The sequence below is a fragment of the Coturnix japonica genome, chromosome 6 (assembly GCF_054131305.1).
Source record: "Coturnix japonica strain WE chromosome 6, WE-NBRP24, whole genome shotgun sequence".
Lineage (NCBI taxonomy): Eukaryota > Metazoa > Chordata > Aves > Galliformes > Phasianidae > Coturnix > Coturnix japonica.
Genome location: NC_140668.1, coordinates 26,688,521 through 26,754,250, shown reverse-complemented (window position 1 = coordinate 26,754,250; position 65,730 = coordinate 26,688,521). Strand labels below are relative to the sequence as shown.

At 36.6% G+C, this 65,730-nt stretch overlaps 1 long non-coding RNA gene and 1 other non-coding gene across 2 annotated transcripts; one reads left to right on the top strand and one right to left on the bottom strand.

The window, feature by feature from the left end:
- Nucleotides 1-29,813: 29,813 nt before the first annotated feature.
- Nucleotides 29,814-52,431, top strand: LOC116653972 (uncharacterized). The gene is made up of 2 exons (XR_004308680.2): nucleotides 29,814-29,971; nucleotides 51,996-52,431. It is a non-coding gene; the product is annotated as an uncharacterized LOC116653972 (long non-coding RNA).
- LOC116653986 (U6 spliceosomal RNA) lies at nucleotides 43,362-43,466 on the bottom strand. The gene has a single exon (XR_004308722.2). It is a non-coding gene; the product is annotated as a U6 spliceosomal RNA (small nuclear RNA).
- Nucleotides 52,432-65,730: the final 13,299 nt, after the last annotated feature.

The window sequence follows — 65,730 nt, the reverse complement described above, 5'->3', positions numbered from 1 at the left end:
TTACTCATGTTTCTGTTACTCTTGCCTTCCACAAACTGTGTATTTATATAAACCCATATAAAAGTGACAGAAATTGAATTCTAGAATGTTTGCTTTGGAAAAAGCATGTCAGAACCAACAGAACATGGATTTAAAGTGCCATGGAGTCCTTAAAGTTTCTTCCTGAAGTGAACATGAATTTTACAGAAGCCAGACTGAAGCTGAAAAGTCTTATTTTGATTCAGTCCTCTCTTGGATTTCAGATGTCAGCACCTTTTGTGAGTTCTACAGACATATTCGGCTTCTACAACATCCAAGTCACACTAGAAAATACTGCCTTGCCTGTAACAAATATATTTCTGCTCTCTCTCCCCTGTCCAGTTTTTGCTGAACAAATCCTAATTCAGAGCCTCTCCGTAAGCAAGAACTTCCATAAACAAATAAGTAACCATATGTATGTATAGATTCAATACTTAATTACTGCCTGCAGCATGACTTCAAGTCCAACCAACATCAGAGCTGATCTCTCTTTGCATAAAATGTTTTGCAATGATCTAATGTCCTTCAGCCCACATTTTAGAGAGAGTCAACAAATCATCATGAAGAGGCAGACTGTGACATAAGTACAGCCAGAAATGAATTAATTGTAGTAATTTGTACAAAACTCTCAAAACCTTCCTTAACTATGGCAAAAATTTGTTGCCAGCCTCTCTGCTAATTCAGTCCATTTATGTCAGAAACAAGTAATGCTCGTGTTTGCATGCTAACAAACTTGCATACTTCATACAAATATAAGGAAAAACTTCTGTAAGGGTGACAGGGCACTGGAACAGACTGTTCAGAGAAGTTGTGGAGTCTCCTTCTCCAGACACATCCAAAACCTGCCTGGATGTTTTCCTGTGTAACCTGCTGCAGGCACCCTGCTTTAGCAGTGGGGTTGAACTCAATGATCTCCAGAGGTCCCTTCCAGCCACTATGATTCTGTCATTGCAACTTGCAGATGGTGCCAAAGAATGAATATCTCACTGTCACAGGGAACTTTTCATGTGATAATAGCAAAAATTAACAGCCATGACTGTGAACAAAGATTTACCTTCCGACAAAAAATAAAAGCCCTGGCTGAAGCTGCATGGATATATCTGACTTGCAAGATCTTGATTCTGAGTTCTTATTAAGCATCACCTTGAATTACAACCAAATTCAAAATAATTTAAAGGGGAGAAGCACAAAATTGCATCAAAATAGACAAATGCAGAAATCTTCTTATGAAGATAATACATATATGTTTGTAGGCTTCTGTACTACAGTAGCAGAGATATATTCCAGTAATATATTGAAGCATAATTTACTGCATTTTGGAAAATAACTTCCATTTAGAATTTCTTTTTGTGCTTTGTATCACTTCATGAAGGTTGAAAAAAATAAATAAAAATACTTTGCAGTCTATGCTGTCACCTGGAGATACGCTGGCTGGTTTTTTGCTCATACACAGTTCACTGTGTAATCTGGACAGCTACTGAGAAAATGCTATCTTCTCCAACTATATTCTTTAATCTGGATTGTGCTAAAGTTCAGCTATTAAAGAAATATAGCACTGCAGACTTCACCCAAATTATATTTCTGAAATGCAGCTGAAAGGTGACAAAAAATAGCGAAGGCAGGACATTTACACTTCAGGATAGACTGAAGTCTAGATAGATTTGGCTGGAATTTCAGTAATGACAGAAAATGTTTCATGAGATGCTGTTTGAGGGAGCTTATTGTAACGACAAAACCACAAATTGAGCTTGTTTGCTCTCATGAACAACTATGGACTCTCCCTGTGGTTCTTTCTGTCTAAAGACCACTGCCTCCATCGTACTTAAGTTCAGATTCAGACAATTACATTTCCAAGGACCTGATCCTTTTGAAACAATGGGTTGTCTGGACTGCACAGATGTAAACGGAGGAAAAGTTGACAATTGCACGTCAGTTTGACTGCTTTGTTGATGGACTGTTAAAGGCAGTGCAGGCACAAAATTTGGTGTCAAATAGGTGCTGAAAAGGATCAAATAAAGGACTGATTCTTGAGGAATCCAGAGCTACAAAGCCTAGGGGAAGTTGTGACCAGATTTTCAAAGTTCAAAAGAAAGTTTGGCTCACACCATGCAGAGCCTTATGTCCTTCCTGACAGTATCCTCCATGGATGGCTTCAGTTCTACAGTCCAGTCTAAAATAATATAATGCCAGGCTTGGGTATTTGCTTCAGTTACATCAGATTAACTAGCTTCTTTCTAGGTTGATTCAAAACAACATTCAGAACTGGATGTCAGTAAATCAGCAATGCAACATCCGTATAGCCTCTGGAGGAAGAAATCTTTTTTGAAACAAACAAACATGAGAGTGTGAGATTATCACTGTCATTTGAATTCCTTCTCCTGCTTTTCATCATGCAACAGCAGTCAGAAAATTGAGAGTATCTGTGCGATAAGGCAAGGATATTCATTTCAGACCCAGAGTGTTGATCACATTACTCACTGCTGGCTAGCATATACAAAAGCCAACATATAATGATGATGGTTCACTAAGTCTTCAGCTTCTCACTCACTTCCAGTGTCCTCCAGGAAACTCTGAGATTCTGTTCAAGTCTGTTATTTTTTTGAGGCTGAATCAGATTAATTGGTCTGTCTGTCTTCTTGCCTGAGAACTGCAAGGTCTCTGATCATCAGCTTATTAAGGTGATCACCTGTCAACCAGATGAATGTGTTGTAATATTCTCTGTTCTGACAGACAGTCCCCCTTGGCCTACAGTGGGGGTAGTTTCAGAGCAACCCCTTGAAAGTGCAAGGGATACAACTGAGGGATACAATGAGTTGGGTGCTTCTCTGCACACGACCCATTATTCATATGCAGATACCGGTGAGCATCATTAAAATACTTTAATTGCAAGAAGCCTACAAACGTCTACAGAAGGCTTCTGTTTTTCTTGTTAGGGCAACCAGATTTGCATAAGTTTTTCTCACTTAAGACAGACTTGATTAATCAGATGAAAACAGAGCAGTACCTGCAGAATCTTTCCTGGTTAGGTCTTCAATATGTTGAACACTGGCACCAGGTGTGTTGCCCTATCTTCCCTGCTGCTGGTTTATCCTGTAGCTAGTTGCTATCTCAGATAATTTAGGACAAAATCTTTCCTTAGGACAAAATCTTTCCTTTCCAGGGACAGTCCCTCTACACTAAGCACAGTAAAGGAAGGCAGACCTATCAAGCCACATTAACAGAAGACCTGGGCCCTGTATGTTCTAAAACAAGGCAGAGCTTTGGAAGTCATTATAAGCGCCAGAAGCACAAAATTTATACACAGTTGCACCAGACACTGTAAAAACACCCCACAAGCATATGCTAATGATGTTAAACATTTTATCCTTAAAGTAATCCCTATGCATCTACCTTTCCTCCTTGCTTGCTCTGGAATAGGTGTGGAAAGAATGCAGAAAGTCACGGTCACAGATGTAAAGCATACTGCGCACTAGCAGGTAGCAAGGAGGCCCAAACAACCAACAACGGGTTCAGATACAAGCACGGTAGTCTCATCTGGAAATGCTTTTCCCTTTGCATCCAAGTTTCCAAGCATGAAGATCAACCTGAAGTCGCTTCAATACTGTTTAAGTCTTAGAAAAAATCTGAACCACAGGGAACGAGTCTCATCACCACCACCACATTCCACTAGGGAGACAATGTGATGGAGATAATGTCAGTAAGAGACTGGAAGCATGAGGGTCATAAACAGGTTTTGAAGACTTTAAAGTAACAACTGTCCTCTTGTCTAAAAAGTTAGCAATTAGTATTTACCACAGCAAGAATTGAGATAACATAATATTTAATGGGCAAGATACTGAAACATTCACCAACAATTACTATTTCTAAGAGTACTACTTAAGGTACTGGTGAGTTTGTAAAATAACTGCAAACTTTGCACTGATGCAAACTGGAATGGAACCCTTATGCAAAACACCTTTAATTGCCCATCATTTCCCGTGCTGCCATTTTCTCCAACTCGAGATAGCTGTGTCCCTGTTAATTACACCTCCCACAGTCCAGTCTTTCTTATTCCTGATCCTACAAAGAAGTAATAAAACTGTGTTCATCAACTATCTTATTACCATAGAAATGATGGCAACGTCATAAATTCTGCAGCCTGATTCCTCGACAGGGTTGATTATGAACAGATGATGAGCTGTAGAAAAGCTGAACCTTTGATTAAGCACAAATAGCTCCTACGATTAACAAATATGGGAAGAAAGTATATTTAGAATCATGTCAAGAATGAGCATGTTCTTACTGTAGATATTTTTTGTATTGTGAAATTAAGCTTAATTAATTTTTAAATCCCACAAACATATACAATTGATAAAGATATGTGCTCTAGAATCACTTGGGGAGAAAAAAAAATTCAGCATTGTAGAACACTACATAGAATCTTCAGTTCTTCTCACAATAAATACACTCAGCATTACAAATTCACTATAGCTCTCTCAGTAGACTCACTGACAAGTATACACATCTGCATTGTGTGTACACAAATACATACAAATCATAAGCTTTTCATATTTTCAAGTAGATCTACATGAATTCCAAAACATTTTATTTCGAGTCATTTATGGTAAGTACTGACCAACCCCTTCATGAAACCACTCCCAATGAGCTGCTCTGCTGCATCTTGCCTAAGTCATCTACTTTTCCCTAATCCTAGTGAAGATCTTGGCTCAGAAGGTTACTGACACTCCTCTTCCACTATTGCAGTTACTTAATGATGTTAGATGCTTACTTTTCTTTTGAATCAAGACATTTATGGAGTCTACAGCAATTAATAAAGGAAGAATCCTACTTGTATCATTCCAACAATTCACCGAAATGTGGAAATATAATCTATGACAACAGAAAAAATGTTCCAATACTGTTCAAGAGACAGTAGTTTAATCTTAAATTTTAAGTGCTATATCTTCTGCTGCTACTTTACTGGAGACTTGACAACTACAGTTTCAGCCACAGTTCTATTTTACCAGTAAAAGTGTGCTGAAGGGTGTGCAGACCCATTCCAGGCCACTTCTGTTCTCAGGCCTGATGCAGTGTTTCTTCTATTTCAGACTATTTAGTCAATGCCATTAATCAAAATCCTATAGCAGAAAATGCATGCATAAGTCCTACACATTTATTGCCATGGCAACAATTCAGGCTCTTGTTCATATGTCAAGCTACATCAGTGGAGATAAATTCTATTGTTTTCATACTGACAGTTCTCTCTGTGTTGGACTTAATCCATGGAAAAATATAGCTTTGCTTCTTATTAAAATAAAACACAGACCACCCAACTCTCCAAATCCTCATTCTTCACAAAGTATCAACTGAACAATCTGAATAGTTACACAATTATAGTTTGATATTTAGGTTTATGATAGTAATGAATGTGTAAGAAATGGCTCAGTCCAACGATATTGTTTTAATCTCTGGGATTGGTTAGGAATTTAATTCTTCCTGAAAAGATGAGCTCACTGCTGTGAAACAGAATAGTTGTGATACCAGAGCATACTGTTCTTGAATAAGATCGTAGTATTTGTTTTTAAAAAATGCCTCTAAGCTGAGTGAAACTGATGTAATTCTATTTCCAGTGCTGCTTAGATACTGTGTTTTTCGTAACATAAATATTAATGATTTTTGTATAATCTTGTCCAGAGAGAGATTTTTTATTTCATTGATCTCATAACAAAACACACTCTCATGCGGGTGATTCATAAGTGTGAATGAAAGATAAGCATCATTTTTTGGGCATAAGCCTCTATATATTTATTTGTATTTGTTATACTATGAACAAGCCTTAATGTCTGAGATTATTTTATGTGATTTTACCACACACTAAACCACTGTTTTGCATCCTATTTTTTCCCACAGACACATCTTACTCATTATCACAGACTAACAAGAAAACAGTCTCTTGTTAATAAAATACTTTCAATGCTTCAGCACCTCATTATTTCACATGTATGTTCATGATGCTTCCTAGAAATGCACAAGCCTCATATCACCATTAAAGACAAGTCCTTTTCAATCTGACTCTTTTTTCCCTTCTTCATGCAGATTTAAGCTCATGCTTCATATTGACAAAGCCTATTACCATGATATACTATACTGGAGTTCATTTCAACTAATATCCACCGCTACATCTGTTACTGTCAGTGCCCAATCTAAGTTCCTGTGTCAATGAAGATGAAGACAACCATTATATTTACTTATTGTCACGCCACGTTATGCCAGTATCAGAAACAGCTTCACATACACACTGTGTGTGACTTGCATCAAATATATATATTTTTAAATGGGGGGCATTGTGTAATTTGTAAATATCCTGTGAACTTCATTCATATTAATGAAGCAGCGTTTGCACTTTACTGGCATTTTGATGCAAATTACAGTAACTCTTTGTGTGCCAGGTCTGCCTCTCTACGTGACACAGGCCATGCTTACAAAGCCAGGTTGTTAATTCCCTGGTTGAGCAGCACAGGCCATGCTCACAGCCTGCCTTCTCAGTCATCAGCTAGGCTGCTGGGGAGGCTAAGCACAGACTGGAAGAGCTTGTCAAGTAATTTGTTTTTGAATCTTGACATGATCTTGAGAAGAAATATAAACAAAAGATCTTTTGGTGACAGAAATTGAAAGCAAATACTTTTTTCCAGACTCCAAAAAGTAATGTTCTACAGTTATTTTCCTTACTCTAATTAAAAGCACAACATTTCTCATTGCTTTTAAAACCGCAAATACACAAGTCTTAATTTAAAACAAAAAAAACCCCCAGCTTTTTAATTTTTTTGTTTTTGTTTTTTTAAGATAGTTATATCTGAAACAGAACAAAAGCAGCTTTTTTACACACACATGAACTACAAGTGAAAAAAAAATTTTAGTTCCCAGTTTAGCACTGCCCTCTGGTGATACGTATCTTGGATACGTACGTGACCTAGTCCATCAGTGCATCAGCACCAGATCTGGACAAGACTTAAAATGCAATTTAGGCATTCAATCCTAAGTCAGTAATTCTAAAAATACACTGTTTAAACCCTCAGCTTAAAGATGCTGTATTTCTGCCACCAAGTTCCGCAGCATGAAGCATTCTTTGTGCACAGGCAGATCTGCTGCCATCTTGGCTTGCTGTCTTGCAAATCCATTTCCTTCAGGAGGAGGAAGATCCCCTAGAAGCAAATTCTCAACTTTCTAACACACACATACATACTGACTACTTCAGCCTTGTTTTATCTTTCACGTATTTTACATACCTGCTATCAAACAAGTGTTTAGGGCCACAGATCCATCTATAGGTGATTGCATCTAAGTTGCAGGAAGTAATTTTAATCCTAGAAGGACAAAATGTATGAATCTTCCTTTTAGCAGATGGTTTCCTGCCAGTTCTGCTGGTTGTTTGTGAATCTAATTAAGAGGAAACAAATGACCCTACTGTTATCATACAGGTCAATGTTTCTCAACTATTTAAAATGCATTAATCTCTAAGCTTTTTGAAGAACAATTCTTGGTCCACAATAGCTTTTTACTTACAAGCGCATAAAACCATAATAATTTTCAATATTCATTTATTACTGTTGAAGAAACCTCCTATCTGAACCTAGTATACTGAAAAACATTGACACATTGTTCCTGCCATGAAACTAATGAACAGTTTTCCTCTCACAAATGGAAAAGATCTGCCACATATTTGTAAGCTGTGTTAAAATTCTTTTCGTAGCTCACCGAGGGAAGCTATCAGGTTCTCAACTCCTTTGAAAATCTTGCCTTTCAAATCTGCAGCACCAATAAGAAATGGTAAGAGAAAGTGGCATTCTTGATGTAGTATTCAGGTGAGAACCAGTGAGTGTAAGACCCTTAATGAGATTGTTTTCAGGTGTATATTTACTTGTTTGTTTTTTTAATCAGCGAAAAATATTTGTACAATCTAAGTCTGAGTCATAGCTGTAGTTGAATGCAGGATGCCACAAACACGTGAACCTGATTTGTCTCCTTAAATGGTAACCTAAACAAAAAGTATGGACTTTTCCCCTGAGTTCACTGTGCAATACTTACATTATTAATCGGAATTATGTCAAGGAATTATTGCTTTGCTTAATAATGTGTTTAATGTAAATTTAATGTAAAAGATCCATGATAAAAGGCAGTCAAAGCTGCATTAAAATTTTTTGCAAAGTTCAGCCACTGCATTAGAAGCTTTTGGCTAATAGCCTAATGTTAATTTGGATTCTAATCACTTGATATTTAATGTGGTTTTGTAATTAGATTTTTTTTTTTTTCCAGACAAAGCAAGAAAAAAACATATGGGTCAGAGTGCATGACTGTCATTAACTACAGTGCATTTCTGGTACATGTATAACCATAACACAACTTCTACAATGAAAGTGCAGATTATACCCTAGTCAACAACCTGTGTTTCATTCTGTAAATGGAAAAAAAATAGATGACAATCAAGTGATAAATACCTGCAGCTGTTCACACATACTGTTCCAATTTAAAAGGTTCCCACCCTCTTAGCTGGTCCAGAATAATAATTTACATATACCAACTCTAACTCTCATTCAGTCAAAAATTAGTTAGACATTAATATGTCTCTGATAAACTCAGATCACTCCAAATTAAATAGTTTGAGAACAATTACATGATTAACTCTTCTGGAAGAAGTGATGATACAATAACCTGCAGGAAAGATGGCACAAGTATTATATCCTCTACAGCGTAGGCAAACAGTGAATGTATCTGAAGTCGCAGACAGAAAGAGGGGCTGTAGTAAACAAATGCATCTTCTTTCTTTAATGTCCTTAAAAATTTCCAAGAAAACTACAATAATTTAAATTAGTGATCTAAAATAGCATTCTTTATTTATTCAAACTCTTTTAGCTTTAAACTGGTTATGCTAAAATATTATGAAGTAAAGAGAAACGTCTAGACTCTATAATAACTCATCAGTTCAGATAGAAACAGTATCCTTACATAAAACCGAATTAAACTTAAAACCATGACTTGAAGCATTATTAGTTTACTCTTAACTAAATGGCACGTATGTACACATCAATCGATTTTTATCTCACCTGTTCAGCTATATGGCCAAATCTCACACTGGCCAGAATATTTTAATGAATTCTAAGACAGAGTCCCATAATTGGACTGTCCCACAAAAAGAACTTGAGCATTGAACATTTCAGTTAGACTCTCTGGGGTGTCACAGACTAATCTGATATACCTCAACAGTTCATAGAGGTAACAGTACAGAAAATAAAAAATTCAACAAGCTCCAAAAAGCAGGGTTTGCGTCAATAAAATAAAAGAAAAACCACCTGCATGTTGTCTGAAGTTACAGTTGTGTGGCTCTAAAAGTTGTTTTCATCAGAAATGCTATCATTCTCTTTAACACTCACAACACTCTTTCCACTAGAAAATATTATCAATTTTTTTTGAGGAAACTAGTTTGGTAAAAGTTTTCTGGCAAAATGTATGAGAAGTCAAGACAACAGTAGATACCAGGATTATCTACTTTCATTTTCTTCATTTTTAAAGTACTAAATATTCAGAACTGGGCTTAGGGTTCTTTGTTTTCTTACTACTTGCTTGGGGCTCTGTTTATTTTCTGCCTTGAGGAAGACACCAGACATCTGAAAAATGTATGACACCAACGTTATGCTGGCAGTCTGAGCATATCTGGGAAGGGAACATTGTTGCTGTCATTCAGTATCTAAAAATACTGACAGTACAGTACAGAATTTTGAGTTACAAAATTGAGATCCAGAAAATCATACATATACACTATTTGCAACCAGTGATGTATTTAAGAAAAGTTTTCTATCAGTGTATCATGAAGTAGACAGCTGTTGATAAGTAGGCCATATTCTCTGATTCATTTCTCAAATAATTCTCCCCTTGCTGGTGTTAGTAGAATAGATATAGGACATTAATTTCTTCACCTCCCCTCCCCTACAATACCCTAGTGATGGAGAAAATATGGGGCATGGCTACACCACCAACACATCAGCAAGTGCACACCTCATAGCTTATTTGTACCGTACATAGATACCTCAGAACTGGATCTTGTGTCTAAATATATAGGTGGCCTCAACTTCTTGGTTTTTGGCCAAAGATTACAAAACATGCTAAGTGGTATTTATGACATGCATTTTATTGATTCTCTCTACAAACTATTTAAAGTGACTGAAGCATGTTTAGTAATCAACATCCTTAGTCTTGAGGTCTAGTGAGTTGGAAACGTAATAAACTAAGTTATACTGAGTTAAGTTGCTTAGGAGAGGTATTGATACCACTGCCATCCTATCAAAACTCATCTATAACTGTCAAAAGCTGAGATAATTTAATAAATAGAGGTTCCATATAAATGCCTGAAAATAAAATAAATTATTAAGAAGCAACCCATTTTTTCTTAGGGAGTAGTAAAGCCAGAAGAAATCTAATGTATCTTGATATAATTTTCATTAGAATCTTATGTTCTCCATACACCATAAAACCCAAATGAATGGCTTTTGTGTCAGGAGTCTACCAAGAGCATAGGAAAAGAAACAGTCTATTCCCATAGGACTAACATTACACCAAACTGAAGTAGAATCCCAGTGCTGTTGAGTGTTTGCATTCAGGCTGTCAAAGAACAGACATTACTGACAGTATAAAAACTCATTCTAAGGTGTGACTTCGAAAACTACGTATTCCACAGGCCACTCCTATAGTGAAAACCATAACATTTTCCCATACATCCTCGTGTCCTACAGCCACACTCTCACTCATTTATCAGTCACTGGAAAGAGAGGGAAAAGGAAACTTCCGTCCTATTCTGCCTTACCACACAAATCCTGTCCTCTGGACATAGCTCCATTTCTTCTGCTGATCATATTTGCATACACATCGTTTCATACTTTTCTAGCTCCTGTTACACACTTCTTAGCAATACCCTGCCATAACTCATTTCTACAAATGCCCCCAGCACTAAATTCAGTTTTGTTTTTGCACACCTACAGAGGAAAGAAACATTTCCACCTTCAGCTAACCTGAACCACTTGTCCACCATTTCAATCCATCATTAGACAATACAGAATGTAGTAACAAAACAGATGTGTCTACTATTCACTCCAAAAAGAAAGTATAATTTCTGTGGAAAGTAATAAGTTAGGTCAGAAAACCTGAAGAAATATTTTTGAGAAGGAACAGCATCCTTAAATCTCTCATCTCCAATGTCAAATTCCACAATCACAGACCAAGCAAAGCTTCTGCCTCCAGAATATCTTATGGGGTCACTTTTTCCTTGCTGGCTGCAGCAGCAGGCATAGGTTCCCTCTTGTTCTCAGTATGTGCTCCATGCAATTGCAGCACTTCAGTTGCACTGGGAATCATCTGAAGTATCTAATAACTATTTGCAGTATTTCACCCGTTAGGAATACTTTAAGTTCTCCCTTAAGAGATCTCACAGGTTTTCTAATAACATTTATCACTTCGAATTAAAATTGCACATGGTGCTTTGTATTCTTCCTACTTATCCACATAGCAAACCTGGTGGAAAAAAAAAATCATCCAGCAAATGATCTTTCAAATAAATACATGCATACGGTCTAAACCAGAAAAAATGCACAAAGGCTGGGAGGAGGGAAATGTTCCAGAGTCAGCTGTGCAGTTTTTCATAATACACAGTTAGAACAGATACAATGCAGCTAAGTCTGTCATGATTGATTTACTATATTGGAAACCATTAGAAGTATTCCACTGCAGTTTTAAAACCATATAGTTATTAAATATCTTTGAAACTACACATTCTCTACCATCATTATGAGATATTCTTGACAGCATATCATTTTTAATGGCGCCGTTATAAATAGGATTCATAATGGCTTTGTTTGGTGTGTAACAGAATTGGAAGTCAGTAACATACAGACTTGTATTCTACAAAATCAGATAACAAAGCACTGAAGGAAAGATGAGTGCATGGTTAATATATGAATAATTATTCTGTGTAAAATGAAACAGTGGAATACATTTGGTGTATATTACTTAGAAGTGCAGCATGAACTACTGGTGCTGATGTGTGATCTAAATAGGAGAGAAAAGATTATGCCCAAGGCTAATTGAAGTGATAATGTTGGTGTCTAATTGCAGCAAACTGTTATGTGCTTAGAACAATTCTCAGATCCACAATGTGTGCTTTAAAACATGGCTTCAAACTAACACCTGCTTTGTGTTTAGTTCTTTCTAATAAGGTGACATTGGAAGGACAAATCTTCCACACATATTACCCCTTCAACTACAGTGAGGTGAGGGGTTTGCAACTGTTAGTCATCAGCTTCGCAGAAAAGAAACAAAAGCTTATGAAACCTAAAAGATCTCAAAAACACTGAAGCTTACCTTTAGTTAACGTACATAGGTTAGGAATCTTGGCACTTGAAATTGAAACAAGACTTATAAGAGAAAATAAATAAACAATAACCCAAAGCAGCCCAGTCCCTCCCTAGCAGCAGCACCAGAACACTCTTGGTTGTAATGTCTCCTGGATAAGGTGTTCTCTGATCTCTACTTTATACTACTACTTACTCTATAAGGACTCCATTTATCACCAATTATATCAAAATATCATTTATTACAGTAATTTAATTCAGTGAGGACCACTCAAACATTATAACTAACATAGCCAAGAGATAATAACCTGCACATATGCTACCATAGCTGAAATCTATCACACAGATGAGAGGTGCAGATCAAGTAAAAGCAGTCACATACTAGAAAATAAAGGAAATTTTGATAGCAGTGGAAACTGAGAAGATGGAACTGTAGTGAGGATGCACGAACTGAAGCTACAGGGTAGAACTGTGCTGTCTTGCTTTTGCATAACAGGCCTGCATGTTGCATCTTCATTAGTAAGCTTTGTTCTGTTATTTAAGCCTAATTTTCTAGAGTGTATTGTTAGCTGCACACTACACCACTTCAGAAGTTCATTTTCAGCATGAGCTCAAGCTCTGAGACAGGTCTGCAGTAACAATGCTGTTAACATTTCAGATGCCACATTCAGTCATGTATTGCAAGAAATTGCAAAGAGCCTTAATTGAACAGTTTACAAATGTGTAAATGTTACAGCAAAGATCTCAGATCCATAGCTGTAGAGTAGAAACATTACCACCTAGGATCATGAAGAAATGTTTAAAAATGAATAATATATATGTATTTGTATATATATAAATAATATATACAAAATGCACTTATCTGAGATGGTAACAAAGCACAAATGAACAATACAGCTTAATTTGGATGTTCTACAATTGTTGACTGCTTGACCTTTTAACCTTAATTTTACTCATCTGGTCCATAACTGTTATTTGTGTAATATGTAGGTTGCTCTGAAAGTAATGCCAATCATTCATTTCCATAGAACCTACAACAGATACAAAGAACACAATAACATTACTTGATAGATCAAATTCTCAACTACAAAACAACTTTTCAGCATGGTCACCACCATCAGCTATGGATTTTAACCACTGATGAGCAAGATTCTGTATGCTACGCTTGTAAAAATCTGCATTACTATCATGAACTTGGCTTGTCTTTTGCATTGTTGCCCCTGCTGGAACACATCACCCACCACCCTCACTGTGCTCACATCCACTGTTTGGTCTCCAGAACATTCAGCAAGCGTCAATTCATGTCAACAGGTGTCATTTTTTCCACATGGAGGAATTCAATGATGCATCTTTGCTTCGTACACACTCCCAAGTCAGACATTTGGTCAGAGTGCCCTTCTGCTGCCATTTGTCACATGGCAACAAAATATAACAGAAAATTGGTGGGAAGGTTCAACCTCCACTGCCATACCACTACCATCTGCCTCTGACATTGCAGGTCAACAAAATAAAATAGAAGGTTTTAGTTTCAGAGCAGCCCTTGTATGTAACAGAACGACCTTCAACAGCAGTGTCTTTGAAGGAGAACAGGAACGTTTACTATAGATTTTATTATAAATGCCTTAATGAAATTCTAATCAATAATACTTTGGAGACTGGTAAAGGAATAGAATACATTCATAGGTAAAAGGAGATGTTATTATCTCAGTTCAGTAACTATGAAATGAAAAGATGAAAAAAGTCTGTTTTTCATATTAGAGTCGAGCACAGCTGTACGGTTATATAATAAAGTATTGCTTGTATCCATGGCAATAGGGAGTAATTGATGCACCACAGTTATTTTTATAAACCCAAACAACAAAAAAATTCAACTGGAAATTTCTTTTCCAGTTTCCTTGCATTGTATTTTTTTTTTTTCCTGTACATAATGTACAAATTTATAGTCTGAATACACTACTGATCTGACTCGTTGAATAAAACATGCTGGGTTATTGCTGCATACTAAAGAAGATGGAATCTCACATCCAACAACTAAGTCTTTCATGAAGGATTACATGAAAAATATTTCTTGGAATAAGATATATTAACTAAAATTCATATTGCTTTGGATTTGGGATATATCCACCCTGGGGATTTTATCTTTTAATGATTAAAATGTTTTGCAGATGTCTCAGAATGGAAAGTTTGGGAAAATTTTAGTGAAAGTCAGTGGAAGGCTATATTAAGAAAAAAATAGCAGAGATCTAAAAGTGTATTATTTATTGTATCTTGGACTTTCTGGGACATGGTTCAATCTCTTGGCCCTCCTTGAGTAAAAACATCAGATGTGCTGTTTTAAGGGAAGAACTGTACTTTCCAATCGTTCCACTAACTCCTTGAAATAACACCAGGAAAGGATATACATATACATGTATTTTAATTCTACTTATGCACCCAACGAGATAACTGAAAGAGAATCAGGTGTCTCTCTGCAGTAACAATCTAGGCTATAACAGAAACGAAAGTAATAAATTTCATTTTCCTCTTTTTTCTTCTTTTGGTCCCAAATAAAGATCCATTGACTCACCAGAATCTGTATTTGCAATGACTAATAAGTCTGTTACTTTTAAGTAGCTACAAAGAGAGGCTTTCTGCTGTAAAGTCAAGAATTTGGCGAATTCGAACATTTTGCAGATTGGAAATGGGTGGTCTTTTGCAAATAACTGCTGATACTTTTCAGAGGGGCTACTAGTAGTCTGGAAAATCTGCATCACTACTTGTTTGGACAATAGTGCTGTTTAAAAAAATGTCATGCCTGAGAACCTTTAGATGTTTTGCAAATAGAGCAAGGCTATCCACATATCTACAGGTTTACTTTGTTTCCTCCACCCTGGAATTCAGACGTTTGTTTGGAAATCTGCAGTAACAGAGCTTGACCATCATGCAGGACAGAAGCAAATAAAAGAAGAATACAATGCACATGTATACCGCATCACTTTTACCTTATGTATACAGTTTTCACCTTTAACTTCCCTTCTGCAATTGTAAAATTACAAATTCATCTCTTCACTGCTTTTGATAGCATTTATATTTGATGAAAGTAGCTAAAAATAATAACACTGCATCATTTTCTCTGTTTAAGATATTTCTTCTCCTTTCCACTACTATATCAAAATGCCTTTTTGTCAAGAGATTCTATACAGGGGATTAAAATACATTAACACAAGAAAGGCTACGGACTGTGAGTCAGCAAGAACAAAAGAACCAAATGCATCATGTAAAAGCTAATAATATTTAGATAGGGAGTCCAGAATTTAGCATTTTCATTATATTTTTCAGTTAGCATGAAAGTTTAATCTTCCACTAATCATTTAAAATGTAAAATAAACAGAGCTTTCAGCATATCACAGTCTATACTCAGATCCCCAGGAGAGTGAAAGCCACAAAAGAAACCCAACAATATGATGCTATATATTCTGAGATATTGCCATTCAATCTGATTTGCCACATGCCCATACATTTTAATGCTGACTTCATTATGTAACCTCTTCTTGATTAATCATTGCTGAACAATGCCTAAATTGCACTCCAGGATCAGCTTGAACCAGGGCATTGTTAGCAGCAACATCCATCCAAAAAGCATACCAGATGGTCTGAGGAAAGGTCAGGATGGTACCACCAGGGTGACAATGGACAAAGCTCATAAAGTGCTGGTAGAAATACTTGGACTGAGATTCCAGCTACTTTGCAGAACATTCTGTGAGACTGCTTAATCATTATTTTTTTCTTTAAAAACTATGCTAAAGAAATATTTTATCAAACTATTTTATGGCTGCTCTTTGTCTCATCACAGTCCACAAAGAGTAAGAAGTCCATAAAGCTTCTGAAACTTTTGAACTATGAACGTATATACATAGACTTTGGTATGAGTGCCTGTACCTTAAGAACTATTACATTTGTTTTTCTAGCACTGTACAGTTTTCCACTGTCTTTGAAGAGCTGTTTAGCATCTGAACCAGTCACAGTCTGAAATATGCAACAAGCATCTTATCACACAATTCAAGAAAACAGTTTCTTCGGACACTGAACTCTCTCCAAAAATGATCATAAAAGAGACATGCTGTACTTACTCAAGATTACAATTGTTGGCTAACACCACTAGCTGAATAAAAAAACCACCCTCAACAACCATTTAAACGAAGAAAGCACTTAGACCCTCCCAACACTGTTTACAAATGGACAAACTCTTTCCATCAACCCATACTTCTCCATGTTAGAAAAAGAAATATTGTCCGCATTGCATGGTACGGAAATCACACACACACACAAAAGAAAATGAGAAACTTTTCCCTGTAAGTTGATAAAGCAATTAATGTAACACCACAAAATATTCTTATATCTATTCAAAGTAGGGGTGGTTCTCAGATTACTACAATTTTTCTGTGAAATTCCATAGTGAATCCTGCACTGTTCATTGCAATTACCCTTTCTAGCTGCATAGTGATTCCCTTTACAAGAGGGGTGGGTTGATGGGAAGCAAAAGCTAAGATTGCTATTAAGGTCAAAGAACTTCCTTAAATTTGTTTCTCAGAGGAGACCAAAATACACACACTTCTCAGTGGTATCAAACATAAAGTCAAATTCCTGTAGTCCAAATTTTGCTCATCTGCTCTCCCTTCAGCTCTGAGCCAACAGAGCTCCTTCTGCACTGGTTGTACATTGCTGAATAGAACAGATTGTCTTCAAGGGATACCTCTATTTACCCCTGTGTACAAAGCATTCTGTTTCCTGCATTATCTCCCTTCCTGCAGCCTAAATCTGCTTCCAGAAATGGCATCATTTATGCCTGACAAAAGAAGACTCTGCCATTGAGGACAGAAAAGGACAGTCAGCTTTCCACAGTGGTAGAGGCCATAGGGAAGAACGTACTTTAGTTTTATTGAATTGTTAAAGGTTTTTAGGAATTTAATGATTAGAATTACAGATAAAACTGGGAGATGCTCATGGCAAAGAGTGTTATTTGGTTAGGAGTCACTTTCTTTTAAAGAGGATGAAGAGTACCTTATAGACAAGTTCGCTGTCTGCAAACAAAGACAAGATTAGTTAATAAAACAGAATTTCTGAGTGCTGTTATAAACTCAAATTAAGAACTTCCAAGTTCAGTATCATCTTTAGAAAACTTAAAGATCTGAGAAGCGACTAGTTTGTGAGGAACATTACCTGTAAAATGGATATTTCTTGCTTTTATCTACACCTGATTATCTGCATTAGATCATTAAAACAGTTTCTTTCAGAATTATATTTGACTTTCCAAGGAGAATGGCTTTGTTGAATTAATATTAAGATAGGTATGAGTTCTACTGAGGCACACGTAGTGATGTCTGATGACTTGGTCTTTTATTACAAACATTTCCTTGTGTTTGGATTGACTGCTGTTTTTTTCATACCAGTTACTTCTATGTACTCTAACATGAAGGCTATGGGAACTTTTATCTTTTAGTTTTTACAGAGTACTTCAGAGAACACTATAGGTACATAAGTGTTTCAGAGAAAATTTAATGGCAGCATGAGGGCTATTAAATTTGTTATAAAAAACACAGTGAGTCCAAATTTTCCTTTCTAGATAAACATGTAATCAGCATGACTGCACAGGATTTGTATATAAAATCATTTGAAATCTGTTCTTTACATCAGCTCAGCATAAGGTTGACTATGTAGGTTTTTGCACTTATAGTTCAGAAGTGTAGATTTTTGGAAGCAATTCTTTTCTATGTAAAGATGAAAAGGCTTAATGCTAAAATATCTCTGGGACAACATGAAAAATTTCAATGTGAGCTTCTGTAAGTAACATGCAGGTTAAAAAAAACAGCCAAACTTCATAAAAATAAAGTGGTAGCAATATCTCCTGGAAATAAGGAAGGTGGGAAGAGTTTCTTTGTTAGGAAATTTCAGAATAAATACTATTTAGTTATCAAAGTAATTAGAAAATTTTTAAACATTACCTTTTTTTTTTTTTTTAGGCTCAGTTCACATTCCAGTAAGCTGATGGAAAACCATCTCTATGCCTGCTAAGCCTTCTTGGCAATATGATACAGCCCTGTATTTTCCACTGGTACTTCAAATACTACTACAGCATTTCTAAGCAGAATCAGCATCTGCAAAAAGGCACCATTTAAAGAAATTCTCTTAACCTTAAGTACAACTGGTTTAAACTCAGGGACAGGTGTCTGTACGGGTTATCAAATGCAAATATGCATTTGATTCATATCTACCATTAGCCAACAAGAACACCACAGTCATAAGGCAATATACAACTCAAATTATGTTTACACCTGCTTTCAGGTAGAAAGAATGACACACATATATAGATCTTTTTCTAGATATCACAATGAAACAGATGCACACAGATGTCACTACCCTGTACCATTACATTCCTCTCACTTAGGATTCCAGCCAGGAAATAGAAACTTCACCGTTGGAGAGACTCATAAATAGTTAAGTACCCTCTATCAACAGGGGATAAAAGGGAAAAATAACCAATAAAACTACATAATGAACAACCACTGAACAAACAGAGCTGTAGCGCTCAAACATACTCAAGTTATTGCCTAGGCTGTTACAAGGATTTTACAGTAATATCATTTGATTTTCTAGCTTCACAGCAATTATATCAAAGGTCTTTTACTCATTTCAGATGTGCACCATTGTTTTTAAAACAAATTCTATTATGAAGTCCACAGTAGGAAAGAACAAGAAGCCTTTCAAGGTCACAGATAATCATGTTTGATACCATATTTGTAAACTTTATCATCTTCTAAATCCTAAAAGACAAATGATGGTATATTCTGCTTTCTAGAATACAGTAAAATACAACATTTTCTGTCACTATAGATAAGGGAAGCTCAACTTCTTGATTCTAGATACAAATAGGAATGTGCACAGTTCAGGTTAAATTGACTTTGGCTTCATCACACATCTGAAATCACACTGCAGTTCTCTGGTGCTTTTAGGACATAATTAGATAAATTCATAGATTAAGCTACTGGCACAGTACTTGCTCTTCTGTGAATAGTGAACCAATTCCACAGCACATTGAAATACAAACTGTAGTTGCAATACCAAGTTGGCAATGCATCTTTGCTGTCGATTGTTGTGTGCCATATGGACCCACTTAAGCCTCTTCCTCTTTTGGCTCTTGAAGAGAAGCCATTGTGGCCAGTCATGAGGTCAGTTTGGAAACCAAATGGCCCAGGTGCAAAAACTTCATCAGGGACATCTGCATCCATGACTGGTTGTTTTTTTGGTTGTTTTTTGGGGTTTTTTTTGTTGGTTTTTTTTTTTTTTTTTTTTGGCTAGCTTTATCTCGAGCCATTTTTATCTGCCTTGCGTAATGTTACCAGTTTCTGCCAAATAGACCCCAATAACTGCTCTAATTTGTATAGTAAGTGATCACAAAATAAACTCAGTATATGCCTATTTTTTGCATCCTATTCAACTCTTTAAATATGAAAAGAACTAACATTCTTTTTTCAGACCATTTCTTCTATTATGTGCACAAATTCAGGTGAAAGTTTTCACAAACTCAAATGTGGATATTAATTATTTCCTTTTAAACAGTTTAATCCCAGACACCAAAGAAAGTTGAGATACTCAAGAGAAAAGATTAAAAATGTAATTATAGTGATACTGATACAGCTACAGCCTCATTCTTTGTACCAAATATGAATATTTTATCCTTTGATACGTAATTCTTAAAAAGGCTAAATAGATGCATATTAATCAAGCTTATTTTGTGCTCAACAATATCAGTTAACAAATATCTAGTGGATACTAATATTATACTTAGATTTCCTGCCACAGTTCTCTCAGATGCCCAAATAATCATAACGGTCTCTTCTTGTATAAACAAAACAAAAGCTTTACAATACAAAATAAAATAAATTTTACAGATGCTGTTATAATTGGAGGGCTTTAATACTATTTGAAGAGCAATTAAAATGCATTCTAAAATAACTCATGCATTTCATATATTAATATTGCTCTGTTAGTAGAAGATCCCCAGCTTGTCACTCTTAAACAACGCATTAAATTTAACCTTCAGTTTGCACTGAGTGCAGGCAAAGAGTACCTGCACAAAATCTCAATTCTCGGGTCCACCACTATATCGTCCCGATTGGATATTGTTCTAGCAGCACGCAATGCAAGGTAAAAAAATACGGAGACTTTCTAAAACAATATTAGAAAAAATAATCATAATCTTTCATAAATTATACAAGATATATATGTATATACATGCATATATGCAACTAAAAAAGATAAGTACAGTAGAATTCTTCTAGTCACTAAACTATCATAATACAGTACACTTCTGTTATCATATTATACTTTGTTACAGATTCCTTATTTTGAAAACAGATTAAGCCATTCCCCTTTTTATTTTGATCTGGGGAACAGCGTATAACTCCCTCTAACATAATTCATTTTTGCCCTGATTTCCCTCTACGTTTCATGTCAAACATACACAAAACACTTTTGTCCTTGGGTTATTTTTCCTCACGTAAATTCTGTCCACTGGACATAGAATTTACAGAAAAAAATATTACAAAGTGTATACAAACAGATAACAGGACTAAGCAGTTTTGCACCAGGCTGGAGTAGGCTGCTCTGAAATGAAGATGCACAGGCTAATGAAAATGGTGACTGGGAGCTGCATCCTGATAGTAGTTCTTAGTTTTTAATTTTACTTTATGAAAAACAGTGTTAAACTCCCTGAGTAGGGTTAGCACAATGGGCTGAACACTATGCACAGGCCTTGAGGAAGTTACTGCTCAGCAGAAAAAAATATTTTATGTCTGCTGTCTCCAGAATAAGTCTGCAAGAATGTTTTTTCTCCCAAGAAAGCAGGTGACCATCTGGAACTCAGTCAACTGGCAGTTATTTGACATGAAGCCTTTGTCAAAGGACTGACAGTGTCCCAGTAGCAGATAGACACATGTTTTTGGAGAGCCATAGAATTTATCAGCTGATATTTTATACCAACAATATGGAATGAATACATCCAGGAAATTATTTAGAATTCCAGACACACATGCAGCACTGATTGGCATCACAATAATGCCTAAAAAACATTGAAGTTTCTTTCCTTTGCTTTATTTTTATGTATAGATTCTGTCTCATATTAGTAATGAGCTGTTCCATTCCAGCCAGTGCATTTCCAGGTTGCATTGCTTGCTTTCAATGATCACTGTGTCTCAATTTGAGCTTCATGCTTTAAAATATAAATAGTTTGCAGCTGTTACCTAATTTAGGTACTTATATGGACTATACATTCCTGTGTACACCATGTGTGTACATGCAAAATTGTTTCTTTCCGCTTTTGTTGTAATAAATACAAAAAAGATCTGAACTATCTGGAATTCAAGAGCTTTAAAGAATTGATAAATGTCTCTGCTGTATTTTGTCAAAGATGAGTAATAATTAACTTATGTAATTCTCTTTAGGTAACAATACAGAAATAGCGTGCTGCTGATATCATATTATGTTGAAATTCTACTTTGTTGATGAGCAGATATCAGCTTCAGCAGGGAAATTCAGCATAATTTTTCCAGTACAGGATACAAATGTCACCTAAGTCCCTGTCTATGCTGCATGCATGAAGATATATGCGATGGACATACTATCTCTACAGTATCCAAAAGATAGTAGCTAGAAGCCAAAGTCACAGCCTGTTCTTTAATGGAAACAGAAGAGATGATAAGAGAAGCCACAATCAACACAAAAGACACGGGCATAGATCTTCACAAATATAATGCCGTGTATCTGTACATTCTGTTTACTTTTAAAGTTTTAGAGCAAACCTTCTTGGATTCATTAATTTCACACTGGCTTCAGGCACATCTGGAAGTACTCTATACTACAAAATAAGGAGAAAAAATAACAGTGAACCTTACCAAAATATGTCTGGAGTCTGTATGTTTCCTGGAAAACTCTGTAAAGAAATGAAATATGACACCTTCCAGAATATATGCCATGAAAATCTTTAGTTATAGACAGATCTTTAAGGATGATCTTAGATTCCTCTTCTTTCCTACTGTTTTTTGGTTATCAAGTTACCTACCAGGAAACCTGCCACATTCAACCAGGCATAACTAGGACATAAACAGGAGTCTTCATTCCCTGCAACACACAGACTAGAACCATTTAGCTGGCTTACCTATCTCCAGCTGTTCCAAAAAAAAAAAAACAAAAAAAAAACCACCAAAAAAAACCCACCCAAACCCACCACATAATAATAATAACCCAAAGATATGAAGCAAATATCAAATTATATTATAAATAGGTTGCTCCAAAAATAACATCTATTTATTTCCATGGAACATAAAACAAAAAGCACTATAACACTGATAGAGCAAATTCTCATCTACAAAGTATTATATGGGTTGTCCGAGTTCCAGGAAATCCAGAAGGATCACCCCTTTCCTATTGTTTTACCTGCTAAGGGTTGTGTCGTGAACTTTTTCTTCAAGAAGTAATGCAAACTCTATGGACCACTTTTGACTCCAGCTTGTAGCGGTGACAAAATGTCACGTCACCAGTAATGATGCAACTCAAAACTGTCCCCTTCTGTCTCATATTCAATAGGTCCTGACAAAGTTGCATAAGGTGTTTTTTTCTATTCTTGTGTGAGCATTTTTGGGACTCACCTGACACAAACTCTGTGCTATTCCAATATTACCACCATCTTTTCCAATGCATTGAAGCAAATATTCAGCTCCATACACAGTTCCCTGGTGGTAATCTGCCAGTTTGCGCAGATGAGCTGATTGAGACTCTTCATTTTATGCTATGACAGCTGTGCATAGCTGGCTTAAGAAAGACATGGCTTGTCTTTCACATCACTGTCACCAGTGCTGAAACACACCACCTCACTGTACTCACATGCACTGTTTGGTCTCCATGAACATCCAGCAAGCTTCAGTTCATGTCATTTTTTCCACTTGGAGGAATTCAATGACACACCTTTTCCTATATTCGCATTTCCACGTCAGCTGCCATTCAGACAGACTGCACCTCCACTGCCATTTTTCACAAGGTAAGAAAATGTAACAGAATATTGGTTGGAAGGTGTAACCTCTATCATTATATTATTAACAATCACCTCTGACTCCATATAAGGTTGTATCATTAACATTCATCCCTGACATCGTGGGCCAACATAATGAAACAAAAGGGATAACTTCCAGAGCAGGCCTCAAAAATTATTAGCATCATGTTTAAACTGCATTTATCAGGTCACTACAATATGCCTCATTAAGAGCTTCAAGTTTACCTGCAGTTTGCAAAACATGGCTAGACATCAAATTCCTCTATATCTTCATTATCTCAGCATTAACACAACATATAAACAAATGCTAATGCACCAGATAAATCACTCCATCTGAAGAGAAAACCTAGGACAAATGACAATGAAACAATCCTTAAATTTACTGTGAAAATACTTTAAAAAAAGCAGCATAGCATTCAGTCATTAGTATCAAAACAAAAGTGATTGTCATGCTCCTAGTAAGACCAAATATATAACAAGCTTAAAAGAAATAACTCTACATCAGACTCAGACTGTACAAAAAGACCGTCAGCACGAATGTAAAGGATTTGGGGGTGTGAGATAAACCAGCTTTGAATAATAATCTTCCAATAACTTCAAATTCCAGATGATCTTTGTGAGTTCCAGACAACAGCTGTATTCTTAAAGCCTCATGAGCAGCTATCTGACCTGCTTTTTAACAGTGCAAGTAGGTAGTGCTGTTATTTTCATAACACTTACAAACATCCAGCACAAACATTTTTTAAGAGAAGAACTTATCATAGTATCATAGTCTTGTGCGGGTTGGAAGGGACCTTAGAGATCATCGAGTCCAACCCCTCGGGATTCAAGCCTCCCGTGTAGCAGAGCTGCATTTCTACCACTTGCGCTACAGGGGGGATTCGATGACTTCACAGGATACCTCAACATCCTCACACTGCTCTCAGAATATTTTTAGCAGGCATTTGTTCAGCAATATAAGCATTTAAATGTAATTTCATAATTTATTTATCATTTTGGGGCAAACAAAATGTATTCTTCCAACATCATATGTCTGTCATAACATTCATGGCTGAACAGTATTTTTAGTTCAAATGCAAGGCTCTGAATATCCTAATGTTAGCACTGTTTTTTGACAAGCTCTTAATTAATTGAACTCTTAGATACTGTAAGCTATAGCAGATCAACTACATAAAATGAAATGTCAACTCTTCCTTATACATCCTGCACAATGCTATTCCTTTCATTGGATCTTTACAAGACATCAGATATGTTAATATTTATGGAGTATACACTGAGGAACACTGCTAGAATTAATAAATAATAAAGCTAATATTTTTTGCAAAAAATAAATCATCAGATATCTCATTATAAACGGGTCGTCTTCAGTTGTAGATAATTTAGTACAGTAATAAATAACAGGAGAACACAGTGCTGATGGAATTATATTCCATTATTCAAAATATCTTGCTACTCATAAGAATATTCCTTTGTGTTCGAAATCATTGAAATAGAACTGGTTTAAAATTGAATGTACTTTCAAACAAATAAAATGAGGTTGCCTCTAATGTGTCAGCTAGACATTAACGAATACATTTATTTAAGACCTACTGCTTTTTTGATGTACTTCAGATTCATCCTGAGATGTGTCTTTGGCAAGATGCAGCTCAGGAAGTCTAGTCCATTGTTTCTATTGTCTCAGAAATAATTGACTTCTTCCTTGAAAAAGGTGTTATCTACTGGTTTTAAAGTTGAGTCTTAACTAAAGTATTCATAGAATTTGGGCAAAGCATTTGTAGCCGCCAGAGGCATAGCTATCATATTAAAGTCACGTTCTGAGCAACTACTGACAAATTCTTGAGAAGGCTTTATAAAGATCCAGCAAAAAAGTGTGTCACAGCAATGATATGACAAAAACAAAATATTTTGTATATATCAATAATCACATTCAACACTTTAAATAATTATCTTATTTGTGATGTAAGCTAGCCTTAGATAATTTTGTTTGGAAAAATCATTACCAAGCACATTCAGCATGGTTCAGCAGGGGACAACATGCTGCCCTCAGGATCCCACAAAGTGCTGTAGGATTGGTTCCTTTACCACACGCTGGGATTTCCACAGAAGGGTAGAGAATAAGTATAGAGTTCTCATTGAAAGCAGAAGGGGATTGATACTGTGCTCCACTAGATCTAATTTTTAAAATCCCAGTCTATCTTCCTTGACATGGGACATGCCTTCATATGTAATGCCTATGCTCAGTATACACTGTGCAAGAGTTAATTAACTGATAGCAATATAACTAAGAAACCATGGCCATGGATCACTGTAACTTGGTTTCAAACACTGACAACCAAAACTGAAACAATTGCAACCCGCTGTCAAACACAAGGGAAATAATAACATCAACATGAGATTATGATTAAACTCCAAAACCTTCAAAAGTAACTCATGGCTCTCTTGCTTTGTTTTCTTACCATTCTCTTACTGTGGAGCTCCTAATCTATACACATGGTTAAGATTTATATATGATTCTAGTGAATCACTAAGCTCAGTTTGCAATTGAATTTCTCAGTATGTGACTTAGTGAACTGGTTTTTATGTCAGAAGCACATGAAAAACACATTTTCAGCCCACAGTAAATAAGTTAACACTATACTGTTTAGTTTTCTGTGTCTACTTCTAAATGATTAAGTGATTACTTGTTTTAGGGGGGTTTAAACATATACTGATCAAATATTACATAAGAACAGGTTAAAGGGAAATTTATGTTTAATTGATTAATTTACAAGTAAGGGAGTTATGAGACTAGAAGCTAATATAAAGTGGAAGGCATAAACTAAATTATTCACCAGGTGGATTCCATTGCATACCTACATCTGCAAACTTAAAATCCTGATAACACAAACAATAATGCTGCAACAGATGGTAAAACACTATCTAGCCAGTAGGAAAACAGCAGAATGTTATTTACTTCAATTGCCATTGTTTTCAACAGCTCTGTGTCGATTTACACACAGAGATGATGTGGTTCTCAGGAATCTACAAAATTTCAATCATCGTTTATGAGGTTCAGGTTCTTTTTTTTGTTCATTTGTTTAGTTTATTGCAGTAACACTGGAAGGAAAGGGGAAAAGAAACCCATTTACATTGAATTTTAATTATATTATTATGCAGATAAGACAAACTGCTCAGTATTCAAGAAAAACTTTTAAGCCAAATTTGCAGTGAATGGAGAAGGAAGTGAACCTAGTGGATTTTTAGCACCAAACTCCTAGAGGTGCCCAGTACCCCTGTATATAGCCCTCTACTCAATAATCCACCTGATGAAGAGATTGTATGCTAAGTGGGACAGCAAGAACATCAGAGTAGCAGAAAAGAAATGGGCAAAGCAATGAAAAATAAGCACTTTGCCTATTCTTTTTCTGCTGTAGGCTACAAATGGTGTGATTACAGGAACACTTCTAGAGCACAGATAACAAATAAAAGGGGGGGGGGGAGGTCCATAAACTCAGCTCTAAGCCACCTTCCAATTTCATCTTTCCTTTATTTGCTGTTGGACTCAAGCCAGAAAAAAGTGATGATGTAAAATACAGATTCTCACATTCAGAGTCTGGATCAGACTTTTGGGATCTCTAGCTTCCATCTTTCCACATTTAAGGTTCAAAGTTCTTTACACTGATATATGAAATCTGTAGAAGAGAACGCGACTTTTTATTTTGAGGGATACTTACCCATCCTACTTTAGTTTTACAGAGAGTCTGAAACCTATTCTACAAATAACTGCGTAGAACTTAAGGCATACAAAGAGTCCCACTGAAATCAACACAGCAGGCAAACCTCAGTGTTACACAGATAAGCGGTATGGGACTAGTACTTTGGGCACTATACATCTGCTTCTTCTCAAAAGATAAGATGAAGTAAATCTTGTTTTCCACCTGCGCACTGGGTGAAAAATAGAACTCAGAAGAGAAGCATCCTAAAAAGATAAGTGACAGTAACTCTCCTGGAGTTATTCATAAGTTCCTGTACAACCACATGTCTAACAGCTAAAGATTACCAATATAGAACAGAGAGATAAATAGTACAGAGGGAAAAAAGGGTATTTTGAAAGGCATAACAGAAAGAAATATAGGCTTATTTGTCATCATTTATTTTTTAATTCCAAAGTGGTTACTCAAGCCATCTTTTTAATGCAGGAATTCTGTGTGTTTATCTAAGTAAGTATGTAAGCATTAATAACATAAGAACACAGACATTGTTTGGGATTAAATTAAAACCATTTGCCTTATGCATGCTCATTTCCTTTTTTACTACTCAATTCCCCTATGATGCCATCTGATCACTTCTCGAATGTCCCCTGTGCTTTTGCCTTAACAATCTTGCCTGGTAGGCCATTCCACACGTTTGTGATTCTCGGCATGAAAAAAGCGCTTCCTGACATCTGTTCCAAATTTGTTTCTCTTAAATTTCCATTTATGCTTCCTTATCCTAACATCTGTGTCATTCTGAAAACGGTAATTCAGATTGACGTTATCTGTGCCATTTAAGATTTTACATTCTCTAGCTGAAAGCTACTCGTAACCATGTAGTGTTTTTGCAGTTCTTATTGATAGTTCGTTTAGAAACATTTCCTAGTTGTAATTCTCATGGTTTAGGTCATACTTTAGCTTTGTTGTTGGATTTTTATTCTCTGCTCAGGCACATTTCCTTCAGATTGGGGGCTAGCACTGTACTCAGTGGGACAATTTTAGCCCATAGGTCTTTCCCACAGCTGTTGTATAAGAGGAAAACAAGTAGAATTTGGCCCAATAAAGTTAATGCTGGTACCAAGAGGATTGTATATTATGCTAATTCCTGCTGTGGGTTTATAGTGTGCCTTTAGTAGCTCCACAAATCCTGTACTTAGGAAATATTTCAGTTGTTTCTCTGAAAGGCTTAAATATAGAACTCAGTTGTACTCAGTGAATATTACGCATATGTTTTCACCCTATTTTGTCCAGACAATAAAAAGATCATGAAAACTACTCTTATGATTCTCTCAAGTCTATAGAAGAATTTAGGACTAATTTATCTATACCTTCAAATCCAAATTCAAATCAAGACTGGCACTCAAGTGTGCTGTTTTACCTGCCCTTAATGAAACAAATTAATTCCAAGAGATGAACTGTCAGACTCCCAACAAGCAAAGCAATTAACAGCATGTTTAACAGCAATTAGAAAACAGCCCCATTTTATATGGCTTGTAATTATGGTTCAAATTTAAAAACATACATTTTATAATACTAGAAGAAAAAAAAAAGGGTGTGGGAGGGGAAGCAGAGCAAAGCAATAGAGTAGCTGATGAAGTCTGGGGTACAAGTTTATGTTGAATAGATACTTCAATTATTGATCTCTTTTTCATGGAAGCAGAAAGGTATAACTTGTACAGAGCTTTGTCCAATGTCATAAGGTTCAACCTTTTACTTAGATTACCTGAAATTATCAAAGGACTGGTAAACATAAAGGTGGTTTGTTGGTTTTTTTGGGTCCGATTTATGCTTGCCTATTGAATTAGTATCTCAGGTTTGTTTCCTGAAGAGCCATTAAAATGGTACTGCCAAGAAAGGTTCAAGCAACAACTGCAAGCACGTAACTGCCTTATCTAAATTCCCCCAAAGTATAACCTTTTAAACTGAATGCATCTAAAAAACCTGAAAAAACATTGTAATTTATTCTACCATGCTGGCTGAGCATTTTGGAAAGATCTTTGTATCAGGAAGATTTTGATACATAACTTTCATTTTGACATAAGTTCATAATTTTCTCTCTATACATGAACAGGTGAATTATTATTCCATTCAGTTTCTATAGTAGAGTAAGAGAATGAGAAGAATGTTTCTCTGTACTTAAAGTGAGTCAGTCTAAATAGCCTAGGTTTTTGTAATGGAAACCTCCATGTGTTATTTAAAAACTTTATTCAAGATGGTAAAAAAGAAGATAAAGGTGACAATTTTGTTGTTTGTTTTTAATTTGTCTTGATTCATACACCTAGATTAAATAGGCAACTTTGAAATACACAGATGTGATACAGCTTATGCCTCTCTAATACATCCAATTAGAACTCAAAAAATGAAGAAAGTCAACAGAAACTACAAGTAAACCTGGCAGAACTGTGCCTGAGTGCGTAGGAGGGCAGGCTTAGAATAAATGAGCTATTCAAGCGGCAGTGTTTCACCTAAAATGCATTTCACAAAGTAAAAACCCTCATTATAGCCAGCAGAGAACTGCCTATTGAGCACACTAACAGGGGAAAGGTGGAATAAGGGGGAACTGATCTCATGTTTTAATAGAGGGGCAGAGTGATTCTGCACTATGTCTTTCAGTTTACTTACTTATGGCAGGAAAGAAAGGTATCCCAAAATGGCTGATAATCTGGCACATAACAGAAATTCCTGTACTTCCAGGTTGTGCTTCCTGCCTTACAGAACAGGCCTGGGCTGCTGACCATGCTCTAAGCCCCTTCCCTGATTAAAAGGTAAGATTTTTTTCACAGTTATATCATTTTAAAGCCTATTCAGATGTGATAACGTTTTTGCTCCTGTATCTTGGCAACATGATTTATTCCGTTCACACTGAGTGTTGCAGCCTCAAAAAGCTGTACCATCTGGGTTGAATTAATAGCCTACCCAGAGAAATAAATGAGAATGGTCTGCTATAATTAACATGTAGGTAAAGTATATTTAACAGATTATTATAATTAATATGTCAGTTACTGATTTCATGTTACACAGAGTTGCAAACACAAGATATTAAGATTAGTTACCCTCTCTGTGTGTGCCTTGAAAAATGCAGCAGAAGAACAGATCCACAGGATCAATAACATTGACCTTAACATTAAAAATATCAGATATGAAATCCTAAGCAAAGAGAGGCAATGTAGGGCATCATGGAACAGCACTAGCAAATCACTGGTTTTAGGAATTCAGAATTAACACCAGTAATACTCAAATCTAACCTGAAAAATGAAAGTACATAAAAATAAATAAGTCATGAATTCAAACACTGCTGAAGGCATCCATCTCTAAAGATGGACTGGACAGATCTGTTTCTTAGAGCTGTCTTGGTTTGCATTACATAAAACATAACATATGTTAAGAAAGCCAGCAAGAGATGTGGATTTGATCAAAATTCTGTAGCCCTGCCACCTGCACAACATAACATTTTTTTGGTAAGCTTCTCAGAAGACACAAAAGCTGGCTAGGTGTTCACAGGTTAATAAATTCCAGCAGGTGATCAGAATGAGTTCCACCATAACAACCATCTCATATGATCATAAAGTCCCATTTCTGTAGCTGTCCCACAGAATGCATCACCTTTCTTTAGGCTCTTAGGGACATTCTCAGCTGAACTGAATATAACAACATTGCCAAGAGCTATCAGGCAAACAATTAGGTTTCACAATTAATATCTGTACATCTTTCTTACTGGAAATCTAGAAACACACAGGAAACTGATGATTAAATATTTGAAAGTAATACTACTCTTTAGCACAAATTAAATGTAATTCGAAACAAGAGGCTTCCAACTGCCCCCAGCCCCTCTCCATTTTATAATTAGGTCTTTTGTGTCTGCAAATTGTCTTTAAACTGATGTTATTATAAATCTTGTTTATTACTGAGAGACTAAGGGTCATTTGACAATGACTTTAGGCACAGTACAAACAAAATACGTTGAAGAATCCATTGAAAAAGTCTCGCAATTTAAATAAGAGAAAACAAAGAGGTGATGAAAGGGGCAAATTAAATTCAAATGCAGTTAGAAATCCAAGGGAATTGTCTGCTTTGTCCTGACTTTCACTTTATGCACAGACACAAAAGTTAAATGAAATGCAGGAGTAATATTTTAAACACATTTGGGATGACAGAATCATGAAACACTTATTTATAAGGCTCCAGATATTAATACAAAGAGACCTAAGCCAGACACCACTATTCAGCATGTAAGTCTCTTCAAACAATAAGGAAAAAATAGATTGAATTTCAGGATAAGATCATCCTTAAAAAGAATAACAAAAAAAAAACACCCAAAAACAAAAACCCACTGAGGTTCATTTCTTGTCTTTAAGAAATTAAAGGCCAACATTCAGGTACCTTTACCCAGCAATGCTATTTAGATGAGCTGTGTTTGTTCCACAGTCAGCACCTTCTCTTTGAAAAGTGGAGAAATACTGTCCTGATTTAGAACAGAATACAATCCGTATTAAGTATGGCTTCAGTGCTGTTAAAACGAGATATGACACAAATATGGCACTTGTGCCATAGGAGCAGTGATAGCCTCTGCACAGAAACTGAAGCCCTACAGAAGCAAAGACAACATGCTTTTAAGGAAAATAGCGTTTATGCTTGAGGAAATATCAGCCTAACTGAAAGAAGAGCAGTCAACACAAGGAAGCAGAGGATTACAGAAGATCTGAGAAGCATCACTATAAGCTCAAGTCACAACACACAGCCTGCTCAAGCACTACAAGCTAATCAAGAGCTTGTTCAGCTGTTGCTTAAGATCAACCAAGTTTTATGGCATTATTTCAGCCACTGGAGGACTCTTTTTTCAGTGAGTACCTTGGTGAAGAATCAACGTAAATGTTCTCATTAGAGTTATTTAAGTCACTACCATAGCCAGCATACCCATGCAATTTCATGCAAATCATATTCAATTTATAATGCTTTTACTTCACCTGCAATTAAAAGTTGGAAGAAGTAAACAAAACACCTTTTTAGAAACTCTTTAGTATGCATTTGTAGGGTTAAGATCTGTACCAAACAGAAAAGCAATAAGGTGCCAGCACATGATATTGTGAGGAGGTTATCCAGATTGCCCATCAAGTTAAAGATCCATACAGGCAATAATAGCCATTATCAGGCTTTTTGGTTTTCAGTCACTGCTGCAACTCAGTGCAAAGGGCTCTGAGTGACCTGACGGAGCTGTAGGTGTCCCTGCTCATTTCAAGGGAGTTGGACTAGGTGGCCTTTAAGGGTCCCTATCAGCTCAAATGATTCTATAACTGAAAATATTTAAAATTACTGATAAGAGTATTTTATTTTTCTACCTCTAAGAGGTGCTGGGGGAGTATCTGACAAAAGAAAGAAGTAATTTCACTGAAAGGGATAATCAGCAGTATGTTGAATGTGTAAGAGGACGGAGGAAAGGAAACAACAAAGTCAAATTAAATTAAAGAACAAGGTACAGGAGAGAATTATATGCTGGATTTTTTTTCCCTTCCTAAATGCAGATAGGGAAGAAAACAAAAAAAAAACAAAAACAAAAAACCCAACGATGTAGGCTATTGAAAATATAACCACTGGATCATGTATTGATCTTATACTCAGCAGCTGGGTTATACTGAATGCTTCTCAGTTTTCAACAAATCACCTTCTGTAACACTGTTGAGGAAACCAGAATTGCAACACCTGGAGGATCTAAAATAGCATCCTCAGTCAGGGGCGTCACTTATCACAGGTTACAGAAGACAAAGAATGCCAAAAGAATAAAAAGGGACCCTCATGAATGACACGATGCTAAAATAGGTATTTGAAAGAAGACCACAGTGACGGTGCTCACTCAGCACACCTGCAGAAGGAAAACAGGTAGAAGTCAGACTTGGTGCCCAGGACTAAGACACAGAAGGAAATGACGCCTACCAGCTGCACCTGCTGCCCTGGGGAGCTGCATGGCTTCTGCCTGGCAGTCACTAACAGAGCAGGAAGACAAACCACATGAGATGCTATTCAGTTTTGAAAAACTTACTCAAGTCAATGCTTTTCAAATATATTGACTTCCATCTTTAAATGAACATACAGGCTAAGATCAACAGTTATAAATTAGGATGGAAATCCAAACTGAATATAAGATTAAGGTCTGGTCTTGCTTTATTTTCTTAACATAGACAAAATTTGAGTCATCTTTATTTCCTCAGCTGCTAAGGATATTGAACTTCAAGTGCCAGCACTTAACAGACTGAGCTGGTCATAAAAAAAAAAAGGATATTTAATTTTCTAATTGAGCTGATCTCCTACTACACTATATTTACAGTACAATTGACAGAGAAAATAAGTGTTTTTTTAGGACTAAGTTTATTTTGTAGATATATAAATATGTGTGTGTCTCACTATCACTCTTTCACTCATGCTACCGAAGCAGCTCCACTAACAATGAGTGCCAGACTAGGGTTGAAGATGTAAATCAGTTACATCTGATGAAGATGTACATCAGTTAGTTAAATTGTATTATTTTTAATAACAACTGCTTTCATTACATTTCTTTAGGGAAAAAGCATTTTAAAAAATCCACTTACATAATGACCTTTGGGAACATATCACCTTCACATTTTGTTAGCAAATAGTTGGAATGTGGTATATCATCTTGCATGGTTCAGATCTGGGAAAACCTTTCTATATGTATGTACCATACACATACAAGCATCTTTCCATTAATACCCTAGTAGACTGTTTCATAATAATGATAAATTGTGCTAACAGTGAGAACAGCTTCTCTCTTAAATTTTCAAATTATGAAGTTTGCTTATGCTAAGCATTTTTTCCTTAAAAAGGAATATTGCAAAATTACAGAATCACAAAAAGCCTAGCCAATTATAAAGGTCATAAAAATAATTAACCTGAAGAAATTAAAGCATTCAGTATTACAGCATCTAGAAGACATCAAGTACTGGGCCCTGTGCAGGTTGATCTAGTGGTTGGCAGCCCTGCTGCAGTGGCAAGGTTAAGTGACACATCCTGCTTATTTCTTCCTTTGAAGAAGTTTGGTTCTGTTCTCCAGAGAAACTGTTCTACCAAAGTGTACAAGAAGCTCATTACTGTGCATTGCATTATGTATATACACAGCACTGGAGCAACACGGAGCATCATTTTGTGACCCTACAAACACAGCTGCCTCTGTGCACCACACCTTTTAATTAGCACAAGCAGAACTATAGCATTTGTAGCTCCCAACAATAACTTGCTATGTTTTCTTTTCTTTAACGAGATTTATTACCTTTTCTGCAAAAGTGTTGATCAATGTTCCTCACTATTAAAAAGACTCAGCAATGAGGCCCAAAAACTTCATTTGTCATGGTAACTTTAGTGATTATAGCAAGAGTGCTAAGTGCTTACAAACAAAAGCTGAAATTAATAAAAAGGTCTAAACGCTATTTTATAAAATATAGAGATATCTCAATTAACAGTCACTCTTGATAGCTGTTGCTTTCCACAGCAGATATGTTTTGCTGTTTTACAAGAGATAGGACTGCAAAATCTACTCTCCAAACAAGGACCTCAGTTATCACAAAGATTGGTATTTTAATCAGGACACAAGCTCTAGGAGTCTTGAGGTTTAAAAGCAGTTTTCTTGCCTAAAGTACAGATAAAAAGCTATCAGATGGCTTGCCCTCCCCCCTCCAAAAAAATGCAGTATTTTGGCAACTTGATCTATTTCCAACATAAACGCACTAAGCAAATACAAGTACTACATTTCAACAGAAACTAAGAGGTAAAGTTAACAGAGAGAGAGGACCAACTTGGTGCTCCTCATCCAATCCATTTACACCACTCCCATTTCATAGGAATTATGCTACCTCGGGAAACAAAGTACCACAGCCTCATTGGGTAATTGCAGCCCCACCACTGTTTTAAAGGCCTCTGAAAACACAGCCATCAGTTGGCATTTAAAAGGCAAATTGAATATCTCATGCACTTCTGTTTCAGAAAGGTTTGTTGTTTTGTTTGAGCTAACAGGAATGCCCAGGGCTATTCTGAGCATGTGACTGGGACTCAGAAATTCATTTATACCATAGACTATAAAACTAGAGGGGAATGGAGGGGCAGCACTGAGCTCTGCTCACTGGTGACAGTGGCATAACCCAAGGGAGGGTCAGGTTGGGGGATTGGGAAGGCACTAAGGCTCCAGAGTGCAGTGGGCTCAGCCTCATGCTACCAGAGCTCAGGGAGCATTGGGACAGTGCTCTCAGACATTGGGGCTGGGTGGTCCTGTGCAGAACCAGCAGCTGGACTCGACCTGTGTTGGTCCCAGCCAAACTGAGGCATTCTACAACCCTAACATAACAAGCCTATTAACCTGTTAGTTTATGATTAAACTGGAGTACTTCTTCCTTTACTCTGATGGAATTACCATGATGTATTTCAGAACGGTTCCTTGAAGTGGATTAGTATACCTAAAATGGTGTGCTCTAGGAAACACTTCTTGACAGATATGTTAGATTTGATCAAACAGAATTCCTCCTGAATTGGTGGAAATTCAAACATTTAAAGCAGCACATTTTCCAGAGTTACAATAAGAATAAATATTATCTTAGAGTTCAAGTACAAAATGTCTCTGATTAAATAAACTTGGTATTGTAATTTGCATGAATCTGTAATATTGATAGGTAATGTTCTATTGTTATAAGTGACAAATGACTTTAAACATGCATAGCAATAAGACGTTATTAACTATACTGTAACTTTTGTCAGGCAGTAATTTGCATTTAATAATTTCAGTCATTTCATTATTCAGAATTTGTATTTTCCCTTTTGGGCTCTTTGACTGCTCTGTTCCTCTGAGCTTAGGTTACTTTTCCAGTGCTGCAAAATGTTGGGATATAATGGTTAAATAATGTGAAATTGCACTGACGCCAGTGAAATAAAAGTGAGTTTTACGAAATCAAGTTCCTTCCCTGAACATAATAACAGTAAATTTCTAGTGTCCTGTAGTGCAATATCCATTAGATTTATTATGTTGCAATTCCCAATCCCACTAGTTCTGCCTGAGGGTGAGTATATTACATTTCATCACAGTTTCATTTTCTCCTACAGATGAGAAATGGGAATGCTATTGCAGTTATGTAGCATGCATGTGTTAAATCTGATCTCTAATAAAATCAAACACATCACAACTCACAGCACTTTAGCACAGCATCGGCAAAATGAAACACCATCTGTCATCATGTAGAGACTGCCTTATTGTAACACAAAATCAAACTGCTCAGTGTGAACATTGTTATTTAATAAATGGGTAAATGGAAACTGATAATTATGATCTTATTTATTTTAAGCGACTGGTTAAAGCTGCATTAGAACTTATCAATTAGATGTATGGACATTACGCCAACACCAAGATCAGGCATCCATACACCAGGTCAGAATTGTAAGTGCATTTAGTGAAAGAGTGAGATGAATGTGATACACACACAAAGACCTGCCAAAATGCAGGCTAAGGATAGGAACAATGAAGCAAAAAAAAATAAAAATCCATTGTCTGTACTAATGTGGCAATTGTAGTTTCTGATACAAAAACAGCTGAATGCTGTGTTGTTAAAGGATAGCTGCCTGGAGCAAGCTGGAAGGTTTGAAGATGAAATGAACATCAAGCTATGGCATTAATGGACTGCAATGCTAAAGGTTAGTCATCCTCCTAATATGAGATGGATTTCTATGAGCTGATAGTTCAGTGTTTTTAATTAATATCAGTCTGAAGAATAACGTGATATTTTTGCTGTTAGTACATTAACTACCTTAAAGAAAAATGCGTTTGTTAGCTAAACTGTTCCTTTCAATTGGCATCAACAGATAAAACCAGATTTCATGTTTATAATTAGAAGAATCTGGATCTGACAATTTTAATGCCAATTTCTAGATTGTTAGTCTAGGTTACAACAAATTGCTGTTACAACAAAAATTGAATCATTTACTCTCAAAAAATTCCATTCTCCATGCCCAGAATATGCAGGTTTCAAACAACTACTACCATTTCTGCAAAAATGATAATGTGTTCTGAGGAAATTTAAATAGTCCCATTGCCCTCATATTGTATTTAAAGGTCCCATGAGTTTGGTAGGATGTCAACAGAAGTGTCTGTTACAGGAGCACTGTCATCATGTGATGTCTCAGGGAACAAACAGTTCCAGTATAATCTCATAGCTTTATCAATGTAAAGGCTTCCTCCATCTCAATGATACTGTACCATGACTTGAACAGTTATCAGTGGTCCGGGAAAACTGATCCATATGTTTGTGTTTACTAATACTCTGCTGATTTAGGACTCATTATTACAGAAAAAAAAAAAAACCAAAACATGTAAATATATAAAAAAATTGTATAATTTACCTATTCCATTTTAGATTATATTGCTTTAAAAGTTTTTTTTTTTGTTTTGTTTTTTTTCCTGTGGCTTATTTTTTTTTCCTCTCCAAACACTTATAAATAGTACTTGCCTTAAAAACCAATGTATCCTGTTCTGAATGTCCCATTTATGGAGCTTCTATGTAAAAATGGGACTCCAGGACTTCTGGAGTAAATACTGTATGCATGGTTAGATTGTCTTCTATTAGGCTGCAGATGCCATTAAGAAAAAAAATAAAAAATAAAAAATAAATAAAAAATAAAAAGAAAAAAAAAAAAAAGAAGGAAGAAGAAGAAAAAGGATAGTCCAATGTATATAGTCTCAAAAAGAATTCTCAGCATTTAAGACTTCAAGAATTCAGGCAGTTATTTCTGTGGCTTTCCTTGTTCTCAGACCTTGAAGCACCTACATATTTCATAGAGAAATACCTACCAGGCAAGACTCCAATAAAACTTAGGCACCAAGTGGTAAAATAAAAACAGTAAGTGTCCTTTATCCCATGAATTCTCAAGGCACTGTACGATATAGTCATTTACCTACCACTGAAATGCAGCCACTTGCAGTGAGAAACACAGCAGCTGTTTAACAGCCCACATTAACACTACACAGCAGTCTAGGACAGGCGGCAAGGAAGAATACCCTATTGAGATAAAAGTGGAAAGAGAAATTACAAAACCTAACTATAATTACCAAGGTTGGATTTGGGCCAGGAAACAGTCACTATAGTTCCTTCAATAACCACAATAAGTCTGTGGCTTGGTTTTATAGCTCAGCCAGGAGATGGCATCTCAATCAGGGCAGAGCTCTCTACCACCACACTGCAATGCTGCTTTTAGTGAAGAGCAAAGAAGAAAGCAGGGGTGGAGTATCAGCTTTACACATAGTCATCCTGGTTCTTGCTGGCTAAAATTAGATCTTGAACATTAATTTAATGTCAAGATTTTCTGTTGATTATATCAGATTAGGAAATTATACAATCATATATGAGGCTTCTGAGAATACCGAAATATCGTGCATGCAGGGAACACTGATACACTTTGGATATGTGCTTCATTTATTAAAGCACTTATACAAGGGAGCCCCTCAGAGAAGTAACATCTTTCCATGGATACTCTGGAGGGTTGACTGCCACAAAATTACATATGCTTGTGTTTTTAATGAAATTTAAATCATCATACATTATACATTACTTTCTACATTTAAGATGTTCACCATTATTTGGCTTATTTTGTACCTAATTTTGCATTTCTGACATGTAATCTCTCTGCATACAAAACATCCAATAAAGAATCCCCTAAGAAATTTCACAGTGGTTACATTTTGGATTTTTTCCTCTTCAGCCAAAAAGATAGAAAAGCTTATATAGCATTTTCCATTACTGACTTGTCTGCTGCAGGCATTCATTCACTGAGCATTTGTTTCTATCAACTTAAACAATTTACCTTGGCCTGTAAATAGCTGCAGTAACTACTGAAGTAGACATTGAGCGCCTTCTGTCTGCTCTCATGTCACACACATTTTGAATCCTTCCAGCTTTTCTTTTTTTCCCCTTCAGAATTTTTTCTAATACCTGGTTTTATTCCTCTGAACATTATGGAAATAGTGATTAAAGAGAATTTTTACAGGGGTAAAATACTCAGCTCCTCTTACTTCGAGGGCAGAATAAAGGGCCAGCAATTACACAAAATAAATTTAAGAACTATTTTGTTTTAACTGCTCATCTTAGGAAAGCAAATCATTATGTAAATACACAGAGCCAGCTTTTTACATGGCCTTTCTTCATTTACATAATAAGAGATGCTAATCAAAGGTCACCAAATGGCAGCAAATATTTCTGTTGAAAGTAGGGACAGATAAGACAAATTATGATGGCAGTTTTAGCTTAAGGAACTGTTTTGATCTGCAAAGAGTTTCCAATGATTTTCTAAACTGTGTATTTAACATCCATTGAAAACAGCAGGCTCTGCTTCCTGCACTAGCATTGCATTTCTGCTCTGCTTAGATTAAAAGCAGTAAGTACAATTATTTCAGTAATTTGAATTTAAACACAATTTGAGAGCTATGAAAAGGATAATGAATCACTCTGAATGTTTGTACAACTTTTTCTGCAAGTGCAAATCTATGAGTTGTTCAAATCACTGTAATATAAGTTTATGAATAAGTGAAATCGTACTCCTCTAAGGAGTGAAAGGATCTAAATGAGTCTTCCTTTTACCTTCTCTTCCTCCCTTTTTGGCCCAATAGACTGTTCTAACCAATCCAGCTGGGCTGTCCCAAGTTGACAACCCCTCTGCTATCCTTGCGAAAGAGTTTCTCAGTCTGGAACTGCACCAGCTACACAGCTAAACAGTTACCTTCCATTATGTCCCACGGATGGTCTAGCTAACAGGTTGGAAAGATCACTCTGATGCACATTATCATCTCTGGATTGATGAAAGGTTTTTCAGGATATAATAGGGTAGGATGGTAGCATATAGGATGTACCATGCAACGTCATTGCGAACTCTTCTCAGGAGAGCTAAGGTGTTTAACTGTAAGTGCAGTCAAATATTAAATCACAGACTTATTAGAAGTACACTTCTGTATTTTACAAAGAGAAACCAAAACCTGTACTCAAAAACTGCTTTGGGAACAGGTGGAAATAGTAAGAACTGGAAAGTTCAAACCATGCCAAATTTCCATCTGGTGGGTATATTCTACAACACAGTCCAACACCACATTTTCTTCTGGACACTGAGGATCAGAAATTGCCAAGGAACAGCTCCTTAGTCTGACTTTTGGCTCTTTTCTCTCTGTTAAGTACTGGCTGCCATTCACTGAACCAAGGCAGGTAATTCTTGCCAAATCTGTTCACCTGGCATCCCTTACTGGCTCTGCTGTGCCTGTCTACTTCTACTTGCCATTAGAAAACCCTTGCCTTCTAATCAAATAACTCACTCACTTTTGCAGATTTTCCCCCCTCTTTTACTTCAGATAGCAACCAAAACTATCACCTAGTCCCCAGCACTGCTTTCTCAGTGGTGATGGTGGTGACAAGGATAAAATGACAAAGAGAAAAGCATCTGATGTTTCTCTGATTTCCACTCTGCACCTGCTGATCATCCATCTCACAAACACATGTTAAAAAAAATATGCAAATCTGAACTTTGCAGCTGCATTTATACCTGGTCTGGAATGTATTCAAATGCTTGCCCTATCTTTTATTTTACAGCAGGTAAGGGCACAGCTTATAGTACCTACGTGGCACTATGATCAAGGTAATAAAATCTCCTGTTAGAAACACCTCACAGGTCACTTGCTTTCTTAATTTCTGGGTACGTGACAGACAGTATTTATCATTTACAGTGAGAAGGAAAAAACCTTTAAAGGCTTTTATACTAGCACCTGCTCCTGCTATGACACTGAAAAAGCAGCTGATATATGTGTATGAACTGGCTTTTGAGTCTCATTCCTGTTTTGTTCTGAGAAACAGAAGCTTAATAAAATTTCATACAAAAAGCTAGCATCAATTTTACATAGTCTCAGAAATATAGTCATACTATACTTTTGCAAATGAGAATTGAAGTCCTTGATCAGAAAATTTCCTTGCTATTCCAGAGACTGTCAAGAACTAAGTTCAGTCTGTATGAGGTCCCTACAAACATATTTGTGCTCATGGATGGAGCTCATGTTCAGTTCTCCATGTTCAATGCTTATTGGCAACAAAAATTATATGAAATCAACAGATGGCAAAGATTATGAATTGTTATATCTGATTATTTCTTCTGAATTCTCAGAAACACTCTTCCCCACTCTATAATAAAGCATAAACTTTTTTACCTTGTATGCAATGAATAGAAAAGTACTCACTGTGGATCACAAGTGAAAGAACAACCCAGCAGTAAGAACTATGACTACATGAACTTAGCCATTCTAATGGTACTTAAACATCTAGCTTGAGGCTTCCTTTCCCATTGTGACTGCTTCTGCCAAAATAGTCAAGTGAGTTTAATGCACTCTGAAACATTGCATAACACCCTACTCAACTATCTGCTGTCTTTTATTTCTAAAATCTCTAAAACATTTGCTACTACAGTGGATGAGTTTGTTGAACAGTTTGTGCTGCAAAGTGATTCCTACTTTGGTTTGCTTCAGATGAAATAAGTGACTTCACAAAAATACAGTGCTTTAGTGCATGCTTTTATAGGATAAACCATAGGCAATAGCCCTACAGGTTTAAGAATACAAAAGCACTGCTGAAACTTAAAACAGTAACCTTACATTTACAAAGCTCTCCTTATTTGTAGATTCTTATTTAGAACTTCTCAGCAGTAGCAGGAGTATTCAAATTCCATAAGCATACATAGAAGCATTAGCCAACCACTCCACAGTCTTTAGAAACTGTTTATTTGAGCTTTCCAGTTTCTTTTAATTTCTACTTTTGTTGATGAAGTTAAATTTCAATGACAGTATTGACTGCTGTCATCACTTTCAATTCTTTTAGCGTTTTCTAAGTGTGCTCAGTAATGTAGACATTCCCTCTGTGACTTGTTTCTCCTGTCCTCTCCTACAGCAAGAACTACAAACTTTGTGCTCCTGACACTCTCTAGCATATGGAAATATCTCATTTTTAAAAACTGGAAACCATCACAGGAATATTTTATCTAAGATCATCCTGAAAAAATCTACAACATCAAAAATTAAACCCAATGATCAGAAAACGTAGCTATGTGGACCACAGAGGAAAGCAGAGAAACAGATAACATCTCAGACAAGGAACTATCCAAAATGCAGTAAGATATTTACTGTTTGACCTACAGCTCACACACTCCACTGTCAATAGATAAATCACATTTTTGCAGTACCAAGAGATTTCACTTGCAATTGCAGCAGAACTTCATCATAATAAACTGATCGACAGAACACTTCTACCTCACACAAAAATTGGTGAAAAAACAAGAAAACATTCCCTACCTATATTTTGTATTCAAAAACTTCCAACAATTTTAGCTGTAATTTTTATGTGAATCATACAGAAAGATGGATATACTCAAGCTGTAGAACACAAAGTCAATATCTTTCCCACGTACAACAAAATAAGCCATGTCTTCTATTGCCTGCGTGCACTTTTGCACACTGATTTACAGTTAAACTACCAGCACAGAAAACTGAAATAATAACTTCTCAAGCACAGCTCACATATTTCCAACCACTTTCTTGAAAGGTGGCTATTAATTCCCCTCAGAGAATATTTGATGGAAAGCAAATGGGTTATTTTTTATGAGTTGATAAACTCATGACTTTAACCTCTGTTTTCTCAATTACTAGTACTGTACATGTCCTGTACATTTAATTTGGTTCCTCGTTTGGAACTGAGTTGAAGAATAGCAAGCACATATGTGTGATATTTAATCACAACTACCATCTCATGGGAGTTTATTACTCAGCAAAATGATTCATTTAATTGTATATTAAGAAGTTGATTATTCCCACAAGTAATACTCATTCAGTTGATGTGTTAAGCTTCAGTCTGTCCCTGTCAGAGAGAATCAAAGAATGAATCACAGAATCATAGAATGGCCGGAGTCGAAAAAGAACACTATTCTCATCCAGTTTCAACCCTCCTGCTATGTGCAGCATCACCAACCACCAGCCCAGCCTGCCCAGAGTCACATCCAGCCTGGCCTTGAATGCCTCCAGGGATGGGGCATCCACAGCCTCCTTGGGCAACCTGTTCCAGTGCATCACCACCCTCTGGGTGAAAAACTTCCTCAAAAAATATGGAATGCTTCATCAATTTGCATGTCATGGTTGTGCAGGGGCCATGCTAATCTTCTCTGTATTGTTCCAATTTTAGTATATGCACTGCCAAAGTGAGCATTTCATCCCACTGGCCTCAGTCCAACTACCCAGCCTGTCCAGATCCCTCTGTAGGGCCTCCCCAATCCCAGGCAGATCATCATTTTCTCCCAACTTGCTGCCATCTGCAAACTTACTAAGAGTGCACTCAATCCCATCGTCCAGATCATCAACAAAAATATTGGACAGGCCCCAACACCAACCCCTGGGGAACATGACTCATGACCAGGGCTGCCAGCTGGCTTTAAATCCATTCATCACCATTTTCTGTGCCTGGACTTGCAGCCAGTTCTTAACATAGCAAATAGTGTATCTGTCTGAGCCATGGACTGCCAGCTTCCCTAGGAGAATACTAGGCTTGCCTGAAGTCTACACAGACTACATCAACAGCCTTATCCTCATCCACCAGGCTGATCACTTGATCATAGAAGTAGATCAGGTTGGTCAAGGAGGACCTGCTTTTCCACAAATCCACACTGGCTGGGCCCAATTCCCCAGCTGTGCCACACATGCCATGTGATCTCACTCAAGATTTCTTCTCCATGAACCTTCCTGGCAGCAAGATCAGACTGATGGACCAATCGTTTTGGAAGAAAAAGGATTTTTTTTAACTCCATACTTTCTCTTAACAGCAGTCAGCATCAGGCTTAGCATACTGAGGGAGCCAAGGTCAGCAAGCTGCCAGAAGCTTTTCCCAGAAGTGTGCAGCTTCACTTCAGTGTTACCTGTAATCAAGACAACCCTGAAATTAGTTGAGCTGATGGCAGCACCCTGCACAGGCAAGCATGGCTACAGCAATGTTTCAACTGGAACCAGCTAACTGAAGTGTGCAGGAAGTCCTGGAAAAGTTGATGGGCTTCAGGCCATGCCAAAACCTGAAGCTATGTCTGCATCAAGAATACCTATACATATCTTAAGACTTGTTTTCATAAAAGTTTGGATCATTTTCATGTATGTATTTAAAGAAACATGCAGTACGTGGAAAGGCAATCACACAAGAGAACATTAATATGCTACAATGTCAAAAACATTCCAATGAGTTCAGTGGGATTATTCAATGAATCTCTCATTTAAATCTGCACAATTCAAGATATCTCCTAGTATTAAACAACCCAGGAGGGTTTTGTGTTTCAGAGAGGATGTTAAGCAACTTTGAGGTAACACCATTATTCCCCTTAATACAATCTAAAGGTGGTTTCTGACAAAGGGACAAAGCACTTGAGGTTCTGATTTCAAGATGCGAGAGATTTTTCTTAGATTCTCAAAGTGCAGGATGACAGCAGCAGAAAAACTGATGACAGAAGGATAAGGAACAGGGGATTTCTTCCTTCTGGAAACTTAAGTCTACTTAGTAACCTTCCCCAATCTTTGTTAGAACTCAGTGATAGACTAGAATGTTACATACAATAGAAAGAAAATGGAATTTAAATGTCAAAAGTCAAAAATACAATTTACATGAGATAGGTTATAAATTTGTAAAAACAAATTATTTGTTCAGAAGCTTTGCAGTGAACCAGGGAGCACAAAGGGCAAGAATCTCTGCAAACCCTGAGCGCAATCCCTGTCAGCTGGGACCTCCTCCTGGTCTTTAATCATTCACTGTGCTTGTTTTGGAAGTAATGTAGCAGGAAGATGTGCTGTATTCCTATGTAGTATGCCGCCTAGTATGTTCATAGCTGTCATAGAGAGCCATCATCTTCTCTTTGACACAGGTCACAGGTTGCCCATTCACCTTATAGCTGGTTGTAACAAGAGAAACATATTTACTCTACATCGTCCCCCTTTTCAACTAAAGCTCCACAGATTTGACATTTCTTTGCCTTACTAACTATTGGTTATTTAGATGCTTTTATGGTATATTAAAATGTACAAGTGAAATGGTAACTCCAAAATTAAGAAATCAAAATGGCATTTAAGGTGAATTGCAGGCCTTAGCCAACAAGCAAACTGCTTACCTTCCAGCCGCAAAATGGAAGTTGAAGACCACCAGAAAAACAAAATTTTAATTGAGGAGAGACAGCAGAAGGAATTTAGGTTGCATAGATTTTAGAAAGGTCACTAAGTCTCTCCTTCCTACTTCACTCCCTTTCTGCCCTTCTTTCAGTCTTTTATTTCCCTCTGCACCATGCAACTGAAAAGAGCATTTGGTCCAAAGTCATTAAGTATGGTATTGGGGTGAGCCACATATGTGGATAGGGAACTGGCTTAAATGTCACAGACAGAAGCTGTTTATGAGACAGAGCAGTTTGGGACAGAAGGATTAGAGGAATGCCACAAGAATCAGTATTAGGACCATTTTTGTTCGTTTTATATATCACTGACCTAAGACATGAAATATGTATGAAGGTGAAGAAATTTGCTGATGAAACAAAACCAGAGAATAGAGCCACTAAAGACAAAAAGAGAACAGCAATAAAATTCTGAATGACAAATAGACAGGGATCACAAGCTGATACTGTTAGTGGCTTCACTGGCATCTGCAATTCATTGTAAAGAAAGATAAGGTTATGAGATTACAAAAAAAATAATAAAAGGTAGTGCTCTCTCAATAGCCATATGCCACAAAACACTTAACAGGAATTGAATACAGTCTTGGTACTGGAGAGAACTTTAAAACCATCTGCACAAGGATTAACAGTATTTAAATTAATAAGGCAAGAGATTCTAGGATAGATACAGTAAACAAAAGTAGTGCTTGGAATAAATCACTCTAATACTACATTGGGGACTTGAAGCCACATTTGGAACACAGCCATGGTCCTCGTCCCTTTAGTATGAGAAGAATGTTATGAAAGTGAAGATACTAAAAGGGCAATCTGAACATTACAGGAACTAAAAATTTGTTTCACTCTCCAAAGGAGTGAGCAGCTTATGCTTTGAAAGAGATGGAAACGTTTTTAAAATATACAGAATACTGACAGGAGTATAAAAAAAAGAATATGTCTGGAGTGGAAAAAAACGTAGTGAGTTGAAGAGAATTGGAAAAGTTTTTGCCTCAATAAATGTATTTAAGAATTACATAAAATGGAGAGAGAGAACATGCAAGCATGATGATGATGACCAGCATTATCTGAATGGCCATCTCAAAAAATGGTGTAGATCCCTAGATGTCATAGAGCCATTCTGCTCTATCAGAAGGAATTTCACACCTTACCATCTGGAGAGCACCAGTTACTCAGAGGAAAAAGTTATCAAATTGACAGATCAGAATCTTTAACTCATCTAATCTTACCGCCCTAGACCATGTCAACAACACCAATGCTGTACTAACACAACCCCCTTAGTGAATTACATATACATTATTCCACAAGCACTACTCAAAATGCCAGTCCAACACTGGTTCCCTCAGTCTCTCCAGAACATTGTCAGTTCCTCACACCCAGGTCTAATCCAACTCTTCTTGAAATCAGTACAAAGATCCTCACTATTTTGTAAACAGGCTGACCAGGAAACCAACTGCTCATGAACAGATGCAACAGCTTCAGAATTATTACATGGCATGACAATATAAGGCAATCAGATTTACAAATCATTGAACAGCTTTTGTTGCAATACTGTTAATTTTTCAGAATCTGTTATTTTCCTAGCCAGAGTGGTCTTTCCACACCAAACTTAATAAGAACTAACTTAATATCATTAGACTGCTAAAAATTTTCATTGTATTTAATTTAGGAATCTGACAAGAGAATTTTAAATCGTATTCTACCAGAATTAAAACCACACTGCAAAGCTAATCCTAGAAGGGACCACTGCAATGTAATTTCAGTCCTTCTGAAGTGACAGATTGGAATCTCAACAACAAAAAACCTGCAGTGAATGATTTTAAATACCACACTTGCTACCAAACGGATCAAGTCAATTGGCAGATATGAGTTCAGCTGATTTGATAGACACCTGCAAAATACAGAGATTGCTTTCTTGTCATCTGCACTAATTATCCAAACATGAATGGCTCCAATTAGCTCTAACACAGTTTCAAAGGAATTCAACAGCAATACCTCAGGTTTTGGGGAGAGAGGAAAGGAAGAAAAATAAAAGCAGAAATATAACCCTGTTCGTGCTGGGATTATCAGGGCACATTGGAACACATATACAAACTTTTGGCAATTATGAAGGTTGCTCTGAAATTAATGCCTCCTACATTATTACATTACATCTGACTATGATACCTGCTCAGACAGTGATTCTTACTGGAACAGGATTGTCACAGTTTAAATCATAACACACAAAAAAAACCCCTCAAGTCAATGCCTTTATTATATATGATTATCTGGAAATAGTTGTATGCAAAAAGCAAACAGCAATGATAAGCTGAACTTTCCAAATGATATTGCTCACTTCACTGGATAATGATATCCCCTAAAAAAAAGCAGTTTCTTTGTACTCAGAAGAAACATATTTTGCTACCATTTACTCTTGCATTGCAGTTTTTCTTATACAAATCTTGCTTAAATGTGATAAAATCTTGCTTAATTCCAACATTTAAATTACTTTAATGTGTTTAGTGTGTGCCCTGGTGGCGCAGTGGTAGGAATGCCGCCTTGCAACACTGGGGCCCTCCTGGAGGTTGGACTTGATGACCTCTAAGGTCCCTTCCAACCCGCATGAGACTATGATACTATGATATGGCATGGCAGTACTATTTAAGGGTTCTAGTCAGCGGAACAGATGAAGTCTTTCTCCCAGAGAACCTATTCTTTGTGCATTTATGTCTGTCAGCATAACTGTTACTGAAGTACACATGCACCTAAACCAACAATTAAATTAATGCTTGCTTAGAGGCCAGAGTAATTGCACTCTGTACTGATGTGACTTCAGAAGGTGCAAAGCACTGGAGATCCAGAATTTTAGTGAGCTTTGTCTACACGTAAGCATAAGAATGCTGCCTACTGTATCTGCAGTGAGAAAGAATCACTGATCATTGCAATTAATTTTATACAGACATTTGCTTACAAGCAAGTAAGCCTAATAGACTAAAATGAAAGAGTGATACAGATCAGACTTATCAAAATCTAACTTAACAGTTTTTGATCAGAAATATGACAACTGATGACTTCATGCAAGCTGTCCTGAAATTCATCATGAGATGCTAAAAAAGGACAAAAGGAATGTTTCCAAAAATACAGTGCATGCCCTCAAAACCTTCACTTTTAACAAAGATTTTAATTTTTTTTTAATTATTTTTAAGATTTTCCAGCTACCTTAATTATAATTTCTACAAATTAGAAAAACAAAAAAAAACCAACCTTCTAACTCTCCTGGAACAGATCCTGATTTGGATACACCTTTTCCCTGGCCTCTGTACATCATCACATATTTTAAATGCCAATCCATCACTGATATCAAATTCAAAGTATTCATTATAACTTTCATTACATTAGAAATGAATCATAACTTCACACGTCTAAAAAAAGAAGATAAAGAAAGCTGCCTTTAGCCGCTCTTATTTTTCCTAAGTATGAATAAGCTTTCAATAACCCACATATCTTTTCCTGGTTCCACAGAACATACTAGAAAAGGTGGAGAAAGTGGAACAGAAATTCATGTTATGCTTAGAATACACACACCGTTAAAGTATCTACCAACTGAATACTGATTTGCCTTACAAATACAGTCCACGGTGCTATAGAACTAATACACTTACCCCCCAAAAAAAGACAATATTGACAACATTGGCTGAAAGCAGCTCCAGAGAAAACCAAATAGCATTTCAGAGGTGAGAAAACAGAAAACACAAACATGTTTGTTTTCTATGTTGTACCATTTCCAAAGATAATGCTGATGTCAGAGTTGACTAGTCAACTAGCTATTAAGTAGCAAGCTGAAAGCAATTTTAGCTATTTTCAATACATGATAAACTAGTGACTCAATATGCCAGTTTGAGAGTAATCATAGAATCACAGAATATTCTGAAGTTGAAGTGATGAATTTCAGCGGTTTCAGAATGAATCCTACAGTATATTATAGATGTCATAACAATCCCACTCTCTCCAGAAGTTAGTAGTCACGGAATATATCACACAGTTTGACAAGCAAATCTCTCAACAAGATCAACGTTTATTTCCTATGACCTACAAAGCAACTCTTATCACAACAAATGGAGCAAGCCCAGCACATCTCAACATAAAGACAGATTGAGACAAATCTATCTACATTACAGAACCTCAGAGGACTATCAAAGTAAGCTAAAGATATATGTGCTCTCTCAACGCTAGACTTTAAAATCCATCTTAACTCTAACTAAGTACGTTCACTGCTAAGCAAGAAAAAAGCCTTTAATGTGCCAGGAGTTAATTAGGAAACATAAGATCCAAGGTCTTACATTCCGTGCATTGTATTAAATAGCATTCTAATAGCAAGATACGGTCAACTGTAATTTTTGCCAGAAGTAACCAAGGAAACCACTTAGCTGAGTGCATACATGGGGGGAGGTAGCAAAGGAAATGGACTCGCATCCAAATTCAGAAAAAACTTGGAGAGCTAGCTGCAGCAAGCCTCCAAAAGATGCAGCTGTTTGGAGAAAGCTTATACATATTTATTGAAACTTTTTTGGTCTAAAAATCTCAGGGAGGACAGAGCAGATTCTCATACAGTACTGAGACTAAAACGGCAGCTATGGGTCATGAGACAGTGATGTTGCAGTAATTCACACTGTCAACATTCATGTTGTAGTAACTCTAGTATCTTTGATAAGTCTTGTTTACAAGGACAAAGTCTTTACAACACTTCGGCAAGTAGTCTGAAATAGTTGGCAGTTATGTCTATGTTAGTGCATAAGATCAGACTGTTGAGAGATTGCAAGCATCCACTCATGCACCAACCCAGAGAACGCACAGAACAAGCTCATTGGGTTATACGAGGTGACACAGTGACCCATTGGGTAGCATGATCTCATAGAGCCTCATGATCTCTGGCAGGAGGCTCCATTTGCCATCGTACAAGATTTGTCTTGGATGTGATCTTGAGAGCAGCCTCAAAAAGGTTTTAAATGCAGAGCTGCTAAACTGAGGTTGGTCAGAAAGCCTTTAAGCAGTGGCAGTTACAGGAGGGCTGTTTACAGCAGTGCACTGCAAGCTTTCTTGGAACTGCAGCACATTCTTAGATATTGTGAATTAAAGCTGTAGATACTTAAATAATCTTGAAAACTGTCCAGAAACTTGGCTGTTGCAGAGCATATGTATCATCACAAGATGAACAAAATTCTTTAAAATCAAGACACACAAAATCCCCTTTAGAATTTTGTCTATGTATTACAGAACATTAGCTGCTGCTATTTTATTTGCAAGACACAAATTATTAGTTTTATTTCATATAACTGCAGATAGTGCCTATATCCATCCATGCTCCAGTACCACAACTGACAACTGAAAACATTCTGATTATTTTCCATAGGAATTTAAGTACATCGAGATAAAAGAATCACTTAAAAAGCAGGCATGCATTCATTTCTTACTAAAACCAATGAGCATTTGGCATTCATCTACCTTTAAAAAGATCAAGGTCATCTTGATTATCAGGCATCTTTTTTCATTGAAATATAAAGAGTACCAATGCCTGGCTTAGGACAGAACCAGCACGCAGCATTGAAAGATTTTCTTAGTGTTAACTACAGTGCTTTGGGGGTGATTTTTTTTCCTTACATTACCATTGTCATTTTACTGTTCATTCACTCTACAAAATTATTTAAAACTTCCTGATTTCATTTAAGTGCATAAATAATAAATAAACTAGCAGTGGAATATTCACTGTGGCACTCTTTAAATGTTATTGCGCCTTTTTGGTAATGAGTAATTAAAATGAGCCAATGTTTGACTGGCTGCACCATAATTAGGTTTTGGTGGGTTGTGGGATTTTTATTTTTTTACTGAAAAAAAATAAAACTAGATTAGAGTACTGCAGCTGTATTGGAATAGAGGAAAGAGGAATGTCTCCATGCAAATTCACAAGCAGAGGGAACACTTTCCTACAACTTAAAACCCAGCTGCACAGCTAATTTGCCAAAATGTTGGAGGTTTTTTCCTCCTAAAAAATAAATAAATAACACTTTGTTTTGCAGCCATATGTGAACAAGTCCCAACTTCTATCTGCTTGATAGTCTGGAATAGGATGCTACCTTCTCTCTGCATTTATCTATTTAGATGAAGTGGAAACAAAAAAGACAAACCACAACAAAGACAGAGTGGAAATCAGTGTGGTTCTGTGTAGCTCAAGAGACAGGGCCACAGACAGGAAGAGAGAGTGATGCAGCAGAAGAAAAATGAAGATGGCTGCAAATATATTTCCAGAGGATAAGGGGAAAGACACTGAGACTGCTCATTTTTTGGCTTAATGAATAAATCATTTTTGTTTCCTCCCCCCTTATGCACCTGCTGCTTTGAAAAGCCCCTTCCACAACCAACAACTGAACAGCAAATGCTGCACAATGACTCGAATGTTGCTGGAGCTATGCCAGCAAAAATTACCACTCTTCAACCAAGATAAACATCATATTACTTCATTACCCTTTTAAAGCATATGCAAATTAAATCCATTATTCTTTTTTCTTACAGAAATGAAGTTCCTTTGGCTGGAATTCAGCGGCTCCCTTTGTCATCGTTGACCATGAATGGATGAACTTCATGTAGATGATGCCCATTTCCCATCTTTGAATCAAACATTAATACCATTTGACAGTAATAAATAACATTTATCACAATAGGGATCTACTAATGATTTTCCCACTAAGCTGGCTCATCAGAACCTATCAGCTGACAACTGCATAAATGAGATTAGCATAACAGCTGCCTATGACAAATGTATCTAAATCATTTTAATGCCAGCTAGCTCTTTGATCTCCCTATCACGTCGTTGCCAAAACTAAATCCATTTCTTCAGGATACATGTTGTTTATTACAGATACATGTGTATATTCCACACCATTATGTACTCCAGAGATTTCAGTAATTAAAAAGAATTAAAAATACTGATTGATACTGCCACTAATAATGTAAACTTGCAACTCTGCACTTCAGAACAGCATTCCACTGCTTACCTCACCCCCTCCTCCTTCTCCAGACTGCAGAATTCAGTGTTTAATAGCTTCATGTTTCTCTGATACAAAATACATGTTCTAATGTAAACACATGAATTAAATCCTCTTTCGAGTATTCCTTACAGCAGGATCACTTTCATACAATTTAAACTAATTCCCAGTAATATAGAAGTTGGCTCCAGGCACATATTAAAGCAACGAGTCATTGCACGTGTTTGTATGAATGCAAGACTAACAAAACTAAAATCTCACTGGTAGTGCACCATATTCACATTGTGGCTGTTATTAAAGGGCTGCCTATGAGATTGTCATGCAAACTCATGACAACAGACTTCAGACCAGTGACAATATACTCCTTTATAACAACACTTCCAGAAGCATCTCACTAATTTCCAGACACTGCTCAGCAGAAAGCCAGTGGGCTTTCAGATTATCAGAGTTCTTCAAGGCCCTAAAGATATAAACGGCCTTTCCTGATGTCAAATGCACACAAGACATGCTTTGGTACTATAGGGAGTCCATCAGACTCACATCCCTTAGATTAACCCATGATATCACATAAGCCATGAAGGATATAACACAGTATAGGATTAAATAAATAAAAAGCCACCAGGGAAACATCACAGACTAAGTTTCCCCCAGTATGTTTTCTGAAATATTTAATTGTGATTTTCAAAAATATTTACACCTTTTGAACTATTTCACATAAGATAAAAAATATCTATTTGTATCCATTGGCATGTGTATGTTACTAAAAAAAAAAATTATTCTTACTCCCCATTTAGGAATCATTTGGGAGTCACCAACCAGCTGAAACAAGCAGAAAAACCTCAAACATCTGGATTAAGCTTTTAGTGACTTCCCACATAAAGTAACTTCAGGCATGCCTGTGTTTGAGAGCCCCTTAAGGCTCAGCCCTGAGTGCACCTTCCCTGGACTGTTGCATATGTGAAGATGCACACATGTTTTGGAGTTCATAGGAGAGATTTGTACATTTTCCCCCCCTCCCATATCTGCATTTTCAGGCAACTTCTGCTTAGAAGTAATCAAAGCTATTTATACATAAACCATTTTAATGGCTACCCTGTGAATAAAAAGAATGCAAACTAGTTATCTGTGCTGAGCTCAAAGTTAAAATGCACAGGCATTTATTTACACAACAACTAAATTCTGCAATCGAGTCTTTTTGCTTCAACTGAAAACCAAACCAGAAATACTGAGTGGCACCAGAGCTCAGTTTTTACAGAAGCAGCACCAATTCACAGTGGAAAAGGTTTCTTTTAGAAACATTAATTTTGAAAAGTTGAAAGTATTTTGCATAAGCATGGAAAACATGCAAGTATGAGAACTAATGAGATTGCAGACTGAGAACTGTTAACAGTATTCCAGTTGCAGAGCTCTGTAGTAAATATCTTGTTTTAATGCTGTTAAATTCACAGGCACTCTGTTCTTTCTTGCATTTCAATTAAAATTCATGGGATGTTTTCTCCACATATTTTTCACGTCTGTCTGCATTTTCCATATCAGACAAATTTCTGGCCATTTATTTTTCCATGTAAAATGAACAGAATGCACGGTCTTTTGTCCAAGCCTTTTGTTTACTGAAGCAGGCCATTTTTCATGGATGAAACTGAGGTACACACTTGCAGTTTTGACAGCATTTCTTATCATTCCCTCCAGTTAGCATTGTCACCTTTCATTATTTAATTTTGAAGCACAAGGAAGGCTGATTTATATCCATGAAGTATAATTACAGGCAGATGGAGGGCTCAGAAGGTAGAAACACTGAATTAGGGCTGTGGTAAGTGCCTGTAAGCTTCATGTGAGAAGTCCTCTCTGTGTCACAAGCTCAAAACAAAAACCCTAGCAATTTAAACCAAATGAATCCACGCTGTTGTAGGTGCTGAGTTAATGAAAGTGAATATGAAACTAATAAAGTGCATTGGTTGTGGTTGCAACATAATTTAAGATGCTCTCAAGTACAAATGATGAAATGTGTTTGTATTAATCCAAATAATCTATGAATGTGCCCATGGTCAAAAAGGCTTTTTTCTTGCTTCAAACCTCCACTTCTCTTGAAATCATTTTGACACAAGTCCACTCTATGTTTTGAAGAGAGAAGCGCTTTCTGTAGGTCTTTCATATGATAATGCACAGTATATTTTCAGCTGCCTTTTTTAAAGTTTAAACAAATGGAAGGCTTATTAAGAAGATATCATAATTACATGCAGTTATTTTACAAGCTCTTATCTGAAGCAAAAGCAAGCAATTAGTTGAGAACATAAATTCATTCAGGACATTTACTGAACTTGAGGGAACAGACCAGCAGGAGAAAATAGGCCCATTTCACTGCTTCATCTTTCCTGTAGAAAGAAAGCAAACTGATTCTAGTAAGTTTAACACCACCTACAAAAGAGCTCTCACACTTGAAAAATTAACTAGAAATTCAGAAGGTTTTAAGGCTCTTTAGCAAATAGCTACAAATGCAAAAACAAAAAAAAGGTACCTCAACAGTCCAAAATGGAGGACAGCTACTCTGACAATCAATAAAAAGTTACTATATTAATAGATATGCAAAACAACAAGCCCATGGAGCCAGTGGTTCAGTTCTTGCCAGCAGAAACTGAATCGCAGAAACACAGAATCATAGGGGATGGAAGTGACTTATGGAGGTCATCTTGTCCAACTTCTGCTAAAGCAGGTTCCCTACAGTAGGTTGCAAGTGCCCAGATGAATTCTCAATATCTGTAGAGGAGGTGCCTTCACAGGGGAAGGCGCTAAGGAAGGCAGAAGGGAGCAGGAAGAATGGACAATGACCAGGTTCTCCAGGCATTACTTTGCTGCCTAGATCTATAACCAATGCTTAGTGCACATTCCTGTTAAAGGAACAACATAGAGATTCAGGGGGACAGCGGAGGAGCAAAGCGCAAGCTCTTCAGCAGTTGCTAAATTACACACTCCAGAATGAACAGAATCTTCTGCTGGAGTTCCTCTGAGATCATCAGGTCCAGTACATAGGGAGCTCAAAGTGTTCAGTTTTTGAAACCCTAGTAAGCTAGAGATCATACATAATGGCTTACCTCCTATCCTAGCCTTAATTATTATATTCCTGTCTGATGAATCAAAGTCAATTAAAAATACTAAGAAACATGCATACAAAATCATTCACTTCTCCCTTTTTGTTAAGGGAATAAACAAGAAGAAAAAAATGTAAGAACACTGAAAACAGTCCAAGATTTTTCCATTTTTACTCAGAACACTGCATAGACGCTTGTTACATATTCCAGACAAAAAATGCAAATCCTCTTTCACTAGAATGAAGAATTTTTGTGCTGGAATTTTTTTTTATGTTTTCCAAGCTACCAGAGAAGCAACTGTTTTCCTAGCAGAAGCATTTGGCAAGCATAAAAGCAGAGTAATACTTCATCTTTCTGTAGCTGTCTTCACTTGCAAATCTCAGTAGTATTAATTCATTTTGGAGAAACACTAATGATATTTTTTTCCCCTCATGTCATCAATTGGGCTTGGAATATTTCTTTTAATGAATGTGACATAATTCATGCACAGTCACTACTGAACCTAGCAAAATCTTAATTAGTGACAATTTTGCACCTGCTGTTATGGGTAGATGCTGTTCTCTTTAATTTAACTCGATACCTTGATTATTCATTGGAAACTGTAGGAGATGCCGATTATCTTACATGTTTCTTTAAAAGAGCAAAGCAGTTCCAGCTGGATAAATACAAAAAAAAAAAATCATTTTCAAGAATTTTCCAGCAATCAAAACCCCAAACCAACAATGTACATTGTGCCACTGCATTTGTGAACATCACCCCCCGGGTGTCTGTGAGTCTATGATTCTATAATGGTACTTTGTATGCCAAAAAGTAAACATGATGGTAAATTTAACCATATTTTTAAGCTAAACTACTAAGTGAAGTTGGAAGAATTGTGTTTTAAAGAAGAGATTATCCTGCTGGAACATACATCTGTCCCTAGCATCAAAGCCTACTACAAACATACTTGAAACATGAAACAAAGCTATCATGCAGTAGCTTAAAAAGGACTTTGTACTGGAAGAAAGGGCATAGAATTGAGCACAGTGCACATATATGTGTACTCATAGCTGCACAACTTTCTTCCTTCTATATTCTACACTCAAAATATTACATACATAGGTTACCCTGAAAGTAATGCCTCTTATTTATTACAGTCACCATCATTAACTATGCATTGTCACCATCAAGAGCTTACATGCTACAGTAGTAGTAGTAGACATAACCCAGTCATTCTTATCACCAGCTAAACACACCACCCACTGCCTTACTGTGCTTACATCCACTGTTTGTTCTCCATAAATATTCAGCAAGCATCAATGAATGTCAACAAGTGCCATTATTCCCACATGGAGGAATTCAGTAACACACCTTTGCTTGATTCACTCATCCATATCAGACACCGTTTTGTCAGGCTGTCCCTCTGCTGCCATTTATCACAGCAATATAGTAAAATTTAGGATATATAGGAAAATATAGTAAAATTTAGGAGGAAAGTTCAGTCTCTACTGCCATACCACCAATATCCACCCCTGACGATGTGGGCCAGCATAATAAACATTTGGAGCAGCCCTTGTATATCTGACTTCTGAAACATGTTTTCATTCTCTAAATGCATCTCCCAATAGACCTACTTATTTTTTCCCCACTAGAAGCCTAAAATCAGCACTTCCAAACAATAAGAGGGAAGAATGAATGTTACAAAAAAAGCTTAATGTACCAAAACAAATCCTCTGCTGCTCATCAGTATTTCACAAATCCAGAAAGTCAGCATGCTAGCAAAATTTCTGCACTGACACAAAGAACATTTTGGATCGGCACTGATTGGCCAGCTTCATCCTCCAGGATTCTACTCATAAGAAAGGCTGGCATGTGATGCTTTCTGAGTCAGTCCTGGGTTAGTTATTAAATACACACAATATCATGTGACTCAAAGAATTCTCAATTATACCTTGCAATCTAGCATTCAAGGCACCAGAAAGCATGTAGAGGTAACTATTAGTAGTGGATGCCACCTATCATCAATAACCAGGGTCAAGAAATGCCTGTTAATTTTTTTGGTTTTAAAAACAGTTTCTTCCTTCTTCTTGAGGTGAAAAGTATCACACAGTATTATTAAAGAATTTTTTCATTCCCAACCTGTGTGTGTGAACTTTGGGGTGGGGGAGAAAGGAAAATCAGCAAGGATGGGGGATTGGGTAGTGGGAGTTTGGGACTGCTTAAGGAAATCAGTAGCCTGGCCAATAGTCATCAGAAATTATTTTTCCGTTAGCTAAAGAGAAACAACGACCACACATTTCTTATAATTGCAATGACCAACCTGGCACTACTAGGGTTCTTTTTCTATCTCAACAAGAAAACCATACATGTATAATGAAATGGTTTCAGCTGCACTATTTTGCCTCTGCCCCTCTTTGCAGGGATATAAACATATCCTTCAAAAAATAGTTAAAAACTCTACAACAAAAGTGTGGATGAAACAGAACCAAAAATATATGGACAAGTATTTAAATCTGATTATTTTCCTGACTCTGTCAGTATACTATCTATAGCATATCTCTACATAACTGACACTACAATTAAAGAAACTGAATTCACAATTGGAATAATCATAGATAATACTTTCACTTCATAATTATTCAGATACAAAGAATTAGATAATGAAGAGTTACGTACCCAAGGATTCCTTTTAATACTAAGGAAATCTATTTAGTTAGATATAGAACTAACAGCATACACAAGCATTCCTTAATCTTTCTTACAAGTTATCAATTCTGTGATCCCTAAGTTGGGAAGATCACATGCTTCTTGAACAGTTCATAGTGTCCAAAGCAAAAAGGGACTCAGCATTGCTCAGGGTTATTAAGATCACAGATAGATACTGGAAACTGAATGCAGGTCATTGTAATCCTCTGCTACATAAACAAGAACTCCATCTCTCATATGACAGAGCATGCACATAACTACAAACTGAATTTGCCCTGAACAACTGAGTTTGTCTTGCAGGTAATAAAGCCTTGAACTGCCACCAAGATACAAACAGTATATACTAGAGTACAACAGAAGTTTACTTACATTGAGTGTATTTGTGTAAAGAGGCACCTGTCCTGCATTTATCTCACAGAGTAATGTTGAGCTGGGTGTGCAGACTAGGCCCCTGTCAGCTGCTCCTGACAGCTTATGTTCTTCAGTAGCCTTTGCACCAACCATATCTTCCTGCTGATAGGAAAGCAAAGCCACAGCATGAGATTTCCTCTTGAACATATTCAAAGATCAAGCTAGGTCAAGTATCTTAGATTAGCAATCCCCACATACACACTTTTGCCTATGGCAACAGAGTTTTCATCTACAAGAAAGCCATTTCTTTGGCAAGAAAACACATAGGTATTACAATCAGGGATTTCAGATAGTCACAATATCTGTTACAATAACTGTGTATGAAGACTTACATGTTTCCTCAGAACAGCATTTGCAATCTTCATATATAACAGAACACCATGAAAAAGGGACTATGCACACATAACATCAGTTTAATAACTGCCCTTGATAGCAGGTTGTGCCTAATGCTGAGCCAGCATGCAGGAATTCCAGTGTTACATGGAAAATAAATTTGCATTCTTGAGCATTCAGTTTCAGTTGGTGACTATAATGAACGCAGACACAGTGAATACAAGAGAAAACCCTGGAAAATGGGGCACTTGCTCTTCAACTTGTAATAAATAACTTATAATAAATCAAATCTAGTTAAGTGTTTTATGCTGACTCAAGAATTGCTGACGTGGATTAAAATTCAGTTTTAGTATACACCAAAAAAGCAACGAGCATCAAGATGTCAGGATTTAATCTCACTACTTCTGATCTACGCCATAAAAGGTTGGAAAGAATTAAGAGACTCCTCAAGACATGCAGAAAACACCATCTTGGCTGCTGCAACTTAGCCATGAATATGTCCTCACAAGAAACATCTCTATCCATTTTCAAGCATGTAAACATGTGTCAATTGTTCAAACCTGTGGGAGAAAAACAAGCTGCTTCTCCCCTTCATCTGCTGTTTTAGAAAGTTGCTGCTTTGTCTTTAGAGCTCTGCTGATGCTGCATTCAGCAAGCCAGTACTCCATTGTTATAGCCTCTCTTTTCATATGCGCCTCGAGGGACTGAAAGGACGGTGCAGATGGTAAACAAACATGCTTTATAGGTTTTGAGCTTAGACTGAGAAATTCAAACTTGTTTTTCATTTCTGGAGAGCAACTAAGCAAGAAGATTACTCAAATTTATAATCATCTGGTTCTCTGCTCTGTGCTGTAGCTCCTCCACATTTGCAGTGTCTAGCACAGGTTTTTCCTCAGTCTCAGAAAGTTGACTGGCAAATTTTAAACACTCATTTTGTACCTAAAATTCATCAGGCTATTTCATCTTGTGCAACACTGTATACAAACAAGCCGAAGCTCCTGTAAAGGAAACCAATTCATAGAGCTTGACACTTTGCCTCATATTTCCTGCTTTTATGTAGTGAATTATATGCATGTACTTGAATTAGCATGCACCAGTCCAGTTCATAACTTGGAACAAAAGGCAAAGCAGACATATGCTTCCTTCATTGCACCCTGTAGCTAGGTCTCCATCTGCTGACTCCTGACAATATGCTATTCTCAGTCTATATCATCTTCAAAAGCAATGAAAGACAACTCGTTTCAGTTCTACTAAGAATAGCTATCCACATATCTGACCAACGTAGATTTAACAGTAGCACGTAATTAGAAAGGAACAGATTTTTGTGAAGTGCATTTCACAGAAAGATATTGCAATGAAACATGAAAGCTCTGAATCTGTTAAAACAATTGTGTAAGTTGCTTCTAAAACATGTTACATTCTTGATATTTGCTATATGGTGTAATAAGAACCAAACTCAATCTACAGTTGAGGAACTAAATATGACAGCTGCAGCCACCAAGCCAGAGATATTAACTATGCTAGCTACATACTGTTAGTTCAATTGGCTGCAAGTCAAAAACTAACTCCGGAGAATAAGCCTATTTCCTGCAGATATCACCACTCAAGCAAAGATGTTACAAACCATACACAACAGATACACCACTAATGACTGAACAGTACTGCCTACTATTATTAGATAGTGGAACGTGGCACTTGGGCAAAACTCTCTTCATCAATTCTTATTGCACTGACCACTGGTGAAGGACTCTGTTTTGGAGCAGAGAGAAAACCTTTAAGATCCAATTTCTGCTTGGATAATAGGCAACAAGAGTGAAGTCTCAAAGTGTTAATTTATACCATACTTAAAAAGAACAAACCTGGACCTCTTTTCACGTTATTCAGAATAATAAACACTAAACCCATCAAAGAGCTCACATTGCAACTTTAATAATTTCATATCACACATTATTAAAGAAGCTTGATCCACTGAGAGATCTGTACTAGATCTGTTACTAAGTTAACAACCCTAGGTTTTCTATTTGAGAATGGGAAGAGGACACAGCCCACAAAAATAAGGGGCATTTGCTGAAAAGAATTAAAAAGAGTATTTTAGACATAATATACATACACCTGTACAGTGAAATAGGTGGGTCTGGAGTTCAGACTCCCAGGAGCTTACATACCACAACTAGAGGTAATTTATTCAGCTTCTCTAGTCTGCAACAGGATGTTGCCTATTCTTCACTGTACTGAGCTTCTCCACATGCCACTGGAGAATACAATTTTGTACACAGCTGCTCACCATCCAAAGTTGATCACATCACTCAATTTACACAGCTTTTTGCTTATAAGGACTTTCTTATCCAATACCCATGTATTTGAGAAATGTTTGCAGATTTCTAAAAGTCCAAAACTTCTTTGATTCAGTCCAGCAACTGGAGTACTCTTAAGTGGAAGAAAAAAGTGGTAAGGTTTTCTGTATACTATTGTTAGCTTTCATCTCATATTTATCACCATGTCTTCGATTTCATCTCTAAATTACAGAGCTAGGACTTTCTGATAGGTACAATTGCTGCTGCTCAGCTTACTGCCTCCCATCAGTCCTTGATTGCTTCATGACTTTTATTCATCACAGCTTCAATTTATTCCTTGCAAAGAGTGACCAAAGCACAGGAAAAAAAAAAAGGGGGGGGGGGGGAGGGAAAAGCAGCAAGAGATTGCTTTAGTTAACTCTTTAAGGAAGTAAAGAATGGAAATGTATAAATACATTTACATTTTCCAGAGGTGATAACAGCTGAACAAGTAGTACATGAATATTGACTGAGTTACTTTTCTGACATACTGTTTTGCAAACACTGATCTTTTATTTGGACCTTTCATAAAATTTGCTTTACTTTAAGATCAGAAGTTCATTACATTTCTGCCCATTTATTTACAGAAATAATATTTCTGCATCAACATGTTTCTGTAACATGTTTATATGGGCTGAAATCACTCTTCCAGCTTCATAAAACTGCTGAAAGGCAAGCCACCATCTTAGCACTACTTGAAGAGAAGATCCAGGAGAACCCAAGAACAAGGGAGCATTCTGTACCTCCTCACACCTTTCTTTGCATAGTTGTCATGAGTGGAAGCAGCTTTCTTTTCATCTGTAGAACCAGATAATACAGAAACAGCTGAATTCTCTGAAAGGCAGAGGGCTGAAGGCTGTCTAAAAGTCTTCACACCAGACATGACAAAACAACCTAATGCTAAGTCAACATTTTAGAAAACAGAAGCATCTTTGACAACGGTGTTACAGCCTTTGTATTTGTCCAAAATAACTGTTTCTGGTCTGGACCTCTTAGGTTCTTGTCTTCAGACTGTGTTAAGCATTGCATATTGAAGTAAAGCTCATAACTGCCAAGCACAACTAAAAAATTATGTTATGCATTAATGTAGCAGTATTAAGTACAACATATTACATCAATTCTTATATCTCAATAGTGATATTTACTTATCTCTGCCACGATAACTATGCTTTAAAAACTTTAAACAAAAGTATGTTTGCCTCAAGTTAGTAAGCTGATTAAAATGTGTAGTGTATATGCAGGGCGTTTTCTCAACTAAAAACTCCAAATCAGTTTATTTCATTAACCTGAGCTAACAGCAGTGATGTAGCAAAAGCTGCCCTTCGTTACAGTTTTCTACAGAAGATGAATCCTTTAATGGCCATGTAAACAGCTCACAAGCCATGAAAATTACAATGCCAAGTAGATATCACCTGTATAAACATCCTAATGGGAAAAATAAAGAAGACAGTTAAAGCAAGTTTCACAAGCCTACAAACAGCACAGAAATAAGTAGAAATACACTTGGCTACATTACCTATTCCCAAGAAACAAATTGTTTGCTTTTAAATTGTTTAAAAACTCCATTCAAGTATTTCATCATCAGCAACATGTTTACTTCCAGAGGCAGAAGGAGAACTTTTGCTAAGAGCTGGAACTCTCTGTTACTCCAAAGTTAGAACAATCATGTTCATGTAAACTTAATCTTGTTAGAGCTACTACCAAACACTGTATCTTGGATATCTAAACTTCATTCTATTGCAGTATTTTCAAAAGGACACCGAGCAATGTTGTCAATCTTCTACACTTAACACAACTGGGCAATGAAAAGAGTCCATAAAAAGCATTTATTTCAAAAATCACTGGATTTCCAAGTGCTGACAGATTTTCAACTAACTGTCCTCAGGAAAATTCTAATTTCTAATATACAATTTGAGAGTTTACATATTAAAGGCCCTTACACCTACTCAGTTCACTTTGAAAAAGACAACCTTGCAGAGACCTTAGTGTGTCAGGGCGTATGAGTGTGTCAGGAGAGCAAACATTGCAGGCCCTGTCCTTCTGGGTAAATCACACAGTCACTAAAGTCATGCTCAGTCCTGACTGAGCACAAAGAGAAGGCATCCATTACTTCAAGTAGTTCATCTCACATAGACTGGTGCTGCCAGAAAAACAAGAGACTACAGAGGTGTACATAAACTAAGCAGGTACGAACACCACTGCATTCAGAAACAGCAGGGTGTAAAATTCTTCTGGTTTGCAGACATAGCAACTCACCTTTCTTAACAAGGAACCTGCAGACCCAGGTATACACGGAGAACTTTCTCAGAAGTATGCTTTCCTAATTAAGGATCCAGCAAAATAGAAAATAAGATGTGAAAACATAAGGGGACAGTCACCTCTCTCACCCTCTCTGTTGTATTAGGCGAAATTGGACCCTCGGGATGTAACGTGATAGGCCCTCCCCTGCTGGGTCATGCATATGTATAAAAGATAAGGATGAAACTGGATACCTATATAAGAGACCCTCACATTCCAATAAACGCCATTTTACCGCTGACCATATTGGTGTAACAAGCAGCTGTGACTTGGTCGGGGCCGTCGATACACATTCACAAAGGGACTTGACTTTCCAGGTTACCAGATCGAGGTAACATCTCTCCCTGGGGGAAGCCACTCAAGACCAGTCTCCACCTGGATATTGAGCCATTAACAGCAACCCCATGACTGTACCCATACAAGACCATCCAAGGTTGTAAAGTATACAGAGCCACCAATTTCTTGATAGAAATGTTCATGGAAGTTCCTCAGCTCACCTTAGCTCACACTTCAATACCTCAATGAAAATTAGATATATTAGAATATCTTCACTACCCAAACCAGGAATCCTATATATAGCTTTTTTTGCAGTTTTACTTGTGTTGAAGTGTTCCCAGCTTGCCCACATTTGCCTGATTTCAAGTAGAACCTGAATAATGCATCTACAAAAGATATTTATTAGCATTTTACACTATTTGGACTTCTGTTAAAAACAATATTTAAAAGTGCACTGGTTTTACTACTATAGAAGAACTGGTAGCAATTATTTTCTGTCCAGCTTACCTTTAGTTCTAATCAGATGTGTGAAAAAGGGACAAAGGTAACAAAGGTAACTAACAGAGGTTATTTTAATAACAGAAAATCATTTCATGATTGATCATTATACATATCATACTGCAGCATGAGATCATACATAATACCAGCATGAGAGAATCTGTAATAGCAATATGAGGGCACTGCTCAGGGGTTTAGTGTGTGGAGCGAATAACAGTAATGAAAAAGGTGAAAAAAAATCATGGAAAAAAGAGCCACAATTAGAGATACCTTTTGAAATGGAAGAATAAAGGCTCAGAAAGTGGTATATTTAAGTACTTTTAAATGTGTTTGAAACTTCTATATCCTGATCAAGTCTCAGTTTTTAATGAGACACCACAGATGAAAAGGGGACAGAAATAATTTTGAATGAACAATCAGGGGAGTACTTGAAAATCAGGAACATTTGAGGGGGTTCAGGGAAAAGCATTTAACAGAAACTCTTTGCTGCAAAGGTTGAAAACGGCTCTCACATTTAATACCACTGTTGAAATAGCTGTAATTTCATCTATACCTTTTATACAAAACCTGTGCAAAGGAAAGCAGTATTGATCCAAAAATCACAATTTAGCTAAAATACATACATCACTAGAAATACCTGCATATTTGCCTTAAATTTAATATCATGAAAAAGTGCCAGAATTACTTACAGCAATTATACAACAGATACTACAATTTCAAATTACTGTGAAATAACACAGTACTGTATCTATTTATCAATTCATCTTCAAATGTTGTCCTACTTATTTGCTGCATGGAAATTACAGTTTAGATATAGTACATGCCCATATTTTTCTATAGGCGTTTCATTTGAAGTATGCCTTGCCTTCATCAGAATACAGCAGAAGCATGAATTGCATAATCTACAATTCATATAAGGCAAAGGGCATCTCAGGAAGGTATTTCAATAGCAAATTGAGCTGGAAGAAAGTGTTTCAGTCCAATTGACAAAAATGAAGAGATATCGTTTCAACCTGCATATTTCAGTGCTCCATGAGCAAGAATGGATGGAACAATTTTACAGATACAACAATAAACCTACCAGTAAAAAAGAAATTCTCACTAAGAATCCAAAACTGCATCTTTTGCATTCTTTATCTGCAAATCTTGAAAGATCCGTGCTCTTTGCTATCTCACCCTACTGTATAGCATGGCATCTCTGAGGAAAGTTCTCCACAAGAACTTAAAGAACTTAACAGGGCTGAAAACTTTACTGGAACATAAGGAGCAATTGCAAGTGGTGATATCCAACACTGCTCATGGTGCTATGAGCAACTAAACAAAAACAATAGCATGGTATAAG